The sequence below is a fragment of the Heloderma suspectum genome, chromosome 2 (genome assembly GCF_057233095.1).
Source record: "Heloderma suspectum isolate Gila_16-S chromosome 2, 16-S_ref, whole genome shotgun sequence".
NCBI classification, from domain to species: Eukaryota; Metazoa; Chordata; class Lepidosauria; order Squamata; family Helodermatidae; genus Heloderma; species Heloderma suspectum.
The window spans coordinates 286,261,760-286,333,848 of record NC_139459.1 but is presented as its reverse complement, the minus strand read 5'-3'; the positions used below and the strand labels follow the sequence as shown (position 1 = coordinate 286,333,848).

General features: G+C 44.2%; 1 protein-coding gene and 1 long non-coding RNA gene across 2 annotated transcripts; one reads left to right on the top strand and one right to left on the bottom strand.

Moving 5' to 3' along the window:
• Nucleotides 1–33,950: 33,950 nt before the first annotated feature.
• Nucleotides 33,951–44,297, bottom strand: DUSP7 (dual specificity phosphatase 7). The gene is made up of 3 exons (XM_084839722.1): nt 43,384–44,297; nt 38,520–38,948; nt 33,951–35,227 (listed from the first exon to the last, which is right to left on the bottom strand). Exons 1-3 carry the CDS (start codon nt 43,799–43,801, stop codon nt 34,920–34,922), a joined length of 1,155 nt encoding a protein of 384 aa, XP_084695848.1. The 5' UTR covers nt 43,802–44,297; the 3' UTR covers nt 33,951–34,919.
• A 3,113-nt stretch (nt 44,298–47,410) lies between these two features.
• On the top strand, nt 47,411–60,052 carry LOC146354768 (uncharacterized). The gene is made up of 3 exons (XR_014788490.1): nt 47,411–47,486; nt 56,628–58,167; nt 58,446–60,052. It is a non-coding gene; the product is annotated as an uncharacterized LOC146354768 (long non-coding RNA).
• The last annotated feature ends 12,037 nt before the right edge of the window (nt 60,053–72,089 follow it).

The window sequence follows — 72,089 nt, the reverse complement described above, 5'->3', positions numbered from 1 at the left end:
CCATAGCCGCTGCCATTTGCGTACGCGTTGGGTTTTTTTTAACCCAGACGTGATAGGCTACGTAAGTCTTTATGTAGCCTATCACAGCTGAATACAGGGATGCAAATGGCAGCGGCTACAACCACCGCCATTTGCATCCCTGCTAGCCAGCGGCCGGATGTCCGGCTGCTGGCAGAGCCGGCCAGTGGCTCCACAGAATCCCCGCGGAGTGGAGCCGGCCAGCCAGGATTCCGGGGGGAGGTGTGGAGCGCCTCCCCCCCCCCGGCAAGGATTCCGAGGGGAGGGACGGAGTGCCTCCCCCCCCCCAGCGGAACCCGGCGGAGCCAGGTAAGGGGGGTTTTGTACATCCCTAATTGTGCCCTTACAGTACACCCCTACCCATGCCTGCTAGGAAGTAAGTCCCATGGAGTTCAATGGGGCTTACTCTCAGGTAAGTATACATAGGACTGCATCCTTAGTGAAGTGTAAGGGCACTAAACGCTTTCCAGATCATTCTTTCCATGCAGTAATTGTGTTAACGTCATCTTGCTACTACTCCAAAACACAAGGAGAGTCCTGCTGGATCACACTAAAGGTTTATCTAGCCCAGCTTCCTGATTCCCAAAGGGGCCAATCAGAGCCGGTGGGAAGTCCACAAGCAGGACGTGCAGACACAAGCACCCCCCTGCTATTGTTCCCAGGGACTGCTATTCAGAGACACACTGTCTCTGACCCTGGAAGTGGCATAACCATCATAAATAGTGAGGTGATGGATAGCCTTAAACTCCATTAATTTATCTAGTCTGTTTTTCAAGCTGTCCAAGTTGGTGGCCATCACTACATCTCATGGTAGTGAATTCCATAGTTTAACTACGTGCTATGTGAAGAAATACTTCCTTTTATCTCTCCTGAATCTCCCACCTTCATGGGATGACCCTGTTTCTAGTATTATGAGAAAGGCAGAAAAACTCTCTCTATGCACTTTCTTCCCACCATGCATAATTTTATGAATTATAAATGTACAATTTTTCATTAAAAGGTAACAAAAGGCATCAATACCTCTATAGCAGGGCTTCTGCCCTGAAAGGAGGCCAAGAAATATTTTAAGTAATAAATAATAGTACAGAGTCCATACAAGATTTTGAGAAACCGGAATGTGTAAGTGGTATAGGTATGCTTAATTCAGTAAAAATCCTTGCAATTCATTATTTGTGTGGGGAAATTGAAAACAATTTGTATATTTTAAACCATTAATGGAACTATACATGGATCTTTGTATGTGAATAAACATTTCTTATTTTGGGTTGTCCAGAAGAAATGTATATAGCTACTAATCATGGACATGGAGGGGGGGGTGTACAGTGTCTGTCTGAACAGCAACCAAAAGTATGTTTTATTCCACATAAAACCCACAGGAAGTATTTCTCTTAGGTAATGTAGATTTGGTTTGATTTTTAAACTCTTAGTTTTCATATCCAAACGTCTTCCCTGGATTTTCTAGAATTTTAGTAAGAGTCACCATCTGGGGTGTCCACCTCTTGCCCCAGACACATACCTTTAAGGGCGTAATCCTATCCTATGCCCACCAGACAGCGGCTAGCTGGCCATAGGATTGGTCGGTTCCCGAAGAACTGCCTCCCCACCCCCTCCCCCGCTGCCTCGTAGGTGGCGCAGGTCATCCCCGTGCTCCTGCTCGTAAGAGCAGTGCAGAGCAGGAGGAAGGAGGTGTTCCCAGGAGTGGGGCAGGGAGTCCATAAGTGCCAGTACAACACTTCCTATGTGTCATCCGGCCTCCGCACCCCTCGCTCTGACGTCCCGCAGCTAGACAGCCAAAACTGGCCGTCTAGCCACAAATGCAGGGCGGCTGGAGCACGGAGGAGACATTCCCCTCCATGCTCCTCCCACCGTGCATTGGATAGGCAGCCACCTCCAAGTTTGCAGGTGGCTGTCTATCCACATAGGATTGATCCCTCCATCTCACAATGTACTATGGGAGAGAAGGCTGTGGTGGTTCCTTCTGGCCAGTTCTTCTGTGGTTCTTTCATCCCTACCTTCATCTGGAGACCTGCTTGACCCAGCAGGTGAGGGAAGGTGGGGGGCAAATGACAAGTCCCTGGAGGGAATAGTCGAGAGGGATCGTGACTGCCTCATCCTTCACTGAGTTGTGGGATTTCAAGTTATATGCCCAGTGTACAGGGTAAGAGGTGGCAATCCTGTCTCAGCCCCACACTGTCCAATTTAGGTGGTGAATGCCATGGTCCTTCTGCTAGTTCTTTCTCACAAGTTAAACATAAAAACAAAACAAAAGATGTCTTGCAGCAACTTAAAGACTACCACATTTATTGTGGCATAAGCTTTTGCAGAACAGAGTCCATTTCACTGGGTGCATCATTATCTGTTGACATATGTATAAAGGGCTGCATCCAGATTTCATAGAATAATAGGGTTGGAAGGGGCCTATAAGACCATCGAGTCCAACCCCTGTGAGCAGAACTCTGTTCATGGGACACTCCTTCCAGAAGAAACCGATGTTTGCTGATTTCTTCTTCCTCCTGCAGCCCCCTTCCCTCCCAAAAATCTGCTCTGAAAGGTAAGGGAACCAACTGGGGGACCCTCCAGAATAGTGTGGGAGGTGGCATAGGGGGCTGCAGATGGAATCGGTGCAAATCAGCTAACCCCTGTCACCCACCTTTTCCTCCAGTGGGACCCTCTGGTGATCTCTGAATGGCAGGAGCCCTTCTGTTTGCACAAGGACACATTTGGATCCAACTCCAAGTAAGAGCTGCAGCGAGCAAGCTTATTTCCCAACTAATCGATTCAATTAGCCTAATGAAATGTTACTTTCTCTTCTTCCCTGTCAACACCCTCAGGCTCTGGGAACATGATCAGATCTTCTTTCGAGGTTCCTTCCCATCAATGAGTATCTAGCACAGATCAAATGGATACAGGCAACTGATCAGTAGATCCATTCATATAATCAGCACACCTAAGATTGGCCCACATCAGTGATATCAAGGCAGCATTATTTGTCACTTTTTGTAACTTCAGTCTCACCAAAAGTCAAACACAAATGACATCAGCTTCCTTTTTTTTCTGGCATTATAAGGTAAGTATCAATATGTCCTTCTCGTATTCCATCACTGATAAAGACGGAATACGATCATCCATAAGAAGAGTGCTGCTGGATCAAATCCAAAGTTCCAGTAACCTCTTGACAACAGTGGCCACCCAGATGCTTCCAGGGTAACCACAAGCAGGACCAAGAGCCCTGTCTTCCACAACTGATATTGAGAGGCGTATTGATTCTGAACATGGAGGTTCTATTTAGCCATCATTGCTAATAGGCACTGATAGACCTTGTAGTGATTGGGTTAGTGTTATTGTGACTATAGTTGACTGACTATGCGTGCGAACTACTGTTCTCCTTTAGATTATTTAGGGCTGCCTGCAAACACATCCAACCAAGCCCATTTTGTGCTTCTCAGTTCTTCTAGAAATTTCAGTAAAATAAACAGCACAAAAACTCCACCCCTGACTCCTGTGTCTTTTTAGCCAAAAGAAGGTAGAAAAGACACAACAGACCTATCTTCCACAACCCCTTTTCAAGCCTTCTCAGCCATTACCACATATTGTGTTTGCTTTTTTCAGTGTCTTTCCTCCCTGATAATAATCCCTAACATGGAATTTGTTCTTTTCACTGCTGCTACATAAGGAGTTAGCATACGGAACTGTCTGTCATCCACCACATGTCCAAGATGTCTTTCCTGAGTATTCAGAGCCACTATGTGTGTTTGTGGTGGGGGGGGATTTATTTTGCCTCAGTATGTGTCATCTGCACTTATTAACACTGAACCTCATTTACCATTTTATTGCCCATTCACTCAGATTCAGTAATCATTCCGACTGCCTCCCTGGCTTGTTTCCTCCTTCTCATATATTTAAGAACAATGTTTATTATTTCCTTAAAACGTTATTAGCAATATGTTCTTCAATTTATTTACTTTGTTCCTTATCTTATTGTCAGTCTACATGTATTTGCCAGATTGTCTTATTTTCCTAATTTCAGCAAGACTTCCAGTTTTTAAAAGAATTCCTTGCCTCTTATAACCTTCTTGTCTTTGCTCTTTAACCACACTGGCACCCTCTTTGTACTTTTCCTAATCTTTGGTATACATTTTATCTGAGCTTCTCTTAGAATGGTTTTTAATCAGGGGTGGGCAACTCACAGCCTGCAGGCGGCTCCCACCAGCCACTGCTCTCCTCCAAACTTTGGGAAAGGGTCCAATTTAGCTTGGAAACAAGCTAATTTTTACTAGAGCTGTGCACAAACAGCCACTTGAAATTCTTCATCTTACTTCTGGGCAGAGAAATTTGGGAGACAATTTAATTTAGTTCCTCCAGGGGGAGGAGAAAATCTCAACAGTTTCTCCCAGGTAGGATTCCCCATTGGTAGAGTTTCTAGCACAGCTTCTTTCTTTTTTGGTAAGGGTTTTTTTTGGGGGGGGGGGGTTCACGCTGGAACAACATCAACTGTCTTGGCAGGTTGGCCCTCTGTTTGCATCCACCACAGTGCAGGTGGGGACAGTGTTGTGTCCAGCTCCAGGGATGAGGTGGAGTTAGTGCTCTACCAAAATCTGTCCTCCAGTTCCCTGAAAGTTTTCTTCTCCCATGAAAGAGGCTTCAATTGTTCTGCCTCATTCAGAATGTTTTATAATTTTTTTTTTTTTTTTTGTGGTGTTTTGGAGCTTACCTAATCACAACTAGCCTCCCGGGCTGCCTGCACGTCCTGATCTGAAAAAGTCCTGTGGGAGGAATTACCTCATGGTGCCTTAAACTGGGCTTCAATTGAAGTGTAGGAAGATGAGGAGGCCACAGGCTTCCGGAGAGGTGATTGAACAATGAAAGACAGGACATTTGTGCTCACTCCTCGGTCACCTCCTAAGCATAAGAAACCCACCCCAACCCATGATAATTTCTCTGAAATTTCTTCACCATTGAATTTCTTTTCTAAAGCGATTTCTCTTCTATCAAATTGAATGAGAACGGTCAAAAAAAGTGTGGGAGAAATTTTCAGCACAGCACTAATTTTGATCCCGTTGGCACTCTGTAGCCATTTTTTTTTTCTTTTCCCCCTCCTTATTTTTGGCACCTGCAAATGAGTGCAGCCTGCGGAGGTGACCAGGAGTGAAAATGGATTATTGGGCAGAAGAGAAGGCTGCCATTTGCTCCTTTATATAAATATGTTTAGAGATGAGAACTTTCAGTCACAGAGTGCCATATACAGTAATAATGGTAGGGAACCATCAGTACTTCAAGAGCTAAAACTTTTCCTCACCAATTGTATTATTACATATTTTAATGGTTGTTGATGAAAAGGATGTACTAAAGGAGAAAAATCCATGCATAATTTCAGAAGCAGACTCTGGTAAGCTTTGCAATTGAAATGCAAAGTAGTATGAATTAGGGATGTACAGATTTTTTAAAACGGTCCGCAAATCCATGGAATTTGTACAATTCAGAAAAAGCTGGTGTGCTGCAGATTCCTCAGGTCAGATTCATAGAAATCCAAACTCATTTGAACAGTGGGGGCTGGTGGCTCCAATGTCAGTGGGGCAGCGGATCCGCTCTGGGTTTCAGTCAGAACTCTAAAGGAGCTATCCAAGGTACGAGTTCCAGGATTCGAGTTCTGAGTGGTTCTGACTGAAACCCGAAGCAGATTCACTGCCCCACTGACATTGGAGCTACCAGTCTCCACTGCATTTGAATCGGCAGCAGATTTCATCTTTAATAGATATGGATGTAGGTATGTATGTAAAGCGTATTTACCCTGCTCTTCAGCAACAACAAAATGCTCTCAGAGCAGCTTACAGAGACTGATGTTTATCTGGCCTCAAAGGAGCTCAGATCCCATTTCTACCTTGTAATTAGGTTCATGGGCAAATTACTCTTCTTTCAGTCTCACCCATTTGCCTTCTGAGAAATTAGTGTTTTTTGACTGGCTATGCCCACCATGGCAGCCATTTTGTGAGAACATTCACAACATTCTCTCAAAATTCCAAATGTATCCACCAACCCTGGAAGGTTGGAGACCCTTGTTAGCAACTATTTTAAACATCAGGAATCTCTGGGATTCCATTTATTTATTATATTTATATCCCACATTCTTCCAATGAGCTCAAGGTGGTATACATGGGCCTCTCCCACCACTCCCTATTTTATCCTCAAAACAACCCTGTGAAGTAGATTAGGCTGAGAGAAGGTGACTGGCCCAAGAAGTTACCCAGGAAGCTTCACATGGCCAAGCAGGTATTTGAACCTGGATCTCCCTAACTGTAGCCCTACATTTTAGGAATAAATACACTTTTAGAAATAAATAAAATATGCCACAGTGCCACTTCAGAACAAACATAGGGAATTGCTTGTTTCAAAACACCTCTCAACAATCATTTCAAAATCTCCCTTCACACAGAAAGTTCCCACAAAGAATACAGAAGCCGAAGCCCCTGTAAGATGCAGGATTTTAGCCTCATGTGGTGAAGCTCTTTTTCTCTGGCGTATTTTCCATTTGCAGTGAAATATTGATGTGAAAGTGCTTTTTTAAAAAGGCAGTGCTCCCATGTGTGTGTTTGAGGTGGAACGGGCATGTGGGAGTGGGGAGGTGGGGAGAGGGCAGGATATCATGTTTGAATTGATTCTGCCATCTTTAATCCTGTTCCTTTTTCTTGTTTTTTTTTCTTTTTTACCTGTCTCACTACAGCTTATAGGGACACACAAGCCTCCCTATCACAACAAGCCAGTCTGTGTGGCAGATATTTTATTAGCATATGCTTTCACTAAGAAGCCCTTTTAAAGGAAGTGCTAGGACATATATCCATTGGCTATACTGGTAAGATACATGACATTTGTGACAACTCATGGTAAATTACAATAGTGAACCCCTCTTATTAACACTCCCATGTCCATATCATACAGCTTGCCCTGGGAATGCAGGCTTCTCATGATTAGTAAAGGAAGAGATTTTAGGTAACTTTTCACTACTGGCACGTTTATTTTATTGTGTGTGAGTCAGCTGATGACAGCAGCTGAGTAGAAGAAAGGCCTTTCTTGTTCTGTCCCAAAGGGTGTGTCCAGTCACCCAACTGGTTAGATCATCTGTTACCTAAAACACTGGGAGGAAGTTAGTTCTCATGAAAGCAAGGGGCTAATGATAGTGGTGAAAGCCAGGTAACGTGTGGGCAGGAGCTATTCAATATCATAATGAGAAGTAGCATCATTTTGGCTTTTGCTATCGGCACTCACTCCTCGGCTTTCACTACTGATGGAAGGAGAAGATAATAGTGCTCATCAGCTCTAATAATCACATGTCTTCACTGACCTACAAGCAAAAAGAGGCCTCTCCCATGGAGAAAGTGTTCAGGCTAACACGGCAGCCTTGCATTGGTGGCGAGAGATTAGGAGGAAGACACCTATTTTCCAAAGGTGGATGAGTAATGCGTCATGAAATGCGCTAGCTCAACCCACTCTGCTGCATTTGAACTCATATCCTATCGCTGTCAATTTAACCTGGATGCTTATTTAGACATATGAACTGCCTATATTAAAGTATGTATTTGAAATGGAAGTGTCAAATCGTTTTTCTTTTTGGATATGTTTTTGGTCATGTTTTTTTCTTTTCTCCCCGCCCCCCATTGCTATTTTTTCCCCCTTCTCCTTTTTTGTTTTTGTTATAATTGCAATTTTTTTAAAAATAAACTAACAAAAATACCTTCCTCCACAGGAGGAACAGAATCACATGTTTACATGAAAGAACTTTCAACAGGGGCACAATCATATATGCTAATTCGAGTCTTACCACACCCATAGAGCCAAAACCACAGCACCCATGCCCAAGACCAGAGGTTATCAGCAGGCGGGGTAACCCCAAGGTTGCAAATATACAAAGCATATTTCAGGGGGGAAGCACTAAAGGGACAACTCCCCCCCCCAGCCCCATAATAACTCAGTGAGTTGGGAAATTGGCTTACTGAGTGGTGCAGTGGGGTGAGGAACCATTCAATTGGGTGGGAGGGGGCACAGAATGGAATGGCTGGAGAAAGGACAGAGACAAGTAGATATACACAAGGGGTAGAAAGGACCATCACGTTCTGGATAGTTCACTTCCTGGTACACACTGACTCATAAACATCCACAGGGATGTAACAGAGAGCTACCCATAGACATCAATGGAGAAAGTAAAGAATTTAACGTAGCTGGGATTGGGAAAAAGTTTGTTCCCCTCCACCAACACCAAACCTCCCAAAAGGCAGCAACAAGGAGAAGTGTTCCTGCTCTAACTCAGTTCTTATTTAGTGTGAAACATTAAAAAAAAAAAAAACAGTTAACATAAATTCCAAAGCAAATGCCGTTCATTATCTTAAAAGTTTAGACTGGAAGGGACCGTTGCTGTAAGAGAATGATTTATGATAGCCCTGCAGTGCAGTTCACGTTGAATATTGCAGCTCAGGCTTTGGGTGGTTTACAACAACCCTGCAGTGTTGTTCAGAGGTATTAGACCCCTATTCCATGTTGGGCTGAAGCTGAGAGAGTAATTTACCACATCATGTTATCCATTTCCAGTTGATTTCAGAGAGTGGTATACAATAACCCTGCAGTATAGTTCAAGCTTATAACTGCACTGCAGGTAGGAGGGCTCTGCTGAGAGAGAGAAAGACAGAGAGAAAGTGTTAGGGTGGAAACTGAGCCCATAATGCCCCAGAGCAGTTCTGATTCTGAGGAGGAACAGCAATCCGTGGGAGAGGAGCTCGCTCATCTCTCACAAGCACAGCAGCTGGCAGAGATTCCTCCTGCCAGCATTCCTGAGGGGGACAGTGACCCTGGCAGTGAGAGAGCGGTGGAGGGGGGCTTGCTGGACGCTTGGCGCAGACGCAGGGAGCGGTGACAGATAGAGGGCGCCGAAAGGAGGTGCTCTGCTCGTTTGGCGCTAAAACAACGGTCGCGTCCCGAGGACCCAAGGGAAAGAGGGAGGATCTCTCCATAGCCCATAAATTCGGAGTCTTCCCGCGCCTCTCCTTCAAACGGGGACCAACTGCCTTACCTGGAACTTAGGCTACTGTGCTATCTACCCCAGTGCAGTTCCTTGCTTAGTTGCTAGTGATTAGTATCTGTAAGAGTCATTAAGTAATAAAGGAATAAAGGCTTGGAAAGAATCCTCGTCGTCTATGTCTTGAGTTGGCTATTAGAGGGGACTGCAAGAGGCAGCTAGGGTGCTCCTGACAGAAAGTAGTTAACAGCAGCTCTGCGATGTAATCCACTGTTAATATTGCAGTTGTGGCTACTTAAATTGCCCCCTCAGACCTCCTCTCACACCAAATCAATCACTTCATAGCATGGAGAAGCATGGCAAAGCCCCATGCTCTGTTGACTTGCATGCAGACAGGCAGAACTTTTTAAAAGTTCAAAAACTAAAATAAATGCACATTAAGTAAGAACCACATTAAGTTTTCACCTGTGATTTACTCCAGCCTGGCCGCGTGTTGAGGTCACATGGTTTATATGACATCATGGACATCCAGCAGGCGTCCTGGAGTTTATCACGGGAAAACCGGTTCTTCTAAGAGCAGGGATGTTAGAGAAATCCGCTGCGGATTCAAATGAGGCCGGATTCTTTGGAATCCAGTCTCTGGAATCCGCGGCGGGACAGCCCCACATACCTCCACTCCAGGAGGATTCCGCGTGGAACGGCTCTCGGCTACTTGCTTAACAGGAGCCGTTTGCCTCCACACCAATCGCCATTAAAAAAAAAAAAAGGCAATCAGCAGGATGTGCCCATAGACTTATACGCAAAATAAAGCCGTGAATCTTGCGTATAAGTCTATGGACACATAGACTTATATACAAGATTTACGGCTCTATATTGTGTATAAGTCTATGGGCACATCCTGCCGATTGCCATTTTTTTAAGCAACATGGCGATCGGCACGGAGGCGAATGGACCAGGTAAGTGGCCCTCAAGCCGGGCAGATTCCCCATCGGAACGGACGGTGGGGAATCTATACATCCCTAACTGAGAGTGGTTATATCTGACTTTTCCTGTTTACTTCGGCTTGGTTACGGTCCTGTTGGGGTGTGTTCCATCATCCGCACTTGAGTCGGTATCACAGTCCTGCCCATGGGGGGGTGTCGCTCACCTGCCTGTGACCTCACTGACCCAACCCTTTCCCTCTCTGTTTTCTAGAAGTTTCAACGCTGTTTTGGAGCAGGATGCTGAGGGACCAACTTTTAATAAATAGATTGAAAATAAGCACAAGATCACTAGTGCATATAAGCATGCTATCGTAGGCAAGCAAGTGCTCCCACTACAGCCTGAAAATAAGTTTTATCCCAGGTCGCTTCCCCAGAACTATGCAAGGGGAGGATCCATGGCTAATATTCCTTTGTGTCCTTCGGTCCCCTTCCTCAAGCTTCATAGTTCAGCTTTCGTATAGTATATGCTAATGCGCATACCCTCCATGTCAGGATCTCGCTATCGCTCTATCACTCTATCATGAAATGGCACTAACATGCATTTGTGCTATCACACGATAGCACATTAGTTCAGGGGCACCTGCCAACTCCTGTTGTAGTCAATGAGGTTTGTCCCCAAAAATGCACTATCACGCATTTGCACTATCGTGCGATAGCACATTTATTCAGGGATGCCTGCTAATGCGGTAGCCTGGCATTTAGAAGGAAAGGGGGAAAATCGGCAGAATGGGGCATTGGTCTGGAATGTCTACTCAGAACTAAATCCCATTGTGGTCATTGAGGTTGGTTCCCGAGATTGCCATTAAGGGGAGTAGAGCCTGGAGGGAGGAGCCTCTCTTATTGGTTGAGCAGCCCCTGCCAGTCTGGTGACTTTCACTTCCAATCCCCCCACCCCACCCGAAAGTATGTTTCCATCAGGGATTTATAATGGTGCGGTGCAGTCCTTTGTGGAGCCATGCGTGGAGCCATGCCAATTTCATGAAAACTCTGGTACTCCTTCGTTTGCTTTGCCCTTCCATTTTCATGGAAACATGGCCCAGATTAGTGCAGGAACTCCTGTCTCTGCAGCTAACTTTTGTTTGTTCTGTCCCCTCAGCCACATGCTCAGGTAACACATGCACACCAGGGATACACTGTAACACATTGTTGTGGGACCCTGCTTGTGAAAATTATACTCCTGGATTACATAGGGTTTCCCGGTATACTTCAGCTGAAACAGAATGTGGCGGGGGTGGGGGGATGAAATTTGTTATCATTTCAATTTTTTTACTTCAGATTTATTCATTTTTAACATTTGACTTAAAAACTCAAAATCTGATGAAATGTGAGACCTTTAGGTTTGTTGGGCAGTGTCTTGGTTAGACAGTTATTGTCAACAATTTAAAGTGATGCTTCCTGATGGGGTTAGCATCGCCACCCATCCGTACAAGCCCTCTGGGCAGGGACTTGTGTCTATTGTTTACCATTGTACATTCTAATCTGGTGACACAGGAACATACAGTATAAATGACAGCTCTTTTGACGCCCTGTTTAAGGAAAAATTAGCCTCTTAACAATTTTAAAAGTTACTGTCTTGCACTTCCCCATATTTGGAACATTCAGTCAGAAAGTGTCTTATATTCCAAACTCTCTCATGTTACATTGGCAGCGTATGCTGAGGTCCCTTTTTGTTTTTGGAATGAGATGCATGCCTTCTAATTCTAACTTCTAATTTGTCATGGGAGTCTACCCTATTTTTGCACATCATACTGTTGTCAGGTATAGTGCCAATGAAATCACTATGCAGTATTCTACCTGGTGTCATTCAAACATGCTCTTTTTTCCCCTTTTCAATTTGAGGCAAAAAAGGATGGGGGTGCAGGATGGGAGCTAAGCCGCTGACAGCGCTGTCCCATTACCTTTTCGGCAGAAAGAGAAATAGTGTGGGTGCATAGTTTCCTGCGCAGAACACATCCGGATGGGTCATAATTCCTTGCCACCCACACCCTTCCACAGTTCTATTGCAGATAGTCTCTTGTTATACAGAGCATATAAAACTTGAATTATTATACAACATAGACTGATTATAAAATATACAGAGCCAAATAGGAAATAATCACAGGTTGTTAAGTATCACACACTGCAAGTATAGGAGAACACTCAAATGTCAAGTACCCCTGGATGTCAAATAGCAGTTGCTGGATATCTGCTGGACAATCAATATCAAAATCAGCAAAGGGAGACACTTGATGAGCATTTGAGGGCGTAATCCTATGCATGTTTAGATAGAAAAAAGTCCTACAATTCCCAGCATTCCCCAGCTATGGCTGGTTGGGGAATGTTGGGAGTCATGGGACTTCTTTCTGTCTAAACATGCATAGGATTGCATCTTAAGTGGGCAAATTAATTTCAGTCCTCCCTGGATCAGATTTGGGGGGCCCTCACAGCAACTTTGATCTTTAAGAAAACTGCAGAAGATCCTGTTCACGGATCTCTCATGCCACATTTCGTTTTGAGGCCTAACCAGCTGTTATATGGCAGATCTCCCAATATAATATTCTTCCCCATGTCTGGAACATTCAGTCAGAAATATAACATACTAAAAGCAGTGGTGGGAGACTCCATATTGGATAAGGGGCTGCAGCATGGGAGGAGGCGGGGAGGGGGAGATCTAACCCTTTCCCTCTGTGCCATGGCCCCAGTCGAATCACCCTCCCGCAGAGGCTCAGGTAGGAAATATTAACCCCTCCTGTCCCACCCCTGTCACTGATGACAGTGTGCCTCAGCCCAATATTCGCACATTCCCCCACCCACAGTATCCAGCGTGGCATATCCCAGGCCTTTTCTGGAGGGGGGGGTGCAAGGAGAGGGCTGCGGTGGAGACAAGGGGGTGGGAAAGCCCCATTCCACTAGCAGGCGTCTGGTTGCACAGTTTTGGATGCAACCTTACCTGTTACTAAAATGCTCCAGACTTTACCCTAACAGGCCTGAACTGAAGGAAATTTTATGTTTTCAGTGTGCTGCTGTTTGAAACTTGGCAGCCGTTAAAAAAAGGGCAGTCAATTATCTCCTTGTTTGAACTACTTTTATTAGTAGCATGATCCCTTTTCTTTTCTCCCCCCCCCCCTTTTTTTTTTTTTAACAAATTTGCTTCCTGGTGGCAAACTCAGCACCAGGAAAGGCAATGACTTTTCTGAGAAATACTCCAAACTTGACATATTGTCTATTATTTAGTAACTTGAGTCAGCTTTTGGATGAAAAGGAAAGATGTTGCTTCATCTGCCTTTAATAACAGCCCCCACTCCACACCCTTGAAATGGCTGCGTACTTCCATTAACAACACTAACAAAAAACTCTTGGTACATAAATAATTGCAGGAGTTTTAGCCCTAAACTGGGTTATCAGTGCATGTTTGGGCACAGGCAGGCACACACTGAAGTCAGCACAAGTTAGGAAAGCCAAACACCTCCTACACAAACTGGAGACAGAAAGGAAGCAGCAATAAATTGGGAGACGGGTAAAGAGTCCTGTTAGAACAGGACTAGATAATCCCAGGAGGCGGAAGCCATGCAATGAGCCATGGGGAATAAGTGGTTGTTTATTATGAGTTATACTTATTCTGCTGTTGTTGTGTTTTTAATGTTCTTTTAATGCATTTCTTCTATTATTGTTTTAATGAAATTTTATTTATGATTGTAAGCCGCCTTGAGTGCCATTTTTCTTGGTATAAAGGCGGGGTACAAATCAAATAAAAAAATACAAGATTGCTCTCATAATCTAGCAGAGATGGCCCTGTCTTAGTTCCAGAAAATAGGAATGTACCCACTTAATGGACAGAGATAACCAAGCTACAGTTATCCATACTCTGATAACCTCTCATCCGGATTACTGCGGTGCGTTATACATGGGGCTGCCTTTGAAAACAGTCCAGAATCTTCAGCTGATCCAAACAGGGCAGCGAGATTGTTAACGGGGACTGGCCAACGTGATCATATCATGCCAGTACTTTTCCAGCTGCACTGGCTGGCAGTCCATGTCTGGGCCTGATTCAAAATGCTGGTTTGAACATTCAAAGCTCTAAACAGCTTGGGGGCAGGTTACTTGTCCAGACACTAAGAACATCTTCAGGTGTCCTTCTCCAGGAGCCCTTGCCAAAGAAAGTGAGGCAGGTGGCTACTAGGAAGAGGGCATTTTCTGTTGTGGCACCCCAGCTGTGGAATGAGCTCCCTAGAGGGGTTTGTCTGGCCCCTACGTTGTACTTTTTCAGGTCCCAGGTAAAGACCTTTTTATTTTCCCTGCATTTTAGCACTTTAGTGTTATAGTCTTAAATCTGTTACTATATTTTAAATCTCTGCATTGCTGCTAGGTTTTATTATGGTTGTATTTTTACAACCAGGATAGTTCGTAGTTTTAAGCTTTTATATTGTATACTGTTTTTATTCTGTACTTTGTGGATTAATTTTTGTGAATGGCCCAGAGAGCTTTGGCTATTGGGTGGTATAGAAATGTAGTTAATTAATTAATTAATTAATTAATTAATATGGTTTACAGCTGACTGTGAACAAGCAACATCATTCTAACACAGAAGCCCTGTTCAGGCACTCTTAATCTGTGAAAAATCAACACACAAGGAGAAGGAGCGCTTTAGCCCCGCTAACCCTAGAAAATCAGCATCCTGGCTTGTGTGGGGAGCCCCACACAGATGCAGGAGGCTCTCCTCTTCAGACCATCATCCTACACAACTACAGGGTAATGGAAACACACGAGAAGGAGGGTGGGGCTGGAGTGCTCCTTCTCCTCTGTGTATTGATTTTACACAGATTAAGAACGCCTGAACAGAGCTTAAATGGATGACTACATACACTTCTGAGTAAAGCCCAGCCACTACTGGGCAATTCCACTTTATTCATTCATTTATAATACTTCATTCATTCATTTATAATACAATTTATAATACTTTTATATCGCTTAATAGACTAAAATCCCTAAGAGCACAATCCTATGCATGTTTAGACAGAAAAAAGTCCTACAACTCCCAGCATCCCCCAGCCAGTGATGCTGGGGAATGCTGGGAGTTGTAGGATTTTTTTCTGTCTGAACATGGATAGGATTGTGCCCTAAGCAGGTCACATTAAAAATACAATATAAGACCAAGATATAATCATAATTAAAAATATTACAAGGTAACAATAAAGCAAGGCAGTAACATAATCCTTTACAGGTGAAGGAAAGCCTGTGTGAACAGGTATGTTTTCCAGAGGCGTTTCAAACATGCCATGTTTCTTCCTCTCAAATTACAGTTGGGAGTGTTTCAAAGGGTGGGTGTCACCACTGAGAAGGCCCACTTTTGTGCCATTACCTGGTGTCATTCCATTAGCCATGGACCAACCAGTAAAGTCTCCTCAGAAGATCTCAGGGGTCAACTCGGTATATATAGGGGAAAGCGGTCCGCTAGTTATCCTGATCCAGAGTTGTTCAGAGTTTTGTATGTCATCAACAAAACTTTGAACGTGACTGAATAGCTAATAGGTACTTTTTGGATGATTGCTTTGCCAACATGAGAGGGGGCTTAATCTGTTTATGCTGCAGGCTCTGGGGCATCCAGTAAATTGCAGAGTGGTTGAATTCATCTAGGTTTGAATAGAAGATCTAATATTGCACTGTCCACACTCTCTGTCCTATTCCTATCTTGGCAACTGTACGACAGGTTTGAATTTACTGGAAAGTTTCTTTTAGAAGATAACCATGACCTGCAATATACGCTAAATGCTTTTGAAGAACTCCAGGCCTTCACGTCCAGGTGTCAGGCATCGAGCCAGCTTTTCAGAGAAGGTAGTAGCCTCACCTAATCAGATTATCATTCCAAAAGTGAAAACAAAGGAATACAGGCAGGAACTAACCAAACCCTTCTATTAAATGAAGCTGCTCTATAAAACACCTTCCAAAGGCCTGTCATTTAGATGTATTGTGAATGTCGGGCAGGGAGGGACATGCCAAACCAAAACAAAGACTCTGAGGACTCACTGTGAATTAAGCTCTGGCATTCACAATTTCCCTCTTTAAGATAAACCAGAAATACATCACCCAGAAACTCTGAAAACATAGAATTTCAGGCAACTGTTTTTAGTCAGAGGGAACTCTCTAAGATGGGTTTTCCCCAACTAATTTTTACTAATAGAACTTGGGTTATGTATAGTTTCTTTGTTATTTGTGTCACTATAATCTTGTCTTCCCTCCCACCTTGTTCTGGAGGGTTTCTAAAAAGAATGTGCTTTTTATATTGTTTTAAAGTGAAACTTGGGCTTTGAGGAGAAGGAATTGCATGGATTTTAGTTTGTTTGTTTGTTTGTTTGTTTACTAGTGAATAAGCCCATCTTTGCACAGATGGGAATAGCCCTTATTTTGATACAGCAAAGGCTGCAAGCAAACCTGTGCAACTGTCAGTCATTGTGCCTGCCCCATCTGAGTAAAGCCATGCCTGCTAGCACCACTAGGCATGGTCCCTGCCATAGTGAACCCCTATAGCCCCCTGCGGGAGAGGTCTTCCCACTCCATGCTCTTGGGGGGAGGTCAACAACAGGGGGGAGGGGCAGGTATATAACTCTGTCCCTTGCCCTACTAATCTCCCCTGGCTTCAAACCGTATGGACTGCAAAGCTATGTTCTGGTTCGGGAAATCTGTCCCTAGTGGCTGAAGATTTTACTGCAGGCTTCAACCACATGGGCACAATTAAATGAATTAATGTATTTAAAAAACAAAATAACCCTGAAGTGCACACAGCTAAATTTCCCTTAGTATGTATGCCAAGTTTCAGGTGTCTAGGTTTCACAGTCTTGATGGAAATGGACAAACACACATTATTATAGATTCACCATATTTATGTCTTCATATTAATTCCAGAAATGTACTTTATCTCATGTACCACCCAGGAAAAGTAGCTATATCATTTGAAAATCCATAAAACAAAAATACTTTAAACATAAAATTTATATCCTGCCAAAGTCCATACAGTTTGTTGCCCCCATACTGTAAGAGGGTTGGGGGAGGCTGCAGCTGAGGGAGATAGTGGTTTATGAACATTATGAACATTATTATGAGCTGCAGAGAGAGACTGGGTGAGGGGATCAGGGCGGTGGTGAACGCCTCCCTTGAGGAGGGAGTGATGCCATCAGCCCTCAAGGAGGCAGTGATAAGACCGCTCTTAAAGAAGCCCTCCTTGGATCCTCAAATTCTGAACAACTTTCGCCCAGTCTCAAATCTGCCATTTTTGGGCAAAGTGATTGAGCGGGTGGTGGCGGTGCAGTTGAAGGCACACTTGGAAGAAACTGATTATCTAGACCCATTTCAGTCGGGCTTCAGGCCTAGGCATGGGACAGAAACGGCCTTGGTCGCCTTGGTGGATGATATGAGGAGGGCTCTGGATAGGGGTGAATGCGCCTTCCTTGTTCTCCTCGACCTCTCAGCGGCTTTTGATACCGTTGACCACGGTATCCTCCTGGACCGCCTGGAGGGGTTGGGCATTGGAAACACTGTATTGCGGTGGTTCCGGTCCTTCCTCTCCGGCAGGTACCAGAGGGTAGCACTGGGAGAGGAGGTTTCGGACCCGTGGCCACTTACTTGTGGGGTGCCACAGGGTTCCATCCTCTCCCCGATGCTATTTAACATCTATGTGAAGCCACTGGGGGCTATCATCAGGAGGTTTGGGGTGCAGTGTCATCAATATGCGGATGACACGCAGCTCTACCTCTCATTCAAATCTTCACCAAGGTTGGCCGTAGAATCCCTGTCCAAATGTCTGGAGACGGTGAGTGGCTGGATGGGGAGGAATAAGCTGAAGCTCAACCCTGACAAGACCGAGGTACTTTTGGTGGGAGACAAGAGGAGGCTGGGGGATGTTGACCTGGTGTTGAATGGGGTACGGCTACCCTTGAAAGACCAGGTCCGCAGCCTGGGGGTCATTTTGGACTCCCAGCTGTCCATGGAGGCTCAGGTGTCAGCTGTGAGCCGGACAGCGCTGTATCAACTCCATCTGATACGGCGGCTGCGCCCCTTCCTTCCCGACCATCTGCTCCCATCGGTAGTACATGCCCTGGTCTCCTCTCGTTTAGACTACTGTAATGCGCTCTACGTGGGGTTACCCTTGAAGACGGTTCGGAAACTGCAGCTGGTACAGAACGCGGCGGCTCGCCTGATTAAAGGCAGCCGCCGGCGAGATCACATCACTCCAGTGCTGAAGGAGTTGCACTGGTTACCAGTTGTTTTCCGGGCCAAATTCAAGGTGTTGGTTTTGACCTTTAAAACCCTATATGGTTCTGGCCCAGCCTATCTTAAGGAGCGCCTCCAGCAACACCAGACAGGCCGCTTAACAAGATCAGCCTCGGATGGCCTTCTCTCTGTCCCATCAGCCAGGACAGCTAGACTGGTGGGGACGAGGGAGAGGGCCTTCTCTGTGGTGGCCCCCACTCTGTGGAACTCCCTCCCTAGGGAACTCCGTCATGCCCCCTCTTTAATGAGCTTCCGTCGTGCATGAAAAACGTGGTTGTTCAGGCAGGCATTTGGGGTGGGTTAGGGTATTTTTTTTAAAAAAAAATTATGGTAAAATTTTATTGTTTTAAATTGTTTATGGTGGGTTGTACATCGCCCAGAGTGGCTGGGTGACCAGTCAGATGGGCGATTAATAAATTTAATAAATAAATAAATAAATAAACATCCCTCAGGTTGTAGCAAACATCTATATACCTAAATTTCACCCTCAGACCACCTCCCACATCAAATCCAGTACTGAGTTGCTTGCAGATCCATTGACCTAAGCAGGCACATAACATTTTTAAACTTTAAAAAAATATATTTTCTTCACAAAATAAGACCTGAGTTAGAAAGACCTTTTCTAACTCTACCTTTTGTTTCTGAGTGGACACACTGCTATAGAATCACAACTACAGCATGCTAAAATCCAGGATTTCTCCATTGTTCAGGGCCAGCAACTGTTCACTTTCAGAATGTTGCTCGTTCTGTTCTAACCCTGCGTCTGGTCAGTTCCAAACTCCAGCAGATCTTAGAATATCTGGACACCCCAAATAAATACATAGATACAGGGAAACACATTGGCATAAACATCCATCAGTATGTTCCCCAATTAAGCCTAATTTTTCCCCACATGGTAACAGCCTGGGCCAGGCCCAGTACAGTCTACCCCTTCAACACCCCTGTCTTCCTATGCTTGGGCCCTAGCATACGGCATCTAGTCTGTGCAGCAGAGGGCAATGGCGCCATTTTTACCACCAAGGGTGACTGCTGTAGAGAGAGAAGACTCACTGAGGTTGTTGTTGTTTAACTTTTTGTTTTTTGTCTGCCCTCCCCTTACCATAAGGAAAAACTAGCGTTATCCCTGGAGCTTCCTTTGGCTTGATTGAGCTTCTTTCCCTCCGCCCCCATTCACATTTCTGTTATTTTAATAACAAATGTTTATTTCATCAAAATAGGAATTTCAATTCTATCTCCCAGTTTTCTATTAACAGAAAAACCAATTATGGTAGGAAGGGTTAACCTTCTGTCCAGCTAGTTGATGTCATCAGGAAGGGACAGCTTTGTTTATGAGTAGATGATGTCATCAGAAACAGACAGCTTTATTTGTGAGTTAGCTGTAATAAAGCATCTTGAAAAGCTGGACCTTTCTTAGCTTTGCTGATAATGTACTGGGGATTTTAGCGGACTGAAAATATCGTAATGTTATTGTTTAACACCCCCTTGCAAAAGGCAACATGTGTTGCAGCTGTTACTATCCAGTAATGCTGGGCTAATTGCAGGCTACTCGCATGCTTTTAAGCATGGCTTTGCTTACTTCAGCAACATTGGTGTGCCAATGGTACTCTGTTTCTGTTCAACAGATATTCCATGCCGTTTTCATTTCCCACAGTCTTCTGCATATCATAATTCTCTGTTCAGTTTACACGTGGCGGGAAAACTGTAAGGGAAGAAATTTCAAGACATAAATATTCAGGACACAGTCCATCAACTATTTAAGTGAATACAAATTTATATCCACTGGGGGGTGGCAGGGAATGTGTCTGGGGCCCTAATGAAATATTTATCATTAGGGTCTTTTTTACAGCTGTTTTATTTTTAATGCAGGGCATATGGGAACTGGGTCGTGTGAGATACTGCTGCAGATTCTCTGGCATGATATGGCATTACCAGATTTGTTGTATAATCTTTAAGAGCTGGCTGGATTTGCAAACCACTGCACTGTGTAGCCCCTTTTTAAACTGCCAGCTATCAGATACTCTTGGTGGCACTTGGGTATGTGAAAATGCAACTCAGCTGAATCCTCAAGCATCCGGATGCTGGGCCCTAGGCCCATTCTACATAGCCTATACTGGCCATAGGGATATCACATATCTTCAAACAGGAGAATTCTCCCCCCCTCAGAAAATATGGGAACAACAAAGACATTCTGTCTAGCCCTGCCATCCTCACCATTCACTGGTCCTGCTCTTCTCTGTTCTTCCATGAAGGTCATGTAAAGCAGCCAGGTTCTGAAGGGAAATTATTACATCCCAGGGTGCTTCCAGACAGGCGACAGCTAGCACAACAAATCAGAAGGCATCATGCCCATCTCTCCCTCTTTAATGCATTTTATGTGGTAAGAATAAGATGGAAGAAGTGGTGGGAAAACATGGGTGGGTTATCAGTGGAAGGTGGCATCATCTGGAGCCCCTGTAAAATTCTGAGAATGAAGCAGAGTGATTGCACAATAAAAGCCTCATCTGGAAGCACCTGCCGAGCCATACTTAATCTACCAAAAGACCATCGTTTCTTCCAGATTTGGTGACACGAGAGTCCACTAGGGCAATGAGTGTGTCTCCTGTCTCCAAGTTGAAACAGTACTAAAATTCAACCTACACCATTTTTTTATTGTATAGTAAAGTAATGCACTGTATTGTGGCTGGCTTTGATCTGCACTCTGTCTGCTGCTCCAGTGAGCATGCGCAGCAAAATATGCTGCATTCTGTTTCCCTGAATACCTTTTGTTTATGGAATGAAAAGTGTAATGGAGGAGAAAGCGGGGAAGGCAAAGGACCTGTGCCTATGTATGCCCCTGTGTATGCATGTCAGAGAAAGTGAGAAGATGTTACCTTGTTAATGTTCGTTTTACCACCCTGAGCTTTGGAGGTCCAGTTGATCTAGGCTCTGTCTTGTCATATGTATTATGCAACATTTATGTAAGGCCAGTGGTGTGCTAAGTACCGTACACAACAAAGAACTGACACCCTTTTCTATGTGAATGGCGCTCAAGCACACAGTAAGGTTTGAGCAGTCTCGCCCATAAGACTTGCTTACAGAAAACTATCAAATGTCTGGCATTCTTTATTTCCTACACCTAGCTCCACCTCATACCTCTTCCCCAATATTCATAAATTATGAACCCATTATCACAAGTTATCAAAACTCCCTGTGTGTGCTATTCCCCTCTCCCTTTCCCCAATAGATGGAGAACTCATAAACACAGAGGCAATCTCAATGAAACACAGGGAAACCGGCAGAGGAACATGACTATCAAGAACTGGCCCAAGACATTTTGCTGTCCTGAGCAGTGGCACTATGTGCTTCAAGAGGTGCATCCCAGCATAGTGAAGGATTGGAAGGCACACCTCTTGGATCATGCACTGTTTCAATAGCACCCCTAAAAATATTGCCAACCCTAGCAACTGGGTTGGGCTGCTTGCCTCTTGAGTCCATTTGATCACCCTTCCTCCTAACCTATAAGCCATCTTACAAAGGGATCCATCAGTAAGTCTGTATCTTTGGGATCTTTGTTTCAGTCCCAACTCCAACAATGGAAATGAAATGAAAACCCTGTGACTCTCTGTGACACACTGTTCCCAGCAGTAACAACTAACATCTCAGTGATCCACCCACCCAAGGGATGTGTCTGACCCACTGGTAGGTCCCAAACCATCCCCTGGGAATCATGGTTACACAGCCTAACAGCCCCAGCACGTGCAATATTGCTCGGCAGAGGCAACGTTATCTCCACCAAAATGCCAGCCCTTGGGGGATGTAATAAATAATGATATAAGTAAGAACAATACAAAGAACAAACAAGAGACAGCAGGAGGAAGCAGAGCGGAAGAATAAATGCCACAGTCCGATAAGGCTTCCTGTGACATGCACATTTCCCACGTGGGCACTGCAAGTTATGCTGGTTTTCAGGCTGCTCTCTCCCCTGCCCCCCACCCCTATTTAGCCTCACCCATTTGCTACAGCAGTGGAGATCATAGCTGAATCTTCCGGAAAATGAAGGGCCAGCTGTTGGCCTCACGTAGCACAGCCTGTCTTCCCCATAAGCTGCACTCTGCCAGGAGCTATCTTGCCAATCATCTCCTTCAACATCCTGAAGGCAGCGAAGATTAGGATGTCACTTTGGGGCTGTGGAATAAATGACTGACGCTGGGTGACAGAACAAAGCAACATATCATCATCCGAAAAGGTACCAGAGAGTCACTGATAATAAAGTCAAGGAAGGAAGGAGACTAACCTTTTGAAAACATCCAGCACGCAGACGGACAAAGAGGTGAAGGGCAGAAGGTTGCAAGCACAGGGCCAGGTGGGGGCAGCATGCATACTGCCTCCAATGAAAGAGAGGAATGAGTTCTGAATTACAGAAATGTGGATTTCTGAATGAAAATTATATCTGCCTTTTGGGTGCCATGGCGACTAATTATACAGAAGCCTCCGGGGAAAGAAGTATCACTGGCTAAAATGGTTTTCCATTTCTCAGTTGCTCTTTCTCAGGACCGTATGGACACCAGGGATTTGGCTTGCACTCAAGCCACCTTAGGCTGTTACTCTATTATCTCTTAGAGGCTAGGCAAGGTCAGGCCAGGCCAGTTAGGGAGTCCTGCAAATTAGTCCCATAGGTCTGGAAGTGTTTGCAGGAAAGATGCTCCATGGGATATATAAACTAAAACTATTTTGTAATTCAGTACACCTGATTCCCTCAGACACACGATGCCTCCTATACGCAGTTCACACACTACCTCCCCCATCATCAAACTGTCGACACAGCAAACATGGGGGACTGCCATTTCAGAACATGGCAGTGTGGTCCACTCAGAGGAAGGTACATAAAGCCCATATTTGCACATTTTATTTTCCTAAGTGCCTTTCTGCACTTCTAATTCTGGACAAAATAAGATTGCCACCTTTTTCAGACAGGGCTTGTGTGCTTTGAACACAGGGGTGGGCAACTTGTGGCCTTCCAGACATTTTGGCCTACAACTCCTATAATCCCTCACCATTGGCTAGGCTCACTAGGGCTGATGGTAGTGAGCCTTATGGTAGGCCAAAAATCTGGAGGGCCGCAAGTTGCCCACCCCTGATTTAACAGATAGGCAGAAATTCAACAGCAGTTTAATTTTTTCTAACATAGAGATGCAGTGCTGGGGGGGAAGCTTTGCCTGTTGAATGTCTACCTGTCATGCAGATCTAGTTCACCAGTAGAAGAAAAAAAGAGAGATGGCAAACTAGTGTAAGACCAGGGGAAGAGATATGCCCTGAGACGGAGCCATTTTAGACATGACAATAAGTAAAGGAAACACAACTGACTTGTGCTTCCTGTTCACCTACTGTACTTCTCTGGCTCATCTAATACCTATCTTGTGTCTTCTGCCCATTGTAGAGATGCATGTTCTTTTCCTGCCATGGGAGCTTGTGCATATCTCCCCATAGGAGCGATGTGCAAGATCAAGTATCGGATAACTGCAGAGAACAGGAAGTGTGTGTCAATCCATCGCATATTCTGTCAACCTCTTCTTTTGGGTTGCAACGCATCTGAAACGACATCAAGATCTCCACAAGGCAACTCTGCCAACAATGGGCATTGTTTATGGCCATGGGTCCATTTGCCTTTACAGTGTTTTCAGCTATGTCCCTTTCTAACAAAGGAAAACTGGGGGTGGAGGGTGGAGAAAAAAGAAGCCTCAAAGTAACTGAGAGCCTACGATCACAAAGCAGCGCTCCACGTGCAGCACATCACGACAAACATGTGCCAGTCTGCTATAAATACAACAATGTGTTGATTAGCAGAACTATTTACATGTTCTCGAGTTTTCAAGGCTACAAATGTGAGTGTGTGGGAGATGGAAGAGTGGAGGAAAACCAAGCCGTAGAAACCTGAGAACTCTAAGAATTGAAATTTAATGTTCATATTAAAATTATTTCTCTCAATTATAACATGGAAGACAAGCTCAGGTTCAGGTTTTGACAGCCAGTGTTTTGACTGTAACATGTCAAATATTGACTGCTACTGCATGTCAACTATTAGTTGGTATGAAATACTGCCTGCCACCATGTCACGCTACTGTATTGGCCCCAGGAGCGTAGCCAAGTCATTTGTCATTAGAGGGGCCTAGAGATCCATAATGCTTGCTTAAGTTGATTATTGTTGCAATTCCCTTGCTAGTAAGCCTCTGAGCATGTGAAGATGTTTCAAAGGGCCGACAGCACAACCTAGCATATTCCATACTAATGAGTGAGAGTGTTATCAAGATGTGCCTGGGAAGCAAAGTTTGTTTATCTTAGGTAGTTGTGCTTGAGAACCAAACACTTCTAGTCTATGCTGGGAATGAACGCTAGGGGCGCTTGCTGCTGCGATGCTGCCTTGTGGCTGACATATATTGTATAAAACCCATTTGACCTAATGGTTCATGGTTCAGAGAAGCTGTCTGATCCAACCATTGGGTACGCCTGTGTGCTGTAAGCTATCCAATAAAGTCTCCTTGTAAGTAAACTGTTGCATCTGATTTATCACCATCTTGGCACCTCTGACCTAAGAGTTCAACGCTCACAGCTGGGACGACACAGCTACATGTCAGATATTGTTAAATACTGACTTATAGATGGGTGAGAATTTTAATTCGGTTCAGTTTTCTTAAGAATTTACCAAAATTTGCAAGGTTCTCCATATTCGGGACAAAAAGAACTTGAGATTTTAAAAAATCAAATGTGGAAGAAACTGAAACTGACAGATGCGTCCGTCCAGGCCAAGGTCTTTTGAGTGCTTAGCTTTTAAAGATCTGGGACTGAATCCCTATGTATTCAACCATGTTACTGCTTAATTAGGATTGCCACCTCTTTTTTCTGACAGGCTACAAGCAGATATAACATGGGAGGATGGCGGCAGGCCGGCAGCACTAGCAAGATCGCGAGGAGAGACAGGCCTTTTCACCGCTTTTGCCAGGCAGCTATCTAGCTGTCCCAACAACCCACAATGAAGTTGCCCTGCCGAGTTTCAATGTCACAACAAGCCACCCTGAATAGGCCAACAACAAGCCATAGGTTCTCAGAGTGGCTTGTTTGTGAAAAATAAGCCACCCTGCAGAAACTGTGCCGGGTTTGGACATCACAACAACCCACCATGGGTGTTCACCCATGGTAGTTTGTTGTGTCATGTGAACCAGGTCACAGATGTAGTGGTGGAGACATTTTCCCATCGGTATTCACACTCGGGCCAGGCCTTTTGTTATGCTAGCAGTTGAAGAGCTGCAACTTGGGTTTCTCCTCTCTAGCCTGGGGCTTCTCACGTTACACTGGCAAAGCAGGCAGCAGCTGCACTACAGAGGCCAGCCACATCTAGTGTAATGCAAATGTTTCTACAAAGTGGTTGGAAAGAGCTACTAACAATAGGCATTTAAAATTTCCTCAGCAGTCTGCAAATATTTATTTGTTTGTTTTATATCCCGCCTTTCTGCCAAAAAATGGCAATCACGGCAGCTAACAATAAAATCCAGATTAAAAACAAAATCTTAATTAAAACATTGCTTTAAAAAAATTAAAATTAAAACCACAACAACAGCAAAACCAGCACCAACTAGTTAAAAAAAAAAAAACCTTCAGCAACAGACCAGATTATATGCCAAACAATGAGAAAGAAGCCCACACCAATACTGTGGAGGCAAACACAAGTTAAGCTCCCTTTCAGGACATGCTGATTCAACAGTGCAAAGGCTGAACTGAAGAGGGTGGGGCCAGTGTGCCCAGAGACGTAGGGGACAGGCCCAATATGCATGGCACTGTCCTTCTACCACTTTAAGCCCTCACGTGTTCAGGCAAATGCCTGAACAGGGCTACGGTCTCTGCTCTATCCCACCCTAATCTCAGGTAGTCCCCAACATAAAAAAAGTCCATGGTTTCCTGAGACTATGGTAATGTGGGATCGAAGCTGTTCCGGATGCTTAAATTACTTTTTTGCCCCCAATAATGTGTGCTCATGTAACCTTTCCTATCTGTGCTTCAAATCTGTGACTGCTGGCTGTTCTGTTTGGCTGCCTTTGTTCTTTTGTTAATACTCCCAACATTCTGTTAGAGTAAATCCACTATATAACAAGGAGCAAAACCCAAGTGCTCCTTAAAACATATATTTACACACTGCTCTATCCTTTATCCATCAACCAGGTCAGAAAAAAACCCCACTCTCTGTGACTAACTAAGTGATACTACTCGACTCAGAACGTGGGTGAGGATGCAGAATGGGAACAAACCATGTCACGCCTAAGAGGGAAGATCATTCACAACAAGCTTGTAACATTTCTAGACATGGTGGTCATTGCAGGGCACTCTTCAGAGCAAATTGTTTAAAGGCAAAGCTGCTTCTCTCACACAGAATCTTGTGTATGCTTATTTCTTCCCCGGATGGCTAAAAATAATTGCAGTACTGTTCCAGAAAGCCACAATCAAGTTACTGTGAAATAAACCTACCTCACACATCTGATGCTAGGTGCTATTATTAACCTGAATCCTGTTCAAGGATGTCTTAAGAGAACACTAGGAGAGCAATGCAAGATCAAGGAGAGAAAGCAGCCTTGCTGTGTGATCAGCTGGAGAGGTGCATGTTTGTACTTATATGCATGTTTTAAAAGCTTCCTCAAGAGCCACCGTACTGTATATTCTAGGAAGCAGCTCCTCTTTACATAGAAGAATTTTGCTCATTGATTTATATCAAGGCTAGACAACGTGGTGTGCTTCAGATGGTTTGGACTACAACTCCCATAATCCCTGAGCATTGGCCATGCTGGATAGGGCTGATGGGAGCTGGAGTCCAAAACATCTGGAGCCCCATGTGATTTATATCCTTTGAAATACACCGGTGCATTAAGCTTTAATGAAATCCACAGGGGCACAGTTTGCCCATCGCCAGTTTTAAACACACACGTCATCAGATCTGAGTTTTAAGCTCAGACTGAACAACAACAACAATACAAGATAGTGGACAAATGTTAAATTTGTATGCACTTAAATTACTTTATATATAGAAGTGAAGAACTGCCATTCCCCCGCTCCTCTGGCATATGAGATAAAACATTAATAGAAGGAGATGAGTGTACAGAAAGATACTGCTGCTGTCACCCAGAATGCTGAATTCCTCCTCCAAACTGGCCAAATAATAACAAATAAAAATTTTAATGGCCTTTTGGAAGGTGTTTGAGGAGTAAATGGTCATTTTGGTGAACTGGATTTAACTGTTATTTTTAATTATTTTAATTGTTGCTGTGTCATGTTATTTCCTGCTGTTGTTTTAGGGGGTTAGTGTTAGATTAAAATTGATGTTATACATTAGCCCTATTCAGGCATTCTGAATCTGAATAGGACAAACGTGTGAGGAGAAAGAATGCTCCAGCCTTGCCTCTCTCCCTCATTGCATTTCTAGCCATCAACTTGTGGAGGGCAACAGTCTAAAGAGGACGGCCTCCCTGGATCTGTGGTGACTCTCCACACAAGCCAGAATGCGGATTTTTCAGCATTCTGGCTCGTGTGGAGAACCTCCACGGATACAGCATGTAAAATCCAGTAATAGTTCTCTTCTTCTCTGCTTCCATCTTCTTGCCCCCTCTTCCTTGACTGACAGATTGCTCCCCTTTCCACCAGCTTTCCATGTAAGACAGAGGAAGGCTCCACAGTCTAGAGTCAGCCCAGATGACCATTTACCGTTTATAAACTTATTACAGTAAGCAAATAACTACAGCAAAGCTAGAAAGCTGTAGTGTCCAGACCCATGGTGGGGAAATTTTTATTTAAAGCATTTTACCCCACTCTTTAACAAAAATGGTACTTGGAGCATCTTACAAATATCAAGTTGTATGACAGTCCCTACCCTCAGGCTTACAGTCTTAAAGACATGACACACAAGTAAAAAGAGATGGATAGGGAGGAGGAAAACATAAGCTCAGACACCAGTTCTTAACATTACAGTTCTTATCACAGCCAGCTGAGATGAAGAAATAGCTGCCACTAGTTGAAACAGGGCCGGCCCTCCCATGAGGCAGGGTGAAACCTCTGCTCAGGTAGTGGATAGGGAGGGGCAGAGGATTGTGTGCCTCCACCACTGGGAAGGCCTCTGTGGGCACTGCCACCAACACCACCCCGGCCCTGCTCCCCTGCTGTGGCAAATGCCACAGCAGGAGGTTGACAAGCAATCAGGGCTCCTTGGAGGAGCAGCCACCCCCCAAATCTCTCCCTCTAAGCCCTCTACCGAAGAGAGTCTCCGGAGAGACTGCCTGCCCAATCTCTCTGGAGAGGGTGCCCACTCACCTTCCCAGCCTCTCACTTTGAAGACTCTCCCAAAGCGAGAGATTGGGCAGGCAGGTAGACAGCCTCTCCTGAGATTCTGCTTGATCTCTCACTCTGGGAGGGTCCCCCTAATGAGAGGTAGTACAGGCAGTCTTTAGGGCCACCTCAAAATGCCTCACTTTGATGAAGGACCCCTCAAAGTGCAGCATTCGGCCCTGGGTGCCTCTCCAGAGAGGCCACCCGCCCAAGCTCTTGTTCTGGGCAGGAGATACAGTAGTGGTGCATATTTTCCCAACTCAAGTGGCAGGACAGCTTGTGGCCATGGCAGCTGGTTTCTCAACAGAGGCAATGGTGGAATAGCCCGATTTCTCTTCTCTTCATCTTCTCTGTAGCATGCTGGAAGGGTGGTTGCTGCTAGGAAAAAGGAGGGAGGATCAAAGTCAGCTAGTCTTTCAGCAGAATTTCTACCACCTCTGCAATCAACTGAAATCCAGAGCAGTAAAGGTGGGCTAAAATTCTCCTCACCTGGGCCCAATCTACATGACCAGTATGAGAAGCGCTATCTGATTATATCTATATTTTCATAAAATTGCTTTGGTCCACCAGTGGCACACGAAGCCAGAAAAGCAGAGTATACACTACCTAAAAACCCGCTTTCACAGGTCAAACTGTACTTGAAACCGCCTTACTTTGGGGTTGGGTTGGCGGAGTCCCAGTAGAACTGAACATCATCAGCCTCACAGATGCTGCTTAGCGAATGAGAGGCTTGTTCTCTGCCCCTGTCCATGCTCCCCTGCTCAGGGAATTTTAATGGAAGAGATTAATTATGTCCCTGTAGTTTACCCCGCACCTCTCCCCTTGCATCCCCCATTTGTCTTCATAAGTGCTCTCTGCTTCCAGAATGTTTACATTGATAGGAAACTGTCTGCTGTATAGTGCAAGGTGAAAATAAACAGCCGGGAAGTGCCCCATATCCAAAGCACACCACTGCGAAGTAGTGAGAGAGGGAAACAGCACTATTGTGAAATAGCGCTACTGTGAAGTAGCACACAGTAAAAATAAACAGCCAAGAAGGGAGCTGCAGGAGAAAGCACCGCAGTGAGAATGAAACTGCGCTATTGTGAAACAGCACAATTACAAAATAGCGCTACTGCGATATAGTGCAAAGTAAAAATAAACAGAGAAGAAAAACGGAGTGTCAGTGGTGAAAGAGTGAAACCGTGCTATTGCAAATTAGTGCTAATTGGCAGAAGAACCCTGAGCCTGTGTCCAAAAAGCACACTACTACCAATGACCGAAAAAAAGGAATGGGGGGAAAGGGGACTGCCCCTCTCCTTGACGAGGTCACAGCCTGGTCACAAACACACCCCTAGACCCCACCGAGCATGCAGGATTTACTTCCGGGGAATGGGGCACACTGCAGTGGAACCATGCGGGAGCAGCATTTAAGGAAAAAAGACACAGTAAAACAACTTTCTGTAAATGTGCTGGTTTTAAGGGAAAGCTGTGGGGTTGCTGAGGAGTGACAACAACAATATGTATCTTGAACGACCTGATGTACTCTTGCTCTGCACTAAATTACCCATGTAGATTGGACAACGGCCAAACACTAGGCTTCCTCTGGAATTGTGTACTCTACTACAGTAATTTTGCAAGCAATGACTACAAGGTCACCTGTCTGCTTCTAAACCAGGATATTGTCCATCTCATCCATTTCCACCTAAGCAGTCACAAAAGGCTCCCATTACATTGGATAAAGATATCCTGGGTGCTTCTTTTTAAAGCCACCACTTCATTTGTTTGTTGATAAGGCAAGCCAGTTGTCACCTCCACTATCACCATCTAATGGGACTGGGCTGGGCCCTTACCTCTCACACAGAGAACTATAACCCAAGAAATAGCAGTCATGTAGGAAGGTGCAGAGGTAGATATAATCTCTCTTCCTTTTAATCTGCCCTTTTGTTTGTGCTCCGAGGATGGGGGAAGCGATGACCAAAGGGAATTTTTATCGTTCTAGATCATGACTGTGCAACTTGATGGATCAAGAGTCTCTAGACTTTCATATGGCCAGGGGAAGAAACAGGGACAAAGAAATATTAGGGCAGGGGAGAAAGGAATTCAATTTCCTGGATGCTTTTGTTCCCTTTCTCAGTATTATCTAATATTTAAAAGAAATTAAGGGCACAATCCTATGCATGTTTAGACAGAAAAAGGTCCTAGAACTCTCAGCATTCCCCAGCCAGCCATGCTGACTGGGGAATGCTGGGGATTCTAGGACTTTTTTCTGTCTAACTATGCATAGGATTGCACCTTAAATCACATTAACTCTATTCCTGTTTTTTTCTTACTTCTTTTTTATATTAGATATGATATACTGTATATAAAAATTTTATTTGGGCGTGTATTTGATATGTACACATTCATATATATATATATATATATATATATAGAAATATTATCTAAAATATAGATAGTATAAAATATATTAATGATTTATTATTTTTATCCTTTTTTCTTTTTACTATTATTATTACTTTCATTATTATGAGACTTTGATTAGTAATATCTTTGGCTGGCTAAATTTTTAAGCTCTATTATTATATATTAACTGAAGGGCAATATATGGTTAGTGGAAATGAATTGTATGCTTGCTTCTTTGCTATAAGACTGATGATATGATACAGAAATTTAAGATTGATGCAACCTATGCTGTTGTTGTTGTTCAGTCGTGTCCGACTCTTCATGACCCCATGGACCATAGCACGCCAGGCCTTCCTGTCCTGCGCTCTCTCCCAGAGTGTGCTCAAATTCATATTCATTGCATCGGTGATGCTATCTAGCCATCTCATCCTCTGCCGTCCCCTTCTCCTTTTGCCTTCAGTCTTTCCCAGCAACAGGGTCTTTTCCAGAGAGTTTTCTCTTCGCATTAGGTGGCCAAAATATTTGAGCTTCGGCTTCAGTATCTGTCCTTCCAATGAGCACTCAGGGTTGATTTCCTTTAGGAACCTATGCTGTACTGAAGTGTAATATTGGCAATGATATAGGTATAATTTTTTTAATAGAATGATACTTGAAGTTTGTGTGTAATGCAATTTAAATTTAATTCCTTGAAGTAACTTTTTATATTTTTTCTTTTCCCCTTTTGCTTTCTCCTTCCTTTTCTTTTTTCCTTTCTCTTTTTTTTCTCCTCCTTCTCTCGTTATTGCTGTGTCCTCTTAAGAATACTGTATTGTTGGAAACTGTAGATAATGACTGGGTTGTTGCTATTGTTTATTTCATTTATAAAGATAAAAAATAGAATAACATTTCCAAAAAAATACAAAACACATTAGCTCAATTTTTTCCCCAGCCCCCTAATGTTCAGTTGCCATTTCTTTTGCCTGTCTGTACACCCAAGAGATACATGGTATGGCAGACAGAAATTGAGCAGACCCCAGCCTTTCCCCGCCAGGAAAAGCCACCTTTCCCCTGCTGATGGAAGTCAACATATCTAACAGGAGAGAAGCTAGCCATATATTGTCACATTCAATAGTGAATTACAGGGTAAAAGTACACTTGCCATGTTCACAGCATTTGGCAGAAATCAGCACATTAAGGACAGGTGGGCAGGTATAAGGCTCAAAATTGACATGAACTTGGGCTTCTTTCCCCACTGATTTCAAGTGACATTCAAAATAAAACTCACCCTGCCAAACAGAGCAGCAAGAGTCACGACCGCGTCTTGGTTCATGAACACCTGTCACTCTCTAACATTGATTTCTGTCAGAAGCTTAGCACGTCTTTCAGGATCAAGCACAGGAAGGGCCGGATTAGCCAAGGTGCTACCTGTCTAAAGATCCTATGGACTTGTGATGGAATTTAGAGGGCTGGACACTGTTTAAAATTTAGGCTTCAGCTTATTTAACAGATGTAGCCCATTCATATCGACCACTGCACTAGTCGGCAAACAGATCTCAACAAACAGAAGCCGGTAGCATACATACTCTGCCAACAAATCTGTTTCAGCCAGTGAGATGAGGACAAGTCTTTCAGAAATGTTCTTTATGCTGTGGTTTAATTCGGACCCTTCCCTCCTCCCCGCAAGACCTAACCACAGTACCTTCAAAATTAAACTGTGTGTGTAACCAAATACCACACAAACACCGTCTAGCAAATACCAATCATGGTTGGAGTAGTGTGTTAAAGGCAAAGGGAAGAATGATCCTTTAAAGAGGCCGGAAGCCAAGCAGGAAAGGCAAGCGTTTTTGACACAGAAACATGGTTTTTAAAGAAAAAATAATATTTATTTGCAATATAAACAAAGTCCCAGTATTGGGTTCAGGATATATAGGGTCACTCATTTTTCCTTCATAAACACAGAAAGCAAAACCTGTCCCTCACTAACAAATTCTCATTTATACGACGAGGATGCATCTTTAAGAAGACCACCATTGGCACAGGAAGCCTTTATACAAACCAGCTTAAGATACAGATGCACTAAATCCCTGAAAAATAAAATTCCTCCTTGAGGTAAGATGCAGTTAGGAGATTTCTCACTTGCTTGCTCATCCACACGTAGTGCTCCACTTCTCCTGCCCTGATGACCCAACAACCCCAACATGGTTACATTAAAAAAAATAACAAAAAACCCAACAAAAAACAAGGCATTCCAATATCCTGGTAATATTTCTTTTTTAAAAAACACACACGCGCACATACACACACACACACACACACACCACAGTTCCATGATGTGACAGCATTAAACATTCTTCCACATGGAGATTTATTTGAAGGGGGAGATATAGAAACTGAATATTTAGGGAAAGAACTCCGTGGCTTTTTAAAAGTTACTTTGAGAGTGAAAGTGGAAAGGGACGTGGGGAAAAAGGGGGGACTACACTGCAGCCAATATTTTTTTCCATGTCCATCCTACCCTCCTCCCAAAATAATAGTAATAATTCAGCACCACTTCTCCCTCTTCCACTATAATACATTAGTGAGAAATATAAACAAGTCTTCTTGTTGTAGAAGGCACAGCAAAGAAGTTACCCAGAAAAAGAAGTTCACCAATAAGCTCCAGTGGCCTCAGAAATCCACCAGTTTCCCCACACCCTTTCTAAATAGCAAAATCCCATGCCCTCCTGTGGTTCATATGAAAGTTGTCCTCTGGTTATGCATTGAAAAGTCTCTGCTCAAGCGTTTTAAAGGAGCAGCATCATTTGATTCTGCTTCAGCCTCCCTGCCGCTCCCCCACCCTCCACATACACACAGAAGAATCAAGTGTGCCAGATAAGTGCCAACATTACTGAAAGTATTTTCCTTGCTTCGGAAGCTGGGATGATTTCAGGCCAGCTGGGTGACGTTAACAGTCATAACAGGCTGCGCAGAGCAACCGAGAGCCTCAAAACATGCTCCTACCAGCTCTGAATGGAGGTTATGTGAGATGTAATCTCAAGTAACATCAAACAGAGTGGCAATTGGGGTAGGGTAGGGTGTGGGTTGGGTTTTTTTTGGCAAGGGTTGTATTTAAAAAAGCACATTGGCGCTTAGTCACCTTGGCTGATTCAGTGCAGAAGAGATTGTGAAGGTGGGCATGGTACAGAGAGCGGTCTGATTACCAACTGGACCTCTCAAGTCATTAAAACTCCAACCAGATGCTAACAAACAGCAGCAACTGCTCTCTCAATCTCTCTCTCTCTCTCTCTCTTTCACTCCCAGTACCCAGTAACATGCCAGAATATATCAAGGCTTTACAAAGTGTGCAAAATGCATTTGGTCAATAGAAACATTTGATTTTTTTTCTTCCTCTTTTTTTATCTAAAAAACATGAAATCGAACAAGAACAGAATAAAATACTGGTTTTGCAACCTTGTCTGTACAAACAGTCAGGAACGTACATATTTAAAAAGAGTTTGAACCCAAGAAAGAGTAAAGGTTACCTCCTTTTAAAAAAAGTAAACTGGGTTTTAAAACAACAGTCTCAGGCCAACACATAATGGTCAAGGTTGCCAAGTGCATACGTCTCCTTTGCTTTCCACACCAAACTAACACCCACAAGTCATTTTACATGTGGTACATACATGTGCGTGTGTGGGGTGTGTATTGTGTCAGTCTCTACACACTCAGGAAAGCAGTTATTGCCAGTAACAGCTGCGTTCGGAATGCCAGACCATCCCCCACATGAAGTAACTCTTCTGAACCCATCTTGATTAGCATCAGAATACTAATAAATGGCATAAGCCTTTTCAGTAAAGCAGCAACTAGACAGCTCTGCTTGGCGAAACCAGTTCTTTCAAGGCTGACTGGAAAGACTTTTTCTCCGTTAAGGAATTTGAAATGCTCAAGAGAAGCTCTTCAAGGCTTGGGGTCCACCCAAAAGAAAGTCTCCTTCATGTGGACTCCAAAGTGTTCAGCTGAAACAAGTTGTGATTAGTTGGGGTGGTGAAGTAGAGCTGTTCTCCAGGGGAGCGGTTGTCACACGGGCTGTTTAGTCCCAAAGTCCTCTCAAAGTCCAGAAGTTGGCCCATGAAGTTAAAATTTGGCGAGATGTTGGACTTTTTCCTCTTTACGAAGTCATAGGCATCATTCAGAGACAAGTTGAGTTTTTGCATTAAATAGGCAACAGTTACCGTTACAGACCTGCTGATGCCAGCTAGGCAGTGAACAAGAATGCCACACTTCTTGGAACGGGCCTCGTCTGAAATAGGGAGAAAGAGGGATAGGTTTAGCATTCTGGACCCAAGGAAAAGCCACCTCTCTTTAAAATAGGGCTGGAAGGAAGCCTGCACTATCAGCTTAGGTTAAATATTGCAAGAGATTCTTCATCATCATCATCATCATCATCATCATGATTAAGCAGTTCCATGCATTACTGGATAATTACTCATTTTCTCCCAGTTATATGCTCTCATTGAGTCTCTTGTCTTGTATAGTTGCGTATGCAGCGACAACCACCACTGCATAGTCAGGACAGTTAACAAATATTGGTTCATTAAATCTTGCCACATAAAGGTGATGCAAGCAACTGTCATAAGTGCAGAAGATAAGGAAACAGTAAATATCTTGAGGGGAGGGAAGTCAGAATTGTAGTTCTGCCTCTGAAGTTCCCTGAACCTCCTTAAGACACAGTTCAGCTCACTCTTCTTTCAAAGTAATTTTAGTATTAAGCACTGTTTAGGTAGCTGCAACTAGTAAAACACACAATATTGACAAATGGCAAAATACTACTACGAAGGCCAGAGTTGCTATCTTTGATGGGGGTCTTTATGTTTTCTGAATATAGTTGAACCAACTTCAGATGGGTGCTGAAGAACTGAACTGAAAGTAATACTGGGGCAGGGGGGGAATATAAGAACAGAATACAGTCAGAAATTTTTTAATTAGAAAAACCCTCTTTTACATTCAAGTAGAGAGCAGCAGGCAAGGAAGATGGGCTGCTGCTTAATGGCAGAAACAAGCATTGGTGGCTGCGCCATGTAATTATGGTGCCTAAATATAACTGACACTGCAGAATCCTAAACACATTTCTCTGTGAAGTCAGTTTGGGGTTGCAATCCTATGCACAGGACTTACTTCCAAGTACCTATACGTAAGATTGCACTGTCAGAAAGCATAGTACAGTGACCCGTAACGAAGGCCACAATCCTGAAGCAGAGTTACGCAGAATGACATTCCACTGATGTCAATGGGATTTATTTCAGAGTATTCATGCTTAGGCCTAGATTTTAGGCCTGGAGAAATTTACAGCCTAACCACGTTAGCTAGAGAGTCAAAGAAGAGAGGTCATAAGTTAGATAGCTGATAATAACAGGGAAAGAAAGAATGGACATGTTGACTTCTTAGCTCATGTCACTATGTCAGAGGTGGACAACTTCGGCGGTCCAAGGGCCATTATCCACCCTCCTGGAACTCCTCGTGGGCTGCTTTCCTGCTGCAGCACTGCCAAATTCAGCAGCAAAAGAATCCATGGCGTTTTGCCAACAATTTTCTGAGGCAAACCACTACAGAGGCCTAAAAGAGATAAATTTCACTTGCTTTCAAGCAAAATTTGCCTGTTTTAGGGTTCTATAGTGTTTTGCTGCTGAACATCAGTGGCAAACCAGCAATATTTTTGCTGCCACCATGAATTTCAGAAGCATGGTATGGAACAGAGGGGGTCACACCAGAGGGCAGCAGGAGCTGCAAAGTGCCTGCGGCTACACTAAGCAATGCCAGGTGACACAGATTGCTTGTTCAGCACTGCTATCTGTCAAGCAAAAAGCACTCCCAGAGGTCTTCTGGTGTCCTCTTTGAACACAGGTTTGTTTGTTTTGGGGTGTTTTTTTAGTTTTCTAGTCAATGGGTGAGGTAATTATTTCCTGCCACAAAAAAAAAAAAAGCACAAAGTGTGGTTTCCACAGAAAAGATGTTTCTGACTGAGCCACATTCTAAACACATTCTACCAGCACACCTTCAAGCAAAAACAAACTCTCGTCAACTGATAAGAACAATATAAAAAAGAAATAGATTTTACAGTATTTTAAATAATGGTGATAGTACAGGCCTACATATATTTGGACTCCAACTTGCCCTTAAGTCTAAGCTTGTACTTCTCCTCAGAATAAGTTAGTTTACAATAGAAAGAGTATCAGGAAGACTGCAAGCAAGCAACATGAGCAGCTTTGATGTATCCTAATTTTGTGACGTACTCAGGCACACCAGCACCGGCTCCACTATCACAATAAAACAGATCTGTGGTTGGTATACAGGACTATATTATCAATAGTAGCACACATGACTTTGTTAGATAAATACATATTCCTGCATCACAACAGCAATTTTGAAAAGTGAAGATAATCCTATAAAGGTTCCATTGGACACAATGATTCCGACGACAATTCAAAGTGCTGGTGCTTACCTTTAAAGTCCTATACCTCTTAAGACCTAGGTGATTTAAGGACTGCCATTTTCCCATATGAACCTCCATATACACTTAGGTCATCTCCAGAGGTCCTTCTTTTGGTGCTCCAGCCTTCTAAATAAGGGAGGAGGCAACAAAGAAAAGGCCTTTTTGGTTGTGGCATCCAGCCTTTAGAATACTTTCCCAAGGACGGCTCACCTAGACCCTTCCTTAATATCTTTGGGGCACTAGAAAAAATACCTTTTTATTATTTCAGGCTTTTTAAATACCACCTGAATTGTTTTTGGTTTTTGTCCTGCTGCTTCTTCCTTTTGCCATCTTAATTTATTTTGTTTATTTAGCTTGATATGCTAACTTAATGCCTGGAAGTACTGACAGGTAGGATCCAAAGTTTTAAAAACAAATCAAGTAAGTCTCACGTTTTAGCTCCTTTAGGTTAACAGCACAGGGCTTTTCTCTGTAAACAGCAATAATAAACACCTAATAATGTCTGCTGGGGAACTAGCTAGTTCACACATGCATATCCATCACTTGATGACTTCAGCATCAAGAGATAACTTGAACGTGTTAATGACCCATCAGAGAATACACAGGGGTTCCATGGCAGATGCTCAGCAGACATATCAGTGTGGAGAGGCTTCCCTGGAGGTTGAGGTTTTGAAGACAACAGTTTTATCTACTTCTCCCATCATGGAGCAACTTTTAGACAAGTATTCTATTCTCCAAATTATTAGACACTCAATATAATATTCACAAGGGGGAACTTTATAATTAAATGCTCAGCATCGAGTCCCTGGAACAAAAAACAAAACAAAACCCCCAACCCCCTCTAAAACTGTTCCAGTGGATCTGATCTTTGTTCCACTGAAGTCAACTGGAGCATGGTCTTTTGACTTTATATGCAATAAGGTCGGCTGTCAAAACCAGTTACACTAAAGTGTAACACCGCCACGTTTACCAGGTACCAAAATTAAGAGGTGTAAAATTGGGCAGATTAATTTACTGTAGGAAGATCATAATAAGCAGTTACTGAAACCTCTGGACTTGCTAAAGGGGCTGTTCCATCAAAAACAGGATACCCAACACCTACCAATGAAAGCAATGGCCTCAGGAAAGAATTGGGAGAGATTCTGACTCCAGTGATCCGAGATGGGAATCTGTTTGTACTTGAATTCTCCGTCGTGCTCAAACATGTTGGGAAGGTTGGGAGTAACATTCAGGATATACTTGATGCCGTATTTGCCCAAGATATCCAAGTTGGTGGAATCTTTGGCACAACCCAGATACAAATAGGGAAGAATCTGGACAGGAAAGGCTGGCTGGTTGTTTGGGATTGGGCTCCCATCAGACTCTGTGGCACTGCTGGGCTCCCGGTCAGACTCCCCATCAGAACAATCAGAGCTTATCCTCAGCCCACCCAGGCCAAGGACAGATGCAGGAGGAGAATTGGTAGGAGACGAAGTGTCAAGATTGGTTTCACAATGCTCAGAGTATTCAGTCTGAAACTTGTTGAATCCACCTGTGCAGGCAAAGAGAAGATGTATTTTAGTGTCACTGCATCTTAAAGCTACAGATATATTATCAGGGAAAAGTTGCATTTTTAGGCATTTATATCCTCCTTAACTACAAGATGCATAAAAAGTAAATTTCCCTAAAGTCCTGACTTTGAATGTTGAGTCTGATTTAGGGTCTAGTTGGCAGCACACTCCTCCTCATAATCCCATGGAAAACAAAGCCAATTGCTCCTAGCAGGAAGTACTATGCAGGAATAATATTAGCAAAATCAGGGGCTTTAAAAAAGACTTGATGATACAATCCTGTGCATGTCCACTCAGAAGTAACTCCCACTGAGTTCGATGGGATCCACTCCCAAGTAAGTGTGCATAGGATTGCTGCCTGATTTTCTTGTCCTTCTCTTCCACAGTTGAGTAATTATTAAGGTTGCCAGCTCACCAAAATTAAGACTGGCCTGTTCCTCTGTCTTTAAACAGCAACGTAAAGTCTAGGAATCAGCTAGTTAATGTTTTCATAGCCTGGAGACTAGTACCATACCTGCTAATGTCTGCAGATCGAACTGCACAGGAGCAGGGGTCAGCAAAAATATTGACAACACTAATGGTAGTGCCAACTCAGCACTACTCTGTTAAGTGATTATGGCAGTTTGTGCTTGATCACACCTCACTTCCACTAGTGTTACCGAACAATGCTGCAGGACTCCCCCTTTCTGCTTTGTTGCTTGAGCCTAGTTCTTACTGTGGTGGCAAACGTGTGCCAGAGCGTACTAAGTATGGAGACATAACTGGGCAACAGCTGGATTTCATGTTTTAAAAAATGAGGGATCACCCATTATATGTTTCTTCATCCCAGCAGTCCTATGTGCAACCTGAAGCCTGCAGAACACCTACAAGAGCCAAGTTCAAACCTCCTCCCACATACCATCTCAGGACCATGACAAAATGCAGATTCCACAGCTTCAGCTGGTTTCCACACACATACACACTCCACTTGCTTGGTTTAACATCAAAACTGATGAAGAGCTCTGGAGAACTCAAAAAAGCTTGCATGCTGTTTTGTGTCATTTTCGTTGGCCTAATAAAAGATATTGCCCTGATAAGGATTTTGGAACAGACTGTAGCCGATGGAGGCTTACATGATCAAACACTACTCTGTTGTTGTTTTAATCCCTGCATATAGAACACGAGTATGTCAGGCTAGAACCGTTTCCCTCACATCTAGTTTTCTACATGTTGGGATTTTGCTTGCTTGCTTGTTAGAGAATCATTCAGTCATACAAGCCCTTCCATCTGGAGTTTGAAGCAGTATAGCCCAAACAGTTAGCACTCGGCATAATTTGTTCCAGTTTAAGAAAATCTCAGATTCCCTATTGAAGAAGGTATACATAAACACAGATTTAACATGTGTCATACATGCTTAACGTGAAGCAGAGGGAACTGATGGCAAAATTAAGATTTCACAGAACTATAAGAACAAGGCTGCCATTTTTTAAATAGGATGGCTCCTGGGCTTTTAGCAGCTTCATGACAGGCAGAAATTCAGCCGCAGCAGCGTTCCAGTATGACTATGCAGTGATACAGGCTGCCTATCATGTAGCTACTCAAAACACAGGGCCCTTCTGAAAAGTGGACAATGCTTACAGTAACTCAGCCTGAGAACAAGAAGGCTCCAGTTCATTTTCCAGTGAAACTATGGGGGTAGGGGGCTCTTTAGTGGGTTTAGCAGCATTCTGAAAATAATTGAATACTTCAGAGATAATCACAGGCAAATAGAAGCCGTTGTATATCTGAGCTACTTTTAAAGATATTGCTCAATATGTGGGAAAGGTAGTAAGATATGCTCAGGAAAGGGGGAGCACAGAATGAGACAGAAACGGAAGTTTACTTTAAAAAAATTGGAATAGTTAGACACTGCACTGCCTCAATTGCAACATCACAACTGTATAGTTAAACACAGCACAATCCCAGAGTTGAGAAACTCACTCTAATATCATTTAAATAAATACAAGGCTCTGCTGATGTGTAAATAAGAGTCAAAATTACACTCCTCCTCCTAATCATTTATCTCTGGACGTCTCTCTTTGATTCACCAATTAGAGAAGGGGAAATTTATTTTCTCCTTAATGTACACGAACAGGCATTTAAACATCATTATGTGAATCTGATAAACAGTGTCATTGTAAGAGTCTTCTGAAAATTCAAGGGTCTTAGCATAGCTGTGGTAAGGTCAGTGAACAGAGAACAGAGCCTCTGCCATATTAATTCATGAAAGGGGGAAAAAAATCAAGTTCCCTTTTTCCCCTCCTGAAAGGGAAAGACAATATGGAGAAGCCATTTTGGAATTTTAATTGGAAACATTTCCCACCGAGGCCCAGAAAAAAAAAAAAAAGGAAAAGGAGGGAGAGAAAAGCAGCAGCTTAACTCTGTGTTAACGTGTATGTTTAAAGGAACTAGGAGGTAGTCAAGAGAAGGGAAAGTGACAGAAGTACAGAATTCAGGCTAAATAACACTTCAAAGGCTCATGAGAAGTACTTATTAAGATAATGGAAAAGGAAAGCTAGTGCACTGAGTCATCAAAAACAGCTGAAGCAATTCACATGGCCAAATTAATCCAGCTACTAAAAAAATATAGTAGGAAATGGGCTGGTGCCTGCCAGATGTGTTAGACTAAAATGGCCATGCTGGCTGGGGATGATAGAGGTTGTAGTCCAACACATGAAGCAGGCAGCAGGTTGGGGAAGGCTGGTAGGAAGAAAGGATCCCAGAACCCCTAACAGCAGCTCCATCCTTCACTCACACCTCACATACTGCCTAGTACTTCCCTTTCCTCCCCTCTCCTTCCAGTGGAGTACCCTACATATATATATGTATATGTGTGTGTGTGTGTGTGTGTGTGCGCACGCGCGCGTGTGTGTGTGTGGTTGAAAGTGACCCTTTTGATCCGGTGTGTTGCCTGCTATTTCTGCCTCAATCCTGCCACCCAGTGACCACAGTGGTTTGCGTATTGGGGAAAGCAAAACAATTATCCTTATCCTGGAAAACTCACTCAGAGCAACTGTTTCACAATGCCTTTTGGGAGGGGGTGGGGGGGAATTGCTTTAGGAAATCTGAATGGGGAGCTTAATGAATTAAGATCTTCATTCAAATAAACTTCATTCAGAAACTGAAAGGCAACAGAAGCCCAGAACTAGTATATGCCATAGAGGTCATCTAGCTCAACCCACTATCCAAAGGTAAACACACCTACCACAGTCAACCCTCCACCATACATACACACAGCAGGAAACACTGCCAAAGTTTCTGGAGTGAGTCTCAATACACACAAGATTAAACAGGTGATCAAACTTGGGGTTGTTGGTTTTTAAAGCAGCTGAAGATGACAAACTGCATTTGATCAATATGCCCCTTTCACAGAGTAGTAGCAGCCACTACTCTCAGCTGAAAGCAGGATTTTAGGGCAAGCGGCACCATTGTGCAAAAAGTTAGTTCCAGGGAACAAGGTTTATGCTGCTGTCATCCCCCGCCCCCAAATTCTGCTTTCTCCATATGTATGTAGAAAAATCTGCTAAATGGAAACTAAACAGGAGGAGGACTGAGTTTATACCCACACAAGGTCAGTTGGCCAGACAAGAGGCTGGTAATCAGATAGAATGAGGGAAGGGGGGGGATGGGAGGGATGAGGGGGATGCTATTCAAAAATAAGATGTAGAAACTGGACCTTACAAACTGGATTTCAGAATGAAGAGGGATAGGAGGATCTACTTAGTGCCTATCTGTGGATTGTTCCCCAATCACACATATGGAAGAATCTGACAGGGATTGATCTTCCCTTTCTGGATACGGGAAGTGGGAGGGAATAATACCTCCCATGATATTTATACCAAGAGGGAAAATTCCCTGCTTTCTACCCAGGAGGGGGACGAAATGCAGCACGGAGAACTGAGGGCTCAGTGTCCAAGATCTGCATGTACTCAGCACATGGAACCATTTTGCAAACAACAACAAAAAACGGGTATTAAAGGCCAGAACAAAATCCTTTGCCAAAAAATAAAATAAAAGTCATACTTTCCTCTGGAAGCCCTTCTGATTTTTTAAAAACGCTTTCTGACGTCTCCTTTTCATTTTTTTAAAAAAAATTCTTAAGGATAGTGGGTGCCCACCCGCCCGAGATGAATCTTCGGGAAGTGGGGAAACCAAAAGAACCAAGATTTGGAGATCCGGTCTGCATGGTGGCTGAAAGATCCCAGGAAACCATCCATGGAGGGAAACGCGGAGATAGGGGCAGACTGCGGCGGGGGGTGGGGGGGCGTTAGGCGGGAACCCCGCCAGTTGCTGCGACTGGGGGCTCAAAGAGCCGAGCCGGGCTCCTGGAGTGTGTGGAGGGGGAGCTCCTAAAGCTCTTCGCAGGCGATGGGACCGGCGCCCCGCTCCCCCACTTACCTTTCAGGTAAAACGCCTTGCACCCGTCGTCGCGCAGCTTCTGCAGCAAGAGGCCGAGGACAGAGGTGGGGGCGCCGTTGTCCTGCTGCCAGTCGGCCGTGGCCTCGTCGTAGAGCACGACGGTGTCCGCCTTGCAGCGCTTGACGAAGCGCTCCTTGTCCTCGTTGTTGGGGATGATGGAGCGGATGGGCAGGTTGCCCTTCTTGAGGCGGCGGAGCATCAGGCCCGGGATGGCCAAGTTGATGGCGGTCTCGATGTGCGACGACTCGAAGAGCTCGTGCGGACGGCAGTCGAGCAGCAGCAGCGAGCTGCCCCCGCTGGACTCCAGCTCCTCCTGCAGCCACTCCACGCTCTTCCACGGCATCGCCGCAGCCATGGGAGTCCGGGCGGTGCTGCTGCCCCAGATGTGATTTTTCATGAGGATCAAAGAAGGGGGGGGGGGAGGAAAGCGAAGGAGACGAGAACAAATCCCTGTCGGGGGGGGGGGGGGGAGTGATGCTCTACGGCGACCTCCTCCGAACCACCGAAAACACCCGGCAGCGGCAAGGAGAGTTCGCGCCGCGTGTGCTCTCAGAAGCGCCCCGGCGGGCGGTGCTCCGAGGGGCCCGGGTAGCTCTAGCGATCCCCCGAAAACGGGAACCCGATCGGCGTGCCCGCTTTCCCCCTCTCGGTCTCCTCGCCCGCCGCCGTAAAGAGGTTTCCTTCCACTTGCAGCAGGAGGAGCAGAAGGCGGGCGGGCAGCGGGGGGAGACTCCGGCTTTTCTCCCCACCGCTGGCTGGGCAGGAAGGTGCTTGGCTGCGGACTGCCAGGTCAGTGGCGGCGGCTGCTCCTCCCCTGGAGAGGCGGCTGTTTCTCGCTTCGATTTAAGGCGCTGCTGCTGCTCCGGGAGCTGCGTCCTCCCGCTCTCTTCATCGCGGGCTCAGCCTGACAGCCTCAATTAAAAAGGGGCTTCGCCATCACAGCGCGGCGTGTCATGCTCCGGGAGGCGGGACGTGGGAGGGAGGAAAGCAGAGAGCCCTGCGAAGGGGCCAGCCTTAAAGGCGAAGCGGCGCTTCCCCGCCCGGAACGTCCTAACCCCGCTTTCCAGACGGCAGGTTTCAACGCACGTTACGGCCGCTGGCCGGCGAAGGGGTTCCCTGGCCTTCTGCACATCAAATGCTGGGCTCGGCGTTCCAGGGAGGACGCTTTTTTAACTCCCTCCTCCAGTGTGTGCGTTAATTTATTTAAGACATACATACATGACGATCGGCTCTCAGCAGTTCCTTGAAATAAGTCCCGTTGAGCTCAGCATCCAATGTTAGTCCTACATAGGGTAGTCCCATTGAAATAAATGAGACTTGAGGTAGCCACGACTAAAGTCTCATTCATTTCACTGGGACTACCCACTGAAATTTATTTCTGAGGGTAGTCACCAGTGTTAGTCATAAGCCCCATTCATTTCGATGGGTCTGCTCTAAGTAAGACTAACATTGGATATGACCCTGCATAGGTGGGACCGAGGAGGAGGAGAAAAGGACAGGATTAGCAGCCTACCCTGCATAGGGTCCTACTGAGGGGGGGGGGGCAGGATTCACAGCCTCCCCCAATCTGGCTCCCTCCAGACGTGTTGGACTGTAATTTCCATGACCCCTTCCCCCCAGTCGGCATACGGAGGACTTCAGGTTGGGAAAGGCTGGGATTAGTTATGCCGGTTGCTGTTGCTTGGGTTTATATTCGCACACGCAACAAATTTCAATAAATTTAGGGCACATTCCTATGCATGTTTACATAGAAAAAAGCTCTACAATTCCCAGCATTCCCTAGCCTTTATATCATTATAGGCCTTTTTCATTATATAATGACTTCCTCATTATAGGACTTTTTTGTCTAAACATGTATAGGAATGCACCCTTAGATGCATAGATTTGGCGTGCCACTTAACTTTCTGTACCATCACTAGCACCTCCTAGATGCTTTTTGTACAGCACTGAAGAAACCCTTTCCTTTCATGGAGAAGAAAGGCTCCACCTCTTTTGCCTTTGGGCCCACCCACCACTGGAATGCAGCCCCTGCCCCCCTTCTCCAAAACTGAGTTCAGCTCCCAGGTTGAAAAGGTTGCCCACCTGTCCTAGGCCCTGCGCTCTTCAACATTTTTGTAAATGGCTTGGATGAGGATGTAGACACATTGCTTATCAAATCTGCAGTTGACACCAAGCAAGGAGAGAAAGCCAGCACCATATAACAGGGGTGGGTAGAAAGTAGATCTCCAGATGTCTTCGACTTCAACTCCTAGCATTCCTGACCATTGGCTGTTCTGGCAGGGGCTGATAGAAGTTGAAGTCCACACATCTGGAGTTCTACCTTCTGCCCAGCTCTACCATAGAAGGCAGGATCTAGACAGGCAGGGAATCTATTACGATGAGATTCAACAGAGATAAATGTGAAGTCTTGCATTTAGGTTCAAAACATCAGAGACAAGTATAGGGTGGGGGAGACCAGGCTTGGCAGCAGCACATGTATGAAGGACCTAGGCGTCCTAGTGGATCGCAAGCTGAGTATGAGCCAGCAGTGCAATGTGGCTGCTAAGAAAGGTGATGTGATCTTGGGCTGCGTTAACAGAAGCATAGTGTCCGGATCACAGGAAGTAATAGTTCTGCTCTATTCTGCATTAGGAGTACTTTGTCCAGTTCTGAGCACTCCATTTTAAGAAGGACATGTTGGAACACACCCAGAGAAGAGCAACCAGGATGGTGAGCGGTCTGGAAACCAAGTCCTAGGAGGAGCAGTTCAAAGACCTGGGTATGTTTAGCCTGGAGAAGAGTAAGGCGAGACATAATAGCGGTCTTCAAATATCTGAAAGGCCATCGTGCAGAAGATGGAGCAGACTTGTTCTCTGTTGCTCCAGAGAGCAGGACTAGAAGAGGTGGAAACTGCAGGGAAGCAGATTTCAATTTAACATTAGGAGAAACATCCTAACAGTGAGTGCTGTTCAGCAGTGAAACAGACTGCCTCGGGAGGCATTTCAGAGGAGGCTGGATGGCCATCTGCCAGGGGTGCTGTAGCTATACCCCACAGTGCAGACCCTGCACTGAGCTAAGGGTTGGGCTAAATGATCTCCAGGGAACCTTCCAACTCTACAGTTCTGTAATAAAGCATAGGAAATACAAAGCCATGCTAGGGCTCGGCCTGGCACAAATTGATTTTAGAAGCTTTCACTCCCTCCGTTTCCAGTGCGCACAGGCAATTCTCTTGCCTACCATGAATGGGGATTTCCCCCTTTCCCTCTACACCATAATAAACCGTGAGGAATACCATACGAAGCCACGCTACTGCTCGGCGTGGCGCAAACGGGATTTAGAAGCTTCCGCTCCCTCTGCTTCCGGCACCCCCCACACACACATCCTATTTATTCGGAAGTAAGTTCCACCTGCATAGCGTGCATAGGATTGCAACCTGAATCTATCATCCGGATTGGATCGGATCCCTTTTCTTTTAGGTTTCAACTTTTAGGTTTCAATACAACTTCGTGGGCGTCAGTTTGCCCCTATTAATTGGAAGATTAGCATGAGACGAATAGTCCAAGGTGTGCGCGCAAAGCGTTAAACATGACACTAAAATCAAAACAGGCACTGCCTGGCACCGCTTCCCAGGTAAACGACAAGAGTCGCCCCCGTAAAACTGGATGCGCAAAGGGGAATTTTTCGCAGTATTTATGCACGGATATGAAAAATAAACAACAACGGAAATAATATATAAGGGAGCGGGGGAAGAGTGCGATCTGGCTGTATGAGCGCCGCAAAGAAAACGCACCGCATGTCCCCCGCTGGGGTTGGATTCTGAATCTTCGCAAGCCGACTCCGATTGATAGGACTTCTTGTACCACGTGACTCTGCTCTAAAAACGGGGGCGTTCCGACCTCTCGGCTTTCTCCTTTTAATGAGGCGCCAATGATCCGCTTAAGTAGGCGGCGCTGAAACGCGAGGGGCCTATTGCGGCGGGAGGTGGAGCTTTTAGAATGTTGTGTATGAAGTCGCAAAGCGCGGGAAGGGAGGCTGGAGGAAGTGAATGGCGCGCTAGGCCCGGGATGTGGCTATTGAATGTCTGCAGCTGACTTGCGCAGAAGGTCAGTGCTTAACCTCAGAATCACTGTGCAGTTGATTCAAAGGCTACAGACGCCGAGGCGCGTCTCTTTTTCTTTCGTAATCCTGCTGTTCAAGGTTTAATATTTTGCCACACTATTTAGGGGGAGCAGTTTGGGGCATGTCCGAAAGGGCAGCTTAGGCGTCTTCACACACAACGTTTTTAGGCGATCGAGATGCTAAGTGCGCACACCTAAAATGTCAAATAGGCAAGACACGTGTTTACTATACAAGTCAGGCAGGGAGCTGGGATTGGCAGCAGCTCCTTGTTCCGTATACGCTTGCTGACAAGCCGGAGTCTGCCTCGGTACGATGTGCCAAATGGCCCTTCGGGTGATCATGCTGGGGAAGCTGCTGAAGAGAAGCAGAGACTTTTCCCTTGCTCTAATGCAAATAAGCACTTTGAAGCAAGTCTTTATACCTACACTAGTACCAGCGAAGAAGAAACACGGAAAGAGAGGTGCATTTACATTTCGATTTCAAAGTTTATAAACTGTGCAATTTCCAAAATTAAAAAATGTAACTTACAATAACTTATCAGAAATTCCAACATTATTAATTTCCAGAGGGGTGCAATGGAAGTTACTCTCTTGCAGCACAAACAACAGACTTGTGGCACCTTAAAGACTAATAAATTCATAATGGCATAAGCTTTCAAGGACTTACATTACTTCACTTAATGTAGTCCACAAAAGTTAATGCCGTAATAAATCTGTTAGTCTTTAAGGTGCCACAAAACTCTTTGTAACTTTTATTAAATTGTTTTCTAAAATTATAAGCATCAAATCTACATAATATACAATCATCAAACTTCAGTCAAAACATACACCTAAATAATAATGTTAAAAATATGTAAAGAAGAGCTATGAGAAGTGCTAGAAGTTTTTATCTGGGCCATTTAAAATGTAGAACAAGCTCTCAAGAGTTACACAGGACTCTTCCTCATGCTGGATGTTTGAAGGGAAAAACACCTCTTATAGACAAAAAAAAATCCCTACAAACATAGGACACATTGTGAGATGTATCTGATCTTCTGCCAGCAGATCAAATTTCCCCTCCTCCCTGCATCCCCCCACCCCAAGATCTGCTCCAAAGAGTTGGGGGACCAGAGCAGATTGGGGGGACGCAGTGAGGGGCTTCAAGGGAGAGAAGGGGAAGGGTAACTCTTGTTGACCCCTGCAACTTCCCCAAATGCGGGAAACTCGACTGCATAATTTGTGGTAGTCTGCTTACATGGTCAATCAGTGGCTACTGGCCCTGATGGCTAGATGCTAAAACATTGTACATGTTTTAATGTTCGTAAGCAGACTTGTGTCCCAGTATTGGGGAAAAAATGGAGTATAAATAAATATAATAATAATAATGCTACCTCCAGTATCAGAGGCAATATGCCTATGTTCACCAGTGGCTGGGGAACATGGGCAGGAGGGTGCTGTTGCACTCCTGTCCTGCTTGTGGGTTCCCTGTGGGCAGCTGGCTGTCCACTGTGGGAGCAGAATGCTGGACTAGATGGACCTTGGTCTGATTCAGCAGGGCTCTCCTTGTGCTCTTACGGATGTATCCCTGTAATCTCTCCCTTTTTTTGCTGGTCATCCAGGCTATGGAAGAGTCAGATGGTTGCATCCTACATTTCTAACCCTAATTGGTCCAATAAAGAGTAGTGTTGTGTTGCTTTTTGTTTCTGAAGATATTGTGAGAGATTCAAAACCCCCAAAGGCATTTGTTTCACATAGATTGCTAAGGTGTCACATGGGACAGAGTTTGTCACATTAAGCCCCCCTAACCAAGATTAAGGCTGCAATCCAGTACACACTTACCTGGGAGTAAGTCCCACTGAATTCCAGTGAGATGTGCATCCATGTAGATGTACATAGGATTGCACTGTAAAATGTGTTGGGCCACCTTTCAGACTGTAACTAAAGGAGAACTCAGACAGCAGTTTTGAAAAGGGTCAGATATAGATTCATCCGTGCTTTCTCATCCATCAGAGTTTGGCTCTTTATCTTGTGCGGCTGAAGTGTACACGTCACTTGGACAGAGTGCTGTATTACCACATGTTGGCTTCCCAAACTTAGCACACAAATGCCAGACAGGAGCATGGGAAGCTTCCATCTGGACATGCACGAAAGAAAGAAAGCAAGCAAGCAAGCAAGCAAGCAAAGGGCTGGATGCGCCTGATCTCGTCTGATCTCAGAAACTAAGCAGGGTCAGCCCTGGTTAGTACTTGGATGGGAGACCGCCTGGGAATCGGGCTTCCTGCATTGAGCAGGGGGTTGGACTCGATGGTCTTATAGACCCCTTCCAGCCCTATGATTCTAAGATTTGATTTGAAAGAAAGAAAGCTTTGATTGGGAGCATCCATTCTTCTGCACAGCTCAGGCACAAACTTGTCAGACTAGTATGCACAATGTCAACCATCTCTGTGTCACCCACATAACATTCCAGGTCTTTGCAAGAGATTGTACATCCCTAGAAATATATAAATCCTGCAAAGTGTTCAAAGGAAGCACTGTGGTCATTTATGCAAGAAGCACAGGTAGGACAGGATGTATTTAGTAATTCCATGCAAGTTAAGAAAAAGTAAAAAAAATAGAACTCAGCAGCCTAAGAATCTGCGGGGGTGGGGGGGTTGTAGATTTTCATCCTTATGACTTCATATATAGGCCTAAAAATGTCTATGAAGTATAGTTCTTTGACTCTTACTATGACCAACTGAAGCAGAATAAATTATTCAAAGCAAGCAAATATATGCAAAGATTATACAGATCATAGAATTCAGCATTTAGCACCGAGTCTGGATTACTTTTATGTAGATTTTTTTTTAAAAAAAATAATTTACCAGAGTTCACAAAGGCATAGGTAGGCAGACATATAGTAATGAGCTCAAATGTCTCACCTTTCTATTAGGAAACTTTTTTTTTCCAGAAAGCAGAAAATAAAAAATACAGCTCTTCTCCTCCCATCTACAGCAGTCCAAGTATGGCTAGTGCCTCTGGTAAAGCCATTGAGATTCAACCAACGTAGCTAGAGCTTGTTACAAATGTTGGTGCGTTCCTGCCTAGACTGTGGAAAAAAATAGGATTTACAGCTAGTTGACCTTTTATTCCTGTTATCAAAGAACCTAATTCCCTTTGAAAGCCAGGAAATCAATCTGTGCCTAGAAAAATTATTACACTGCCATGCAGAAAATATCCAGTAGCTATTTCTGAATTAGCCTCATTCTCTGCTACTCTTTAGATTTGTGAAAACAGGATGCGTACATAATGCTACTCATATCAAAAGGAGCATTGTATATAATCATTTACCACCGCCATAACAAGGCTGTCAGCTCTTGCAGTGTTGTTATTTCTAAAGCGCCTCAAATGTATTGGGTGCTGTACAAAAATAAAACAAAAGACAACCCCTACCTGGAGGCATACAGTCTAAATAAGTCAGAGATAAGAAGGTACTTTGACTTGCCATTTCAGACATTTCCTTAATGCAGGGGTGGGCAACTTGTAGCCCTCTAGATGTTGTTGGACTGCAAGTCCCATCCAGCATAGCTAGTTGTGGGGGATGATGGGAGTTGTAGTCCAACAGGATCTGGAGAGCAACAAGCTGCCCACCCCTGCCTTAATGTTTGGACGGTGAAATTTATTACAATCTTAGGCTGCAATCCTATGCACATTCCCCTGGCATTAAGTCCCACTGGACTCAGTGGGGATTATTTCTGAATAAACATGCACAGGCTAAAATCTGAATGCAGTTTCAACTTCTGCTATCACTGTTTAGAAGGAGAATTTGAAAATGCATTTACATTTTAGCCACTGGGGTTTAGACGCATTCACAAAAAGGCCACTTAAAAAAATAAACGTTTATTATTTTTAAAAGGAAAGAAAGTATATTTCTTTGGTAACATGCATGCTTTATTGTCTAGTTCTGAAGTCCAGGATTCAATCCCTGGCATGTCCAGCTAAAGAATGGTGAGGCTAAGAAAGGACATCTGCCTGGAGAGATGAGATTCATTTATATGGATCTCACTCCATATAAAGTAGTTTATACACACCTATTTTTTTTTTAAATCCTGTATTTTGAGGTCTGAGTACTTATTTGTTACTGACAAACTTGCAATACATGGTAGCTCCAGCTGAATGTGGAAGGAGAAGCATTCATTGAATGTTTCCAGATTTCCTAACCATGTTGAGTTTTAAAGAGTTAGTCTCAACGTTATAAAATAGAAAGCAACATTTGAGCTCACAGAAGCACCGGAGGTAACAGGAGACAGAGTAGGAGGATGTTGGTGCTGTGCAATGTTCTCATTATGTTCTAGGTGTGGACGTTTTGCTGAACATACGTCCTTTCTCTGCCTCTGGGCCCTTTCTGCTCTCCCCTCCTAAAGTTAATTAATCTAGGGGTTGCATCCAATGTTAGTCCCACTTAGAGTAGACCCATTAAAATGAATTGGACTTAAGTTAGACGAACACCAGATAGAAACCTTGGTTTTGCCTTCCCAATTGCATGCTCACTCTTGAATTTAACTTCTCAAACTTACTAGTCCTCACAGAGGTTACTCTATCCTGCTCATGTGTACACTGCTACAATGCCAAGAATGTAGGAATAAGCCTCCATCCACTTTCTTCCTCCCACACAGGGAGGTAGATCCAGACCAAATCAGAATTTTTAAGTCCTGTTGAAATCAGTAGGACTTGTTATTCATTGCTGATTTTCACATTGATTTTGATGGGACTAAGCATAACTAATTTGGTCTGAATCCAGCTAAGGTATTTTCCAGAGAAAGTCTGGGACCCAGTGCCAGTGGAGGCTGGTGGCTCTGATGTCACTGGGGCAGTGAATCTGCTCTGGGTTTCAGGCAGAACTCTAAAGGAGCTATCCAAGGTGCTTCACACCTTGAATAGCTCCTTTAAAGTTCTGACTGAAACTTGGAGCGGATGCACTGCCCCAGTGATATCAGAGCCACCAGCCTCCACTGCCCATTGCATGCGTACTTGAACAGAAATGCACTTAGTTTAATTGGCTTTGCTCACTAGTGAGCATAGGGCTGCAGCCCATGAACAGTTTACGCACATCCATGTGGACAGTATCAAGGGTAATTTATTTCTTTGTCCTGACTTTGCTGGTCCAGTAGAAAAGCCTTGTGAGCAAAACTTGCCAAACTTGAAGTTGACATGTTTTGTTTCCCCCAAAATTTATTTTTTTGTGGTGGTCCACAGGATTCAGAAGGAAATGTTAAAAGTGAGCAATAGGGCAACTGATTTATTTATGTATTTATTTGAGTGTATGAACTTTCTGAGTTTTAACACTTTTGTCCAAATTTTACTTAACAGTTTTCTCCTTCAAACCAACTTTAATAAATTCATGCTGACACAAGAAGTTACCTTTTGGCCACTTCTGTACATCATGTGGTGTAGTATTATTATCTTTCCCTCTAATGGTGAACTCAGGTGATGAGTATCAATAGAAATAGAGCCAAAATGGGCTCACTCACAAACAGGAGGGAGATATCAGCACGCTTGGGGGAACTGCGAGGACTGCAGGAGATGAAAAAAAATTTGAATTAAAATAAAACCAGGGGAGCAAACACACACACACACCCCCGTCGCCCCATGAGGACTGAGCATGTTCAGTAACCACAGAAAGTCGAGTGTCTGTGCAATGGAGTATCCTGGAAGTGTATCCTGGCTGGCCAGCTCTCTGAACACAAATGCTTCCGTTAGAAGATGAGGATACACTGCAACATTTTATTGCAGATCCCACTCGTGTCAAATATTATTTCAGTGTTTAAAAACCTTCTGCCTTTCCTTTCAAACAAAATGGTAGGCTTGCCTCAAACATGGATTCCCCCCCGCCCCGAGGATTTATTTAACCTTTTCTCTGTATTTTAAATCACACCCATTTTCAACTTCTTCCTTTCCTGGAAACCTTCATTTCTCTCTTACCAAATTTTCCTGCAGGCACAAAACATTTAAGGACAATTGAAGTAGAAGTACTTGCAGAAAATGTCATTTAAAAATGCAGATATGCTCATTTGAAACCCTGTACGATAGGGAGCTGGACAGACTTAACATTCTGAATATTTTTTTTCTTCATTTGCTTCCCCTTGCATAAGCCTTCTTCCCAAAGTAGTTTTGGATACGCATATCCCTGTCCTGCCCTCTGCTGGACAGTATAAATGAGGCAGGATCAAAGGCTGGAATGTTTATGGTAGCAAAACTGGACACAAACGGACTGCATAGGATGTCACATTCAGTTAAGATTCTCCTCGAAGGAAAACCCTTCTCTGCTTGAGGTCTTGCCAATTTAGGGACTTCACAATGCACTTTGACCTTTTGAAGCTACAGATGAGCAAACCCCCTGGAGTGACATTTTGGACCTTGGAGAAGTAGCCACCTTCCTCCTTCCCACCAGCACACAGAGAGAATCCATAACCTCCAATCCCTTGCCAGTTCATCTCTGCTCCTGCTTTGGGAGCTGCAAAAGAGGTGGAAGAGAGCAGCAAGGGCCCAACTCAGATCCCTTTTGGCAGGAGTGCTGAACTTCTTTCTGCCCATTACTGCCAGTAGCTGAGCCTTAGGAGACGCCGTTCAACCTTTTAGAATGGGGGAGAAGCCCACGCAAAAGACGGGAAACCATCAAGCAGCTGTGGAAAGGGGGTGGGACCAGAGGAAAGGTGAGGCCATCTAGGAGAACCAGATTTGGCTGGTGGACCTAATGTTCACCACCCCTGCCTTATGGGCTTGCACAGATCTCTTGCAGGGTTCAGGGTTTTCCTTCCCTGTCAAACCTCTATGGAAAGAAAGAGGAACAAGTTCCGGGCATATGTCTGGTATGTGGAAGAATAATCATAATCTCTATAAATTATCCCATTTCTTCTCAGCAATCTTGGTGCTTAGTCAGGTGCCTCCTTCTGCAAGGATGGTCAAGTACTACTACTGTTGCTGTTGTTATTCAGCTCAGTGGCACATTTCAGTGCCCCAAACTTTGGAAAAGGCTTTACAGGGCTTAACATGGATACCTGAGACAAGACTCAGGAATTCTCCCTGCTCCTCTTGCCTCCACACCGTGCTGCTCACAGATTATTATCCCCAACATTGCTGATGGCCATAGGGGAGTTCACTGAACCAAAATCAAACAAGGAACAGCTGCACCGATGGAATTCGCAACGCGTTTCGACACAGGTTAAGATAAGAGGAACTGGAGAATATAAAACATAAAATACATGATAAATGATATATAATGTACACCAAAAAGAAGGGCAACGCCAAAGAGTGTTCAAACTACCGCACAATTGAGCTCATTTCACATGCCAGCAAGGTGATGCTCAAAATCCTACAAGCTAGGCTTCAGCAGTATGCGAACCGAGAACTACCGGAAGTACAAGCTGGGTTTAGAAGAGGCAGAGGAACTAGAGATCAAATCGCCAACATTCGCTGCATCATGGAGAAAGCAAGAGAATTCCAGAAAAACGTCTATTTCTGCTTCATTGACTACGCTAAAGCCTTTGATTGTGTGGATCACAACAAACTGTGGCAAATCCTGAAAGAGATGGGAGTACCAGACCACCTTACCTGTCTCCTGAGAAACCTGTACGAGGGTCAAGAAGCAACAGTCAGAACCAGACATGGAACAACCGATTGGTTCAAAATTGGGAAAGGAGTACGACAAGGCTGCATATTGTCACCCTGCTTATTTAACTTATATGCAGAGTACATCATGAGAAATGCCGGGTTGGATGAATCAGAGGTCGGAATTAAGATTGCTGGGAGAATTATCAACAACCTCCGATATGCAGACGATACCACCCTAATGGCAGAAAGCGAAGAGGATCTCAAGAGCCTCTTGTTGAGGGTGAAAGAGGAGAGTGCAAAAGCTGGTTTGAAACTCAACATTAAAAAAACGAAGATCATGGCATCTGGCCCCATCACTTCCTGGCATATAGAAGGGGAAGAAATGGAAGCAGTGACAGATTTTACTTTCTTGGGCTCCAAGATCACCGCAGACGGTGACTGTAGCCATGAAATTAAAAGACGCTTGCTCCTTGGGAGGAAAGCTATGGCACACCTAGACAGCATAGTAAGAAGCAGAGACATCACCTTGCCGACAAAGGTCCGTCTAATCAAAGCTATGGTTTTCCCAGTAGTAATGTATGGCTGTGAGAGCTGGACTATAAGGAAGGCTGAGCGCCGAAGAATTGATGCTTTCGAACTGTGGTGCTGGAGAAGACTCTTACGAGTCCCCTGGACTGCAAGGAGGTCAAATCAGTCCATCCTAAAGGAAATCAACCCTGAGTGCTCATTGGAAGGACAGATAATGAAGCTGAAGCTCCAAGATTTTGGCCACCTAATGCGAAGAGAAAACTCCCTGGAAAAGACCCTGATGCTGGGAAAGACTGAAGGCAAAAGGAGAAGGGGACGGCAGAGGATGAGATGGCTAGATAGCATCACGGATGCAATGAATATGAACTTGAGCACGCTCCGGGAGAGAGCGCAGGACAGGAAGGCCTGGCGTGCTATGGTCCATGGGGTCACGAAGAGTCGGACACGACTGAACAACAACAACAACAAAGTACACCAAAGCATTTAAAATACAATTTTACAGGTTTCCAAAAATGTCTTAAATAATATGAATGAGCTAATGAAAAACTTCAGAACATGCTAAACTATCCTAAAAATGTTAACATTTTCTATACATAAGTGCATGGGTTTTACAATCAGACAGAAGAATTCAAAAACACACACACATACACACACACACACACACACACACACACACACACTAAGCATTTAAAGTACCAATTTACATATTGTTAACAAAATCTCTGGATACCATACATTGACTAGTTAAAAACTGCAAAACATATCAACTGGCTTCACTGAAGCCCTCCTCACATGCTGCTTGCCATGCCTGAGGGTTCAAGTGAACCCCTCTCATGTTTTACTAGGCACCTTCTTCCATTTGCCTTATAGTGCAATCCTATACATGTTTACTCAGAAATAAAATCCACTCTGTCCGGTGGTGCTTACAGGTAAGTATATATAGGACTGCAGCTTTAGCACTCTGTTCTGATTTCCTATGTCTTATTTATTATTTGCTAGATCTTTCCCTGTTTGTTTTTTATATATCCTTAGCTATCCATTATATAGCTGGACTGTAAGGAAGGCTGAGCGCCAAAGAATTGATGCTTTCGAACTGTGGTGCTGGAGAAGACTCTTACGAGTCCCCTGGACTGCAAGGAGGTCAAATCAGTCCATCCTAAAGGAAATCAACCCTGAATGCTCATTGGAAGGACAGATACTGAAGCTGAAGCTCAAATATTTTGGCCACCTAATGCGAAGAGAAAACTCTCTGGAAAAGACCCTGATGCTGGGAAAGACTGAAGGCAAAAGGAGAAGGGGATGGCAGAGGATGAGATGGCTAGATAGCATCACCGATGCAATGAATATGAACTTGAGCACACTCCGGGAGAGAGCGCAGGACAGGAAGGCCTGGCGTGCTATGGTCCGTGGGGTCACGAAGAGTCAGACACGACTTAACGACTGAACAACAACGATCCATTATATACCTTTCCCCATTCTTATTTGTCACCTTTTTTCTCCCCTCTAGTCATCCTCTGTTAATTTCATGACAATTCCACATTGTTTCTCATACTTTGAGTTTCTTGTGTACAGAGCGAATTGACCACTGACCCATGGGTGCAATAAAATAAAATGGTGTTCCGTTTCCTCATCTACTAAAAATATGGATGCTCTAGGAATTTGTTGGATCAGTATTCTGAAGCCAACCCATCTGATCCACTCCTCCCAGACTAATGTGTGGATCAGAACACATTTACAAGGCCCCATTACATGTTCTTCCTCCTGGAGAGGCGGGCTTGGTGGGGACCAGAGACAGAGCCTTCAGTGCAGCAGCACCCCAATTATGGAATTCCCTTTCCGGGGAAGTTAGGTTGGCTTCTTTGTTATTGGCCTTTTGGTGGTTCATACAAACTCCAGTGTTCTGCCGAGCTTACTGATTAATGTTGCTCTTTGATTTTAGAAGCTTCCCCAATTTTATTGTTATTCATTTTATCAGTCTTGTTTTAGTTTTGTTTGGAATTCTATTTAATTGTGTTTATGGTTCTCTTGTAAATTGCCTCAAGCCTCACTGAGTGGAGAGGTGATTCAGAAATATGTTAAATTCAGTACATAGTTCTCCTTTGGAATCTGCAACACAAATGAACTTTCCAACTTCTTCCCAGGGATGACTTTTAACAGGTAATAGCTGCTGGAGCTGCCCCTGGGAGTGACACACATGCCGACCCTCCCAGAGATGCTCTATGGAAAAACAAGATGGCAGCCCCCAGGGGCATTTGCAGCCTCATTTTCAACATGTGCAGAAGAAGCCACAATTTTTAGCCCCTTGGAGCAGCTATTACTGGTTTTTAAAAGTTTTATTTTTTTTTAAAGGCAGACCTTAAATGATGTCATAAAGTTGAAAGTAACTTTTTTAAAAAGTTAATATGGAAATCAGATGGGAAGGACACAAACTAAATTTGCAGTTAACCAAATTTGGACTGGTCCATCCATCCCTCTCTAAAAATTCAACAAAAAACAATTGCAGCCCCATCAATTATTTTTATCTCTCATTTGCACAGAGACAGCATGATTCAGCAAAAAAAAAATGTAACCAGTACTGGGAGATCCAATAATTTTGCTGGTTTGCTAGCAACGTAGTATGATAGCAAGGTTTGCTGCTGTCATGGAAGATTTGAAGCAGGGGTGGGCCACTTGTTTGGCATACAACTCCCATAATCCCTCGCCATTGGCTGTGCTTGCTTGGTAGGCCAGCACATCTGGAATGCCACAAGTTGCCCATCCCTGGTCTAGGCCAGCTTTCCCCAACCTGGTGCCCTACAGATGTGTTGGACTACAACTGAGAGAATCCCCCAACCAGCTGAAAGGCACCAGGTTGGGGAAGGTTGGGATAAGCCTAGTTAGCTGAGGTTTCCCCACTTCCTAATTTATTTGTAGTCTTTAAATAAACCTGCTTCCGACTTCTGTCTCATTTTCCTCATGTTTAAAATATCAACAACGACCATAAAAATATCCCTTACTTCCCTATGAAATAGAACTCAACTACATTTGTCCGTCTTACTACTGTGTCAGACTACGGAAGTGATCTGCACTGAATCCCTCTGGCTAGTTACGTGCTCAAGAATATCCTTTAACTTGCTTCAGTTCAAGTTGGCAACCATGAGGGGCCATCGGATGCCATGACGATGTCTGAGAGAACTCCTGCTTGGTGAAGCCGCTCTTCAAATCAGTTTCCACCGCTTAACCTAGCCCATCCCTTTACCACAGGGGTGTTGAACCTCCTTCAGACAGAGGGCCAAACTCCATTTTGGAGAAGCTCTTGGGGCCGCATTCTGGTGGTGGGTGGGGCAAAAGCAAATGGGGTGGAGCCAAAGGCAGGGGGTTGGGGTCAAAATTACCAAATCTGCCAGCATACTTCATCTGAAGGATCTGACTGCCAGTAACTAAGTCTTAGGAGAAGCCGTTCAACCCTTTAGAATGGGGGGGGGGACACAGGTGGGGAGATGCAGAAAAGTTGGAAGAACACCCAATGACTGGTGGTCGTGGGACAAGGAATAGGGCCATGGGAAGGGGGCATGGCTATCTGGGGAACCAGACTGGAACTCCAGGTGGACCAGATTTTTCCTCCCACCTCAGAGGAGGCTGGTGGGTCCAATGTTAGTGGGACAGTGAATCCACTCCGGGTTTCAGTCAGAACTCTAAAGGAATGCTCCTTTAGAGTTCTGACTGAAACCTGGAGTGGATTCAGCATCCCACTGACATCGGAACCACCAGCCTCCACTGCCTTAGGTTCTGCATCCCTGCTCTAATGGCACTGTGATACAGTGTCCTCTCCCCATTTCAGGAACCATGCTGTATGCTGGATCCATAGTGGGTGTCTTTCTGCAGACAGCTGCAAAAGAGCAGATGTGCAGAGACTCAGGATTGGTAACTCCCTAACTTCTTTCCACTCAAGGACGGCGTCCTTACCCAGGCCAGCAAGCAATATTCTAACCTGGCAAGGCAAGTGTCAGGGTGGCGACTGAGCCCATAGAGCCCCAGAGCAGTTCTGATTCTGAGGAAGAGCAACAATCCGTGGGAGAGGAGCTCGCTCATCGCTCACAGGCACAGCAGCAGGGAGAGATTCCTCCTGCCTGCATTCCTGAGAGAGATGGTGACCCTGGCAGTGAGAGAGCGGGGGAGGGGGCCTTGCTGGACGCTTGGTGCAGAGAGCGGCACCAGTTAGAGGGCGCCGAGAGGAGGCGCTCTGCTCACTTGGCACTAAAACAACAGTCACATCCCGAGGACCCAAGGGTAAGAGGGAGGACCTCTCAATAGCCCATAAGTTCCGAGTCTTCCCGCCCTCCTCCTTCAAACAGGGACCAATTGCCTTACCTGGAGCTTAGGCTACTCTGCTAACTACCCCAGTGCAGTTCCTTGCTTAGTCGTTGGTGATTAGCATCTGAAAGAGTCATTAAGTTGTAAAAGGAATAAAGCCTTGGAAATAATCCTTTTCGTCTGTGTCTTGGCTATTGGAGGGGACTGTAAGAGGCAGCTAGGGCGCTCCTGACAGCAAGTAGGAATGTGAAAGTTTGGATGGCACGCATTTTTTACTAATGTACACAAGAGGTTAACCCTCTTGGGGGCGGGGGAACGTATTCAGAGTTTTTCTACAAGCCTTTCAGCTCCTGCACTAATTTGTGCTATTTTTGTCAGTGCTAATGTTGTGTTATGATAATAAGGTTCTATAGGGAAAGTTTGGAATTCACATTTTCTTTTATACACTACTCAGCAGAAAGTTAGCTTTGCAGCCTCCACAGTACCTAATCTTGATTCATTAGCTTCATCCACCCCCATGAAGCTGTCGGGGGGCTTTGGCCTGGCAAGTTACAGCTCTGTGCTATGGTACCAAAAGTGCTGTGGATAAACTTGAGGATTCTGTTAATGGAGCACATGATATGTCCGACTCATCCAGCCTTTCTGAACCTGGTGCCGTCCAGATGTGTTGGACAGCGACTCTCATAATCCCCAGCTTTTGGCCATGGTAGCTGTTTGGAGCCAGTGTGGAACAGTGGTTAGGGTGTTGGGGACTCTGGAGATCAGGGTTCTAGTCCCCACTCGGCCATGAAGCCCACTGGGTGACTTTGGGACCGTCAGTGACTCTTGCACGTTTGTTGTGGGGATAAAATGGAGAGGAGGAGGATCATGTAAGCCACCTTGGGTTCCTTGCAAGAGGGGAAAAGGCAGGATATAAATGTAATAAATAAAATGTAATAAATAAATACATGATGGGAGTCGCAGTCCAGCATATCTGGAGAGCACCAGGATGAGGAAGGCTGTGCTAATCCTTTATTATGCCATTTCTCTTTTATCGACAGTCCCATAAGACTTCAACCAAGTAATCCAACTGAAGAGTCTTGACCTTCCTATATAGCAGGGGTGGGCAACCTTTTAAAAACGAAAGCTTAGGATTCAAGGAGGGACCTGTAATATCCCTGAGGACTCCCCTGTAGGATACAGCTCTGACATAAATGGCAGAAAACTTGAGCTGGGTGTACAAATAGAGTTGCCAGACCTTGAGAAGGCTCTTTTATCTAGAAGAGCTTCTTCTATCACTGCAGTTCTGTGATAGCACAAGCCATCATGTGAAATCTTCCATGTTACGTTTAAAAGTACAGGAGTTTTCTTAGTGTCTGGATTTGGCAACTCTGCATACTAATGACCAGGGGCCTCATACGCAAGTTTGCACTAAGGGCCTGAACTGGGGCCCATTGGCTTCTAGAAGCCCAGGCCAGAAGCCCATTAGCAGGAGGAAAATAACTGAGGCTTAATTGTAGATCATGCTTAATGATGTTCATGGAATCTTGTGCAAACTGTACATCTGTGGAGTGTAGGGATGGACTGATCTGTCAGTTTCAGTTTCTGTCAATTTTTCATTTTTCCAATCTTAAGTTCACTTTGTCTCAGACTTTGAGGATTTCTACAGTCTTACATTTGGTTCATCTCAAACACTGACTTTTTTTAAGTTCACATGAAAATTCAAAAGCATTTTTGTGCACATTTCTCCGAATATGCGCATTTTCTTCTAATATACATGTTTTTTGCAGGCAACTTTCCTAATGCAATGCATTTTTGAACATTATTTCCCCACACATACACATTTTATATATGTATCTTGATCAGAGAACTCTAACTGCAAAATTCAAAGAAGTGTACATTTTGGAAGATAACTACTTTTGGTTCACATAGTGATTTGAAATTGCAAAATTAGGTGTGGGTTAAAAGCCTCATGTAGAAAAGCTCTAAACATGCATAGGATTGTGCCCTTAATGAGGTTTCCTAAGTGAATGGCTCTCCACCCCATTTATGCTGTAGCAAACCAGTTTAATTCATTGCAATGCTAGTGAGGTTAGAAAATACCGTCTTGTGTTAATCTTCTTTTTTGGACACTCAGCCTAAACATGTGTGGAAGTAAGATCCATTTATTCCCACCCATCCCCTCCTTGAAAGGTAATTCCCATCCACCCACCTTCCCCAGTGGAGCAGCATTTATTTATCTTATTTATATCTTGCCTTTCCATTAAAAATAGTGCTCAGGGACAGCTAGCAATGATAAAATACAGGCAAATGTAACACAATTAAAACATGATCCCATTCCGGAAATACAGGAAGTCACCATTTTTAAAATGGCTCCTCCCCTCCGGAACCACAAGATGGCTGCTGGCGCACGCCCAGAGGACCCAAGTAAGGAGCTGGGGGCTGGGTGGCAGCAGCGTGGCAGCTGGACTTCCAGATCGCTCTGAAGCACTTTGGAGCGATCCGCTTCGCTTTGGGCCACTTCGGGCCCCACTTCACCTCGGAGGCGGTCCAAAGGACCCCACTTTGACTCAGAGCTTGGGCTTCGGGCCGAAGCGGTGCACAGCCCTAATAAATATGTACTTGCATGCAGTGGAAGCTGGTGGCTCCAATCCTAGTGGGGCTGTGATTCCATTCTGGGTTTTATTTGGAACCAGACAGAACTCTAAAGAAGCTATCGAATGTGCTGAACATATTGGGGGGGGGGGTTTTCAGCACCTTGGACAGCTCCTTTAGGCTTCTGGCTGGTTCTGACTGAAACCCAGAATGGATTTGTAGTCCCATCAAAACACTCATATAAATGCACCCACAGATTATTCTCTTGTGTTCTGTAAAGTGCATGCACATTGATGGCGCTATATAAATAATGGGTTGGATCCAGAATCTACCTTCCATGAGAGGAAGGACTCTGCTTGCATAAGGTCTGTCTGCCCATTTGGGGGGGATTCCCCTCCCCCACACACACCATGCCCCATTCAGTAGGTTGTCCTGTCTGTGTAGCATTTTCAAGGGACTACTGTGGAAAAGAGGAGGCAGGAAAGTCCACTTCTGCCAGCGCAATTAATTCAGTGTAAATCTGGATCCAACCCCGTATCATCATCACCATCATAACAACAACAGTGTCTGCTTCTCTAATGAATATCATGTTCAGGTTCAGATATCATGGGCTGCCACATTTTCTACATTAGAGGGGAGTCCATAATGAAGGTTAATATAATTAATCAGAATAAGGCAAATTATTTAGAAGGATCAGGACAAGTAGTTTATAGATGTTTGAGTTAAAACTGATCTTTCAGTTTTAGTCTTTCAGACATTCATCATTTGCGAAGATTAAATGCTCATTGGAAATACGTGTCTTCATACACTTCAGACATTTCTACCTTCAAGAAGAGAGCTTCGGCTATTGCGCAGTATAGAAATGTATTAAATAAATTAATAGTGGCTACATATTAATATATGTGCTGGAATCAGCTATTTAGCAAAACAAAGGAACTAAATTTAAAATACTGTAGTTCAGGCCCTATGCTTTGAGGAAATTTAATTATGCAGTCTGGCTTGTGTCATAATGACTTCCTTAATTGCGTTAAATGTATGAATGACACCTATCTAAGCAGACATTGTGGCTCCATTTGAATATATATCTTGGTGAAGAAATGAGTCCTTCCACACCAGTATCAGAATACTTCGACTTTGATCTGGATCAGGGCAAGAGTCAAGAAAGGACTCTCACTAAAAAGAAAGGAGAGTGGGAGATGTGTCTCTGCCACTAAACGTTGCAGTGTTGTTATATTGTGAATTAAAGGGCACAAAGATTGCAGCTATCATTTTGGATCCAAAGGAAAGCTTGATTGCAGCTGTGTCACTGGAAGACTTTTTCAGTCCAAAGACCAGGATGTCTCATCCCATCAGAGAGAGGAAAAGGTGTGTCCGAAGGAGGTGACTTCTCAGTGTGGGTGGGAGATGGAAAAATATTCATCGTGTGTCTGCTTTCTTGTTTCCTTAGCAACTGAAGTTACAGATCTTCCAGGAATATTACAGGTTGCTTACAACCTTCTGTGTCATTTAGTGTACTTAAAAAAGTGATCCAGTTTTGTCTCTTGTTTCATTGTTTATTAAAGTCACAACAAAGCAAGATCATCCTCTGCTGGTTGTTCAGATTTTCAGGCCCTCTTTGAAAGCACTGAGAAGGCTAATGGAGGCTTCTGTTCTAACTTGCAGTGAGTGTGGATCTAGATCACATGGGCTAGCTTCTTTGGGGTATTTTGCAAGGCCAGCCAAGGGCATTCTGGCAGCAAATCCTAGTGGATGTCTGTCATAAATAACAGCTGAGAATTTGCTGCCCTTTGATAGTATCCACAGTCTTCCACTGGAGTTGGATGCTTCAGTCTGTGTAACAGTAGGGGCAGCTCTGGCACTTAATACGGAAGATCCTGCCACAATAAGAAGTGGTTGACCTTCAGATCCTGACAGGCTCTGCACTTTTATTAGTTCATGAAAATGTAGCCTGTAAACTGCAAAAGTAGTATTAATGTGCATACAACCTTCAGCTAGGAACCCCACTGCATGACGATTCTTTTCATGCAATCTATTCTCCCATGAAAAGGGCAGGAATAATCTACACAAGGACTGTCTACATAGCAGTCATTGTTCATTTATTAATCACATAGAAGTGAATAGGGATCATGTGATCTGGCCACAGGCCATTTCCTACAATGCACCCCTTCCGTTCCTTGACTCAAGGGGCCCTATTGAGTGGTCTTTCTGCTAGAGATTAGTCTGGTCCCCACAGCAATTGCCTGTCATATTTACAGCTGGCTTTAGGTCTCCTATTGTCTGCCTGTTTATATTTCTAGGCAGAAGTTGAGCAGACATCTGTAATTAGTTAAACTAACCCTGTAGAATACGCTACACATGCAATTACACGGAGGAGGAGGAGGAGAAGGCTTGAAAGTATGCTCATTCCTGAGACCTACTTGTCTGCTCTGCAGGCTAGAGAAAATGAAATCAGTTCCAGGAATAGAAGGTCATTGAGCCAACACATGCTCATTACAGCACCGGCTCCGAGTTCTGGAGGGCCCTTGGGCAAGACACCCTCAGTGGACCCCCTCCCTCAACGAGTCTACCTTCTCACCACCATTGCCACCAGCTGCTATTGCTCATCTTCCTCTTTCTCATCATTGCTACCACTTGCTTGCTTGACAGGCAGACAGGCATCTACTGCTCCTCCTCCTCACCACTGTTGTCTGGGAAAATGAGGCAGGTGAACAAGCAGGTTGCAGTGGTGAAGAGGAGCAACTCCCGGAGACTCTTGTCCGTGAGCCCCGCCTGGAGTGTGGGCTCTCGGCAGGTGTCTCACCGTGCCTCCCCTTGTCGCCAGCCCTGGCTCAGAACATAGCCATTCTGTTTTGTTTTACTACCCCCTCCCCTGTTCTGCTCCACTCTGTCCCATTCCCAAACCTGCCTAACCCTTTCTTGAGGCATTAATGCAAAGTTGTTTCAGCAGCTGAAGGCCAAAGTTAATACTGGAGTAAGGCAGGCCCAACTCCAGTGAAGCCACCAGGTCGGCCGTTCTGCTTCCTCTGCAGCTGGCCTTCGCCCTTTTAGGCTTCCAGCCCCATTTGAACAGCTTCGCTTGATCTAATGCATCAATCACATTGGATTTCATAACATTCAACGTTAGGAGGAGATGACTCATCCCTTCTTGGAGTGCATTGTGCATTTGACTAAATGCTGAGCTTTTGCTGAATGGGATGATTCCTGGAATAGGAATGGGTATTAATCAGCACAGGGCTCACACTCTGCAACTGCTTTGCTAGCCCACTTTCTACGTTCAAAAGCCCATCCTCCTTCCTCACAAAAGATTCATTCAGCAGCTTGCTTACACACTTGCAGCTCGCTAAAGTGCAAAAATCTGATCTCAGTTTACAAAAAGAACAGAGGAGAAATCCAGAACCAGTGGTTCAGATCTTTATATTCGCATTAAAAGATCACAGCCCCCTGGTGAAACAGTACACTTTTGAGAGTATGCCATGCCATCAGCACCATCCTTGATATTAACAAAACCAAGCCAAAAGCACCAGCAGCTAAGCAGGCAATGGGAATTAATTGATAGGGCTAACAAATTTATTATGACCTCAGCTTTCATAGACATTTTTGTAGAAATTTATTATGACCTCAGCTTTTGTATGAAGTGTTTCCTGCCTTACATGCATTCATATGGCTTGGGGCTGGGGAGGGAGATTGTAAACACTGAGGTCAGAGGGAAATGAAATGCGGGAAGTACAGTGATAAGAACACCTTATTACTATGTTCCCCAACCTGGTGCCCTCCAGATGTGTTGACCTACAATTTCCATCATCCCTAGCCAGTATGGTCAGTTTTAGCAACCATCAGAGATCAAAGAATAATGTTCATTTTTCACAATGTCATTTCATAATCCTGATAATCCAATATCTGGGGGGGGGGGTATTATATATTCATTTGCAGTGCAATCGTATGCATATTTACTGGGAAGTACCATTGAGTTCAATGGGATTTACACCTGGGTAAAGGGGCACAGAATTGCCACGTTATAGTGCAATCCCATACATATCTACTGGGAAGCAAGTCCCATGAATTCAATGGGACTTACTCCTGGGTAAGTGTATATAAGGTTACAACCATCTCAGTGCCATTGAATTCAATGGGGTTTACTCCCAGGTAAGTGGGTAGAGGGTTACACGCTTAATCTCTTTCAGTATTCTGATCCAATAGAACTACTATTAGACAATCCCACCCGATAGGTATAGAATATACACAGGGCTGATTACACCATTTGTACTTAACATTGTTAATATATTTTGTACATCTTATTAGGTGCCAGTTCCAAACTATAGGATATTTTAAGGGATTTTCTTCCATTCTGACACCAGTTGGAATAGCCATTCCATGGGTTAAAAAAAAAACATGCCAAATCGGTTCTGCCGTACTTGACCACCGCAAGTTTCCCCAGTCCAGTTTGACGTTATTACCAGCTATATGCTCAAGTGGCATATTTGATGCAATTCTTTTTGTGGTTAGCTTTCAAAAACAATGTTCCTTTCGTAGGATTGCGTCTCTCGCAATTTCTGAGATTTCCTAGTGAAATGTGTCCTCAATTAAAACAGCCTTTTCAAGCCTAGTTCGTTGGCTTTCGCTTGTCAACTAGGCAGCCTCCCTTGGTTACTTTTGAGCTCCTCCCTAGCTATAGCTTGGTGGTCAGGCTGCTCTTTCTTTAAAGCTGAACTCCCTGCCAACATAGCCTCCGGCACGTCTGTGTGCCGGCTCTTCAGTTATTTGAACTGGTTTAGGGCTGTCTTCAGCATTACAAATGCCATTCGTGGTAGTACACCCACACATTAATCCTGTGCCAAAAACTCTCATGCAGCGAAGATTTAGACCTGTGTGTACTCTTGAGAAACACACGGTCATGCAACCTCTGTCTTCCATCTGGTCACTGTCACCGTATGAAGACATATACCCAACTATGTCTTCAGAACTCAGTTGGGGGCAAAGTAGCACAGAAAGTGCACCTTCAATTGTAGGAGTTAAAACAGAATTCAGAGAACTCGAAACAAACACACTGTTAAGATAAGGGGCCCCACAAGAACCCATTTTATTCAGATCACAACACTATTTACAGCTCTAAAATGCCTTATCAAATGTAACTCAGTTCAGTTAGATTAAAGCACATTCTTCAAAGGCTGATGCTGCAGGGAATGTGGAGAAAGAGGAATTTTTATGTAGACATGACACCCTTAAGATCAGTAGATAATGATTAAAAATTAGAGGATAATAAGAATCAAGGAAGTGATGCAAGCAATACCCTTTAAATGGCTTCTGTATTTTGGTGCATATACACACTGTGTCCAAGGCAGATCAATCCTTCTTTTGTGCATCAGATCAGAAAATATGCCTGGGAGAATTGTGAAAAAAATTAGTTGATTGATATGCTTTTTGATTTCTTCTAGGCACTTTTATGTTCTCCAAACGGAGAGTAGAGCACTTCAACCTTTAAGAGCACAAGAACTGGAAAAGCTCTTTATACTGGAAAGATCTGGAATTGCTAAAGGCATTGCAGATTTGACAGTTGGCTACAATCATATACCCACTTACCTGGGAGTAAGCCCCATTGAACTCAGTGGAACTTAATTCTGAGTAGACATGCATAGAATTGTGCTGTGTGAGATATTTTGGGCTGTGTGAAATATGTATTAGGCCAACACAAAGCATAATTGTGTTGGCATAACGCAACTTTCCCCAACCAGGTTCTGTCTAGATATATTGGACAACTCTCAGCATTCCTGACCATTGGCTGGGGTTGATTGGAGTTGAAGTCCAAAACAGCTGGAGGGCACCAGATTGGGGAAAGTTGGGGTATTCAGACCAGGCGTATGTTCCAAAGGCTTCCAGAAAAATATGGGTTTTGAGAAACGACTTGAAAGTCGTAAGGGAGGTGACTACAGGAAGATGTTCTGGGAGGAGGTTCCAAGCATGACAGGGCAACAAGGGAGAAACAGTGGAGTCATTTCAAGGAGAGGGAGTCCTGATGAAAATCAGAGGTCTAGACCAGCCTTCCCCAACCTGGAGCCCTCCAGATGTGTCAAACTTCAACTCCCAGCATGCCCCAGCCAGCATGATTGGCTGAGGCATGCTGGGAGTGGTAGTCCAATACATCTGGGAGACACCAGGTTGGGGAAGGTTGGTCTAGATAAACTTTGGCCAGTGTCTTTGTTCTTGCTATGGCCACCATTCCGAATTTCACAAAATGTTATGTCTGCAAATGAAGATGGTATTGTCGACACGGGGAAGAAACTGTAAGTAGATTCGATGGCAGTGCTGGTGAAATGATTTCCTGAGATGGTAATAGCAATAAACAGTAGCAGAGTGCTGCTGTTGTGTAACTGGATGAAGTTGCTAATATCAGCTGTGCTGAGCTGTTTGCACCTTTCCTCCTCATGTTCCTCCGCTCTTGAGTTCAACTGCTGCTCCGTGGACTTTGGAGAGGAGTGAAAATATTGACCCCAGCCACCCTCCCCCCCCACACACACACACTTCATCATGATATTCTAATGGCTTTTCCATTGTATTCAGAATGCAGGAGCAGAAAAAGGAACACTGAAATGAGAATAGAATAAAAGTTGCAAGCTAAACTGCATTATGTAAAGTTACCTAATTTAGTTTGAGCTATGGCTAGGGGAGAAATTGGCAAACTTACCTCGTTTTGCATTTTGGAACTGATACGTGAAGCGAAATTCAGCTGTCCTTTGGAATTCATACTTTTCTGAATTTCGCAATGGAGTTCTTAAATAAAAAATGCAGGAAATGCACCCAAAAATGTTTGTGTTAGTGAAATACCTTTCAAAAAATACATTAAGAAAACTGCTTGCAAGAAAAGTGAATATTAGGCAAAATTGCATACAAACATGATGTGTTGGGAGAAATGTGAACAAAAATTAATTAATTTTGATGTGAACTTTTAAAAAAATTCTCCAAGTTAGGGACAAGCTGAACTTAAGGCTGGGAAAATGACACACTTCAGATAAACTGAAATTGACAGATTTGCATTCCAGCCATCTTCTGGCCTGTTCCATCATTCAAAGTTCCCTGGTAAACCGGGGGGGGGGGGGGGCTGAACTCCACAGTGCCAACAGGGCGGTTCAGAAGCTATTGTGTCAATGGTCCTTTGTGCCTCACCATTCCATAGTGCAACAAGGGCCTCAACAGAATCACTGGCTCTGGCTACTGGAAAATCCCCATGAGATTCCATATGTCTCCAAGGATGGGCTATCTTAATGGGTCCCCTCACCTTTGAAGGGAGGGACTGGCACCATGAGACCAAAGTTCACCAAGAAGTGGTCTGACCATGACAATGGGGTGATTTCCATGCACACCCAATATCCAGACCACCCCCTTCACATCCTGAGGCAAAGACCAAATCCATATGCGTTAGGCCAAAGACAAACTGAGGCAGTCCCATGGTTGGCATGGAGGCCCAAGCTGGTCCTGTTAAGGCATCCTCAGCATGGAAACTGAAGTCCCCTAAAGACCAAGGCCCTAGCATTCTTCAAAACCACATCCGAGACCACCTCAGCCAGCTCAGTCAGGGAGGCCATTGGAGAGCAGGGAGGGAGGTACACCAATAGAATCCCCAATCTGTCTCTCAAAATGCACACACACCCTATCAGGCTTCCTAAAAACTCTAAATGCAGCACGTTGGAAGCAAGAAAGCAGGGGAAATTGTGGGTTCCCCATCCCTGCCTAGAACAACTATTGTTATTACAAAATATTAGGAAGCAAACTGAAACTGTCCTTATACCAACAAGGCAACTGGTCTTTCCCCCCAGTGCATTTGAAAGTAACTTTTGTAACAGTTTGATGTCTTCTGTTTCAGAAAGCAAGCACTCTTTGGCCCTATTCAGTTATTACTGAAGTGGTTAAACTCAACTTGTGAAGAGGGCCAGGGCGATGCCAAGGAGCCCCTTGGTGTCGCCCTGGCCCTGCTTGCATGGTGAGTTTGACCACTTAAATAATGCCTGAATAGGACCAAAGAGTTCTTGCTTTCTGAAATGTCACATGCCCCATGTAGCTCCACCCCAAGGTGCTCAAGTATACAGCATGAACACCTGCAGCTGAGAGACCTTTGTGCGTATAGCTGTATGCACAAAAGCCTCCCTGCTGCAAGCATTCATGGTATATGCGTGGACACCTGAGGGACAGAACTACGTGGCACATGTGGCATCAGTGGATGGGCCTATTCAGTGCTCACATGATCAGTTTAACCCTTTTAATAGCCTGAATAGGGCTTTTGTGCATATACATTCCATCATTAGGTATAGATCACTCTCTTGTTTACTTGAACGTATTTTTCACTGAATTAACAAAAACCTTACTTTTGGCAGTAGGAAAGTGACCTACTATGGGCCAGATGGTTGGAGTTCTAACTCAGGCTGTGCATGATTTCTGCCTGGATGGTGTCTATTCATCTGTCAGTGTACTTTGGTCTAAATCTTTGCTCAGCTTGGGGTTTCTGCTGCAAAGACAACTTCACATTTTTATTTGGCAGACAGACATGATTGCTGCATGTACGCCAGTGTTAACACTGATGTTTCCAGCAGCAGACACTTGAAGTGAGGGTTATCATATATGTATCTTTAAACATTTCAGGCTTGAACACTTATTTCACACTTACATGTACAAGTTCCACACTTATTTGGTTGGATCCAGACTTAGTCATACTTAGAATGGACCCACTAAATCAATGGGACTTGATGAAATCAGTCATGATTAACCCCACTATGCCCTAACATAGTCATGTCTGCCATGGTATTATTTCTTTCCCTTCTCATATTGGAAAAGGGACAACTTGCATCCTCCTCTATTGGTAAGTGATTACTCCTGACAGTTAAATCTTGGTATGTCTTGATTTCTTCCAATCACTTCTTCTGACTTTTGTTTTTGGCCTAGAATCATAGATCATTATTGCATCCTCATCATTTCTGTACCGGGACACCAGTCCAGTGACTGTTCTAGGTGAGCCCACACAATTTTCTTTCTAAGAGCTACAAAGGATGACTGTTATTGTTGCTTTTAACACTCACGTGTGAGATGAGGTCAACTAGATTTCACCCTGAGACCTGTCTCTTATAGTGCCAGCACCACCACCCTGTAAGTCTCTCTGTGCATAAGCATTTATAAGAATGTCAGAAACGTATCCAGGAGTTACCGCTCATTATTCTCTTATTACTTAGAGCAGGGGTGAGCAACTTGTGGCCTCCAAAACAGATGTTTTGGCCTTCAACTCCCATCAGCTCTAGCCAGCATAGCCAATGGTGAGGAATCATGGGAGTTGTAGGCCAAAACAACTGGAGGTCCACATGTTGTCCACCCCTGACTTAGAGGTAATTTTTCAACCCACTGTTTGTTGTCTTTCATGTTACATTGACAGTAGCAGCTTCCCAGCTTCACAGGTACTCCGTTTGGGACAACCAAGGAGGTGGGGGAAGAACTGTTTAAACAAAAATAGGATTTATTTTAGGAAAAGCTAACATAATTTCAAGTTCATCAAAAGAAATATAAAACAGCATTCCGACTAATCAAAACGGTAAATGGGGGTCAGAGTTTTTATCTTAAAGGTCAAGGTTACCCAGATCAATTGGTGGTACA

What these genes read in the sequence shown, in the direction of transcription:
- DUSP7 (XM_084839722.1), bottom strand. Translation starts at nt 43,801, where the DNA reads ATGAAAAATCACATCTGGGGCAGCAGCACCGCCCGGACTCCCATGGCT. An exon ending in CAAGGCGTTTTACCTGAAAG is followed by an intron (nt 38,949 to 43,383) that starts GTAAGTGGGGGA and finishes TTGCCTGCACAG; the next exon opens with GTGGATTCAACAAGTTTCAG. An exon ending in TGAGGCCATTGCTTTCATTG is followed by an intron (nt 35,228 to 38,519) that starts GTAGGTGTTGGG and finishes TCCCTATTTCAG; the next exon opens with ACGAGGCCCGTTCCAAGAAG.